At 39.7% G+C, this 72,089-nt stretch overlaps 2 protein-coding genes across 4 annotated transcripts in view; both read right to left on the minus strand.

Moving 5' to 3' along the window:
* Positions 1 to 10,821: 10,821 nt before the first annotated feature.
* On the minus strand, positions 10,822 to 31,280 carry LOC137283992 (solute carrier organic anion transporter family member 3A1-like). The gene is made up of 10 exons (XM_067815658.1): positions 31,209 to 31,280; positions 18,885 to 19,503; positions 18,341 to 18,427; positions 17,859 to 18,038; positions 17,094 to 17,258; positions 16,722 to 16,911; positions 16,023 to 16,146; positions 15,214 to 15,368; positions 13,377 to 13,441; positions 10,822 to 11,204 (listed from the first exon to the last, which is right to left on the minus strand). Exons 1-10 carry the CDS (start codon positions 31,278 to 31,280, stop codon positions 10,903 to 10,905), a joined length of 1,959 nt encoding a protein of 652 aa, XP_067671759.1. The 3' UTR covers positions 10,822 to 10,902.
* Positions 31,281 to 65,331: 34,051 nt separating this feature from the next.
* The window catches only part of LOC137284370 (solute carrier organic anion transporter family member 3A1-like), an 11,280-nt gene continuing 4,522 nt past the window's right edge, over positions 65,332 to 72,089 (minus strand). For 2 of the 3 annotated variants that reach the window (XM_067816153.1, XM_067816152.1), the window contains exons 2-10: positions 71,458 to 72,074; positions 70,571 to 70,657; positions 69,953 to 70,123; positions 68,855 to 69,019; positions 68,372 to 68,561; positions 68,047 to 68,170; positions 67,348 to 67,502; positions 66,751 to 66,815; positions 65,337 to 66,097 (exon numbers count right to left, since the gene is read on the minus strand). In XM_067816153.1, coding sequence (XP_067672254.1) covers positions 65,802 to 66,097; positions 66,751 to 66,815; positions 67,348 to 67,502; positions 68,047 to 68,170; positions 68,372 to 68,561; positions 68,855 to 69,019; positions 69,953 to 70,123; positions 70,571 to 70,657; positions 71,458 to 72,067 — 1,863 coding nt within the window. In that variant the 5' untranslated portion in view covers positions 72,068 to 72,074 and the 3' untranslated portion in view covers positions 65,337 to 65,801. Of the gene's footprint in view, positions 66,098 to 66,750; positions 66,816 to 67,347; positions 67,503 to 68,046; positions 68,171 to 68,371; positions 68,562 to 68,854; positions 69,020 to 69,952; positions 70,124 to 70,570; positions 70,658 to 71,457; positions 72,075 to 72,089 lie in introns of all 3 variants that reach the window. The other variant, XM_067816154.1, reaches the window with a different exon arrangement.

Raw genomic sequence — 72,089 nt, forward strand, 5'->3', positions numbered from 1 at the left:
GATGTGAAATGTCCCAGAGTACGTCTCAGCATATTTACATTGTAATGCTGGCCTCCGGGTCATATCTACCACTACACTCTGTCAGTCGAATGTGAAATATAGAGTTCGACACGGACGTTCACTCTAGTCAGTTTATTTAACCTCTATATTCATCATCTTGTTACAACCATCAGTCATGTATCTGTAGGGATTAAAATAAACGAGTAAACGACTGGAAGTTTAGCTTATGCAGACGATATGGTGCTTTTGGCTGCATCATCCTTTTCACTGTTTGAGTACCTGGTATAAGAACATCACTATCATTCGTGCGGACAAATCAAATAATGTTAGAAGCAGTCCTAAAATATACAGAATATTTTAGGACTGCTTTTACTAGTCGCACAAATGCTGTTTTCAAATGCTTTGAAGATTCCCTGGAGGTAGTGGAGTTCTATAATTGTCTCAGAATTCATTTAACGAAACAACTTTACTACACTAGTATGTCAGGAGCTTCGGCCAATTCCGCCGGTAGAACCTTGGATCATTTCCAAAAAAAGCTGTGTACAATACCTGTACCAAATTACATGATGCCAGTGTGTGGTCAGTTGTGGATCATAGTGCCAGTATTTGGTTGACTCATAACGTGTTATGTGTTCAAGCTGTGCATAACAAAGTGATGGGCCTACTGAAATATACCCCAACAATGCTATACACTGTGACATACGTTTGATCCCCCTGTCGTGCGGCAGTGGAGAAACCTGATAGGTTGTACAAAGGACTATGTAACATGGATCCTCCACGTATGGCTCATCGAGTTTTTATCTGGAATTATCTGGAAGAGAAACCGGTTTTTAAAATCCACAACAACTTTGATTTTATCGGAACCAGTCATTTTACAGGTTTGCAGTACTAGTATGACACGACACATGTATTATCAACGGTAACAAAGAAAGTGATGGAAGACTTCATTGCAACACGAAGACAGCAAATCAAGCAACCTGCAGGAAAAATGGATCCGGCGGCAGCAAACCGAGAACCTGTTGTACATTTAAGGATTCCTATCAACTAGAGTCATCTGTTTACAACCGTCTGAGTAGAACACAGAGAAGAGTTATAGTCAAGCTTATATGTGAAGTTGCCCCTCTTCGCATAGAGACACGCCGATACAGAACACGCCAGTAGAAGGAAGAACATGCCCATTCTGCATAAACTGAAAATGACGATGAGAAACACTTTTTATTACATTGTCCAATTTACATGGATGACCTCTACAATCATTGATTTACAAAGTGCACAAATGTTTACTCTCTTTATGATTATCAGAAAATAAGTTTTATAATTTCCAGATCGGAAGTAATTTTAGCCACTGTCAAGCCCTGTACATTCATTTTATCTTTTTGTAAAAATAGGTTGTTTTACAACAATGTATAGATCTTTTTGCTATTGTATATTTTGCCCCTTTAACTCGGCATATATACTGGGCACAAACAATAAAGGAACTCCTTGACGTCGTGAAGCGTGTATAGTTTAATCAGCACAACTATACAGTAAGTATGTCAGATATGCTTAATAACGAGCGTGTCCACCATGAGCAGCCATACAGGCACGAAACCTGCAGGCAAGCTGGAGACCAACCGCTGAATTGTCGCCCTTTGAATCTACCTAACGCATCGAGATTTGTTGGTGCAGGGACGCACTCGACGCCCTGACACATCCCACAGTTGTGCCATAGTATATTTTAATTTCATTATGGCTCATTAGAAAATGTTTGGTGTATCTTTCATGTATATACATGATATGTGTCTTATGTGATTTTATATCTTATTTGCAACTGTGATATATTTTTGCAGTTTTTGTGATGAATTATACACTCATGCCCTCAACTTAATCTATTTCAATTTTGCTGTAACAGAGATATGCAAGGAGGCTTCTTTGAACGACCGACCTCTTACAATGCGTCAACGTGACATTAGGTTCTGTCCAGAAACCAGACCACACAGATGATGTAAACTCATATGGCAAACGGGCTTCAAGGTAATGTCATAGTGACCGATAGAGATATCCGTTGTCCGAATCAACATGGCCCTCCAAAGGCTGATTACCAAGTAGCTATATATATGTCAGGAATCACATTGTTGCTATTACTTGTAAAATTCTTACACCAGCATTAGTTGACCTGTACTATGCAAGGAGCGTCAGTCATCCAAAGCGACCCTATGTCACTGCGCCCTCCTGTCGTGATTATCTATGACTTGGATATATACTCATGGAAAAAAATTAAGGGAACGCATGAAATAGCTGTGACTTTTAATCTTTGAAACAGTAAGAGAAAAGTTCATACAGATGAAAAGGCTTATGTCAAGTGATGAAAAATCAATATCGGGTGTGTCTCCCATGCCTCTGGAGAACTGCTTGGCATCGTCGTGGTATGCTGCGAATGAGTGTACGGATGGTACCAATCGGAATTCCACGCCATTCATCCTTGAGAGCCACGAAAAGTTTATCCAAATTGTTGGGCTGAACAGGTCTGTCCCGAACATTGCGGCCAAGAACATCCCAAAGATGTTCGATGGGATTAAGGTCAGGACTTTTAGCCGGCCTGGACACCTGCAGTCCTCAGTCTGTCCCGACAAACACTGGCGATGTGAGGGCGGGCATTGTTATGCTTGAACTCGAACATTCGACCTGCTGTACGCGCAAAGGGGATCACAATCGGGTTCAGATCTCATCACGATATTGTACACCTGTTATTCTGCCATCAACAAGCACAAGATCTGTTTTGTGGTTAAAGGTGAACCCGTCCCACCTAACTCGAATTCGACCATCATTATGGTCTAGTGTGTACCTGCTTTCATCACTAAACATGGTGTTTCTCCAGTGACGTACGGTTCTTCCTCCATGGTTCCGTGCCCACTGCAGTCTCAAGCGCTTGTGTTGCTCAGTCATGCTGATTCCAACCAATGGAGGGCGGCTTTCTAGGCCAGCCGATTTAAGACGATACGCACTGTACGTGAACAAATTCTGACGCTTGTTCTTCGCCTGAAATACGTATTGATTTTGGAGGAGGATTTGAACCTGTCTCGCAGAGCAATAAGGCGTAGGGTCCGGTCATCCCGTGGTGTGGTTTTCTTTTTCCGTCCCCGACCACGCCTCATTTTGACGTCACCAGTCGCACTATAGAGCTAACAGACTTGTGAAAAGTTGTTGCAGCCTGTCGTAATGAGCTTCCACCATTAACCAATTGCCTCCCACTTCTGTGCCCAAGTTAAGTACTGTCTCACCACGTTAACAATATTTTTAACCTTTGCGTTTGACAGTGCACATACATGTCACGTGTAAATCTAATCTCATGTAACTTTAGGAGCATGTAGTGCACGTACATGGAAAGCATTATGGTGAGTTTGAGTGAACTGCTCTTCACGAAAACGATAATACACGGCACTGAATTTTTAAATTGCTCTAAGAAACATGCGTTCCCTTTAATTTTCCATGAGTATATATAAACATGGATATATACACTGTGGTCCAGAAACGGAAACCGAGCAGGTCTAAACCTTTGTGCTGTGATTCAGGGTCAGCAGGATCCTACGTGTACTTACACTATCACTATAATCTCTGTTATTCAGGGTCAGGCAGAATCCTACGTGTACTTACATTATCACTACTATCTCTGTGATTCAGGGTCAGGCAGGATCCTACGTGTACTTACACTATCACTACTATCTCTGTGATTCAGGTTCAGACAGGATCCTACCTGTACTTACACTATCACTACTATCTCTGTGATTCAGGGTCAGGCAGGATCCTACATGTACTTACCCTATCAGTACTATCTCTGTGATTCAGGGTCAGACAGGACCCTACGTGTACTTACACTATCTGTACTATCTCTGTGATTCAGGTTCAGACAGGATCCTAAGTGTACTTACACTATCACTACTATCTTTGTGATTCAGGGTCAGACAGGATCCTACGTGTACTTACACTATCACTACTATCTCTGTGATTCAGGGTCAGACAGGATCCTACGTGTACTTACACTATCACTATTATCTCTGCGATTCAGGGTCAGCAGGATCCTACGTGTACTTACACTATCACTATAATCTCTGTTATTCAGGGTCAGACAGGATCCTACGTGTACTTACACTATCACTACTATCTCTGTGATTCAGGGTCAGGCAGGATCCTACGTGTACTTACACTATCACTACTATCTCTGTGATTCAGGTTCAGACAGGATCCTACGTGTACTTACACTATCACTACTATCTTTGTGATTCAGGGTCAGGCAGGATCCTACGTGTACTTACCCTATCAGTACTATCTCTGTGATTCAGGGTCAAACAGGATCCTACGTGTACTTACCCTATCAGTACTATCTCTGTGATTCAGGGTCAAACAGGATCCTACGTGTACTTACACTATCAGTACTATCTCTGTGATTCAGGGTCAGACAAGATCTACGTGTACTTACACTATCACTACTATCTCTGTGATTCAGGGTCAGACAGGATCCTACGTGTACTTACACTATCACTACTATCTCTGTGATTCAGGGTCAGGCAGGATCCTACGTGTACTTACACTATCACTACTATCTCTGTGATTCAGGGTCAGGCAGGATCCTACGTGTACTTACACTATCACTACTATCTCTGTGTACTGGAGTGACATAATGGACCTCCTGATGTGTACAACACTGTATAAAGCCGATGTGCATATCTTCTCGAACTCTCCAGCAAATTTACAAATCGTTAGCTGTACGACTAACGAACCCACAATGAAGCAGTTTCCCTTAATTTATACGTTTGCTTTGACAATGCGAAACAATATCCAAGAGAATGTTCCAGGTATATACAGACTTTAAGTTAGGTCTACTTTTATTTCCCTATATTCATCAATATCGTATCTGCCCTTTAAGCGACTTGTGATATATAAATAAATATAATGTGTAGACGCACAATGAAATCCCGTATACAAGCACAGTCACTCCGTGGGAATAAACCATTATCTCTCATATTTATCCACTGCTTACGACACTAAATCTTTCATGACTCCAACCAGTCTCATTATTATGAAGGGGCGGTGAGGTAATATAGTGGTTAAAGCGTTCACTCGTCACGTCGAAGACCCGGATTCGTTTCTCCAAATAGGTATAATGGGTGAAGCCCATTTCTGTGCCCCCAGCCGTGATAATGATATAATGGTTCATTTATAGAGCGCCCTGCATCTATCTACTAGTTCCTCACTGGACGCTGTAATCAAAATATGATTATTGTTACACTAGATAACCCAAGCTCCCTGTGAGACGCTAGAAGGTCATTAGTCACATGACGTGTCTCGCCGGGTTCCCGTTTTCTCCTGGGTGAACACAGAAGCAACACTGAACAATCTCACTTGCCCAAGGTGAGACCACACATATCACATGTGTTTCATTGTCAGTCCTGGATACGTTCAAGAGTCATGCTGCCAAACACCGCCACCCATCCAAGGATTCTCCGCACTCAAGGTTGCTTAACTTCAGCTGGTTCGAGGCATGAGCTTTACAAACAGAACCACAGACCACCACATTGATATTTACTGAAACATTGCTCCAGGCGGCATAGAACTAAAGACACAGAACAGCTTGAACTTGTGTCCGACGACGGACTGACGTCTGCATGGTCTGAGAGGATACACTTCACCCAACTTATAGATGTTCGGATCAACTTCCTGGATTCTGGGTTTCATTTTGTTGTGGAATTCCTGTAAGTGGCTGTTGGTCCTTGGACCTACTGTGTCATGTTGGTTCCACATCCTCATCCACACAGAAGTATTGTGGTCTCCTATGATGCAGCATCGACCCTTCTATCTTCAAGCATGATGGCGGACATTCATCATGGAATACCTGATCGGTTGAAGGCTTAAAACAACCGCATGCACGCATGCCTATACCCAAATGTTTCAAAGACGTCGTTTGTCGACCGAAGATGCACTGTCAAGCATGAAACTCGGCCAACTTAACGTCAAAGCCCTCGTGAGAGCAAAAAATCAGATTCTCGGGGCATGGGACCCATACCAGATGTTTCGAACACCTACTGCAGCTGTTTCGACACATACGCTCTACAAACAGAACCACACAACACCACACTGATATTTGTGGTGCTCCAGACGGCATACAACTGGAGCATGAAACTCGGCCAACTCAACGTCAAAGCCCTCGTGAGAGCAAAAAATCAGATTCTCGGGGCATGGGACCCATACCAGATGTTTCGAACACCTACTGCAGCTGTTTCGACACATACGCTCTGCAAACAGAACCACACACCACCACACTGATATTTGTGGTGCTCCAGACGGCATACAACTGGAGCATGAAACTCGGCCAACTCAACGTCAAAGCCCTCGTGAGAGCAAAAAATCAGATTCTCGGGGCATGGGACCCATACCAGATGTTTCGAACACCTACTGCAGCTGTTTCGACACATACGCTCTGCAAACAGAACCACACACCACCACACTGATATTTGTGGTGCTCCAGACGGCATACAACTGGAGCATGAAACTCGGCCAACTCAACGTCAAAGCCCTCGTGAGAGCAAAAAATCAGATTCTCGGGGCATGGGACCCATACCAGATGTTTCGAACACCTACTGCAGCTGTTTCGACACATACGCTCTGCAAACAGAACCACACACCACCACACTGATATTTGTGGTGCTCCAGACGGCATACAACTGGAGCATGAAACTCGGCCGACTCAACGTCAAATACCTTTTGTGAGAGCAAAAAAATCAGATTCACGGGGCATGGAACTCATACCAAGGTGGTCGACGACGTTGTTCCAACATAGGTCTTTCTCCCGACTGCCACAAGAAGTCTTCACCCTTGCCACCACACTCAGAAATAGACGGAAGAACGTCAGAGGCGGTACTATTCCGACTATGCGTAATGATCCCCCTGTGTGTAGTATATATTGTCATACCCGACTTCACAGAGAGGTAAGACGGGATTGAGCCCATCCTCACATCAGTACTGGGTTCCAGTACTTATAACTGATAATTCGAGATACTTTTTGAGACTCTACACATCATCGTGCATGAGGTTTACGAGGAGAATGATTTTAGGATTCTTATTGAATAGTTTGGGGCTGGGGATTTCATTTGGACGGCTGACCGACTGTTATCTTTTGTCACATATGTGTTGGCATTGTCAGGTACATTACAAATGACATGTGTTCTTTAAACATCACTTCACGCAGTACTTTCTCGGGCCTTTTCAACAGATGCACAAAATACTGATTAGTCCTTTTTAAACTTTGAAAAGTATATCATTTACACGTAAAGACCAGTGAGCTTGATGTGATATCAGATCAAATAAAGCAACGTCGAGCTCTGACAGACCTTGGATGGGTGACGGTATTTGGCAGCTTAACTCCTGAGAGTTTCTAGGACTTCAGTGTTGCCCCACAGCGGAGCACATGTGACACATTTGGTCTCACCTTAGAAGAAATTGGGTACCCGGTGGGATAAGTCATATGACTATTACCTTCTAGCGCCTCACAGGCAGTTTGAGGTATATGGGATCATAATAATAATCAGATGATACAAGCCACTCCGTGGTGTGGAATTCAGCGCAATACAAATGCTTTTATTATTATTAACGCTGGTTTGAGGATCACACTTCAACAAATGCTAATACTAGGGGCAGAGGAAATGCGTGGCTTTTAGTGACACAGATACAGTTTCCGTTTATCACGGATTCTGCGTCGGAGGCTTCAGGTCTCGTCCTGGTCCAATTACAGGAAAATACTGGTCCAATTACATATAGATAATGATCCAATTACGTGAATATGTTTGTGTCTGTAGTTCCCCCTAACACAGCCCAGTAGCAACGCCCTAGTCCGATATTAGGTGTTGAATTTAGTTTGCACTAAATTCCACAAGTCTACATCATGTAATATCTGCGACATGGAATGATTTACCATAGAGCCTAATGAGCCAACACAAATGCGCCTTTCCTTACTGAGTGATAGTCCTAAAGTCAATACTTGAAACAGTGAGATTGTTTAACAAAATATCTAATCAAATTGTCACAGAATTCATAGCAATATATGTATCTGTTCCAGTTTGTTCAATGGAAGAGTTAAATAATCTTGATCAAATATAAAAGTTACTGTTATTTTACTCTAACATGTTCAGCATCTTCAAGCTGATGTTATTAGAAACATGCCGATGAAGAAGTGTCCTTGATAATGATATTCACTGTTCTGTTCCGATCTGGCCCTTCAGCACCATTAAATTGTATTATCTTAAAAGTCTTATGTTGGCGACGTTTTCTGAAACAAGCGAGTTGCTCTAACAACAAAACTCAGGTAACTAACGTGTCTCAGTTTACAGATAATGGATCGGTTGTAGTTCTGTGTCAGGTATTCTGAAACACGACTCCACCTTACAGTGCAGATAAAGCACGGAAACCGGTCGTTTCACCCGATTTAATATCAAGTCCCTCGACGATGCAGGTCAAGTTCTATGGGCTGCACAAATCACACACGGTCTGTTTCAATTTGGGTTTGGTTTAGTGAGTGAGTTAATATTTATCATCACATCGGTAATATTTCAGCCATATCGTGACGTGAACAATTAAACATAAATAAAGGACAATAATATTACAAGCTATAAAACTGTTGAGGGTAAACAGTGAGACTTTTAGTGTATCACAGATGGAATTTAAAATTTATACTATAATGCAATACAATACAATACAATACAATACAATACAATACAATACAAGTGAGTAAGTGAGTGAGTTAATATTTAACGTCACAGCGACAATATCTCAGCCATATCGTGACGACAAAAATTTAACACTGAAATGGAATATATGCATATTTTAAAAATCTGTCAACGAAGGACAGTAAAACAACTAGAATATCACAATTAGAATTAAAACTAGCTTGGACAGTTAAAACTAATATCACTATTTAGACAATACAAAATAAAAACAGTTTACAGATCGCCAACAACAGAAGGTAGATCACCATACTATTGACCATGGCAATACAATATAAAAATGGGCAAGAAATCCCGAGCACTGAAGGTAGATCACTGTCCTAGGGTATGGACTAGCATAAGCCAGGACGTAGGTGATACGTGGACGTAGGTGATACCATGATGTTTGTAAGATTTTAAACATAAGACTTTCTGATAATCTGCTTCTGTACACAGACAGATAACATGAACATGAATGTTTCCACGGCATTTAATGTCATCTTTACACGTGCAAACATATGTGTGGAATGCTATTCCTGTAAATTTGTGAATCTATTCACAAGATTTAGATACAGAACTTTGGATTTATTTCAAACATTAAGGACAGGGATACACATCGATGTATCACACCAAGTTTATCTCCAGCTGTTGTCTTCATGACAAGATACACCAAGGAAGAAGTTCATGTTTCATACAAGTATATCTAGTAGGTGAAACATATAGTAAACTACAGCATCGCTAAATAAAGACTTTTAAGGTCTATACAATGTAATTGGTTATAACAGTACACACATTCTGACTAAAATATACAGAAACAGTATATGGGTCCAAGGTGTCCGCCATGTCGTGCCATAAACATACAATACTGCTTGATGGTTGATATATCAAAAAGACAGGCTAAACATACTTAGTTCTCTGTAATAATTAACACGCAAGATGAATAAACAATTATTAATCATTGTTTATACTTATTTAAGAAGCGAAGAAGCAGACATTTGCTTAATGTTCAAGAGTACAAGGAAGGGTGTCTGTGCTACACGTGTGTATGCACCTGGGGGTGTAGTTGTCGACCTCATACAAATACGACGTCTGGCTACACCGTAGATGTGGCGATACATTATAGTGTAGTTGTACAGTGTAAATGTGATTACAGTGTAAATATAATATGTGTATTCCTGTACTTTGTAACAGTTGACTGTTTATCGAATGTGTTGTCTTGTCTAATACGTAGTCAACTTAAAATAGTAACACTGAGTAAAAAGTATATAACATACTGTATAGTCATCTGGGTCTACTCCCATTTATGAGAACTCCCAATTCTGAGACAGAGGAAAACACATCTTAGTCTCCTATATGATAAAATGGATTAACCCGAGCTAATTAGAGTTTAGCTGTGTGACTGAACCTTGCGAAAAGAAAAGACATTTTATTTTAATAAATCACATAGTTACACAGAGAACACATTGATACACATAAAAACATTGAAGTCCAGTTTTGATAATTTGAGTTATTGGGAAAACCTGACGTCTAGGGCATTGATTGATGGACAGTATAAGATAATGTGGAGTTCATCACAGATAGATGATGATATAACTGTTACAGATATCAATTCCGTAACGATGTCCAGTTTCAATGGGTAACCTGTGGTTTGAAGTTCTAAATTTAGTTAACCTGAGTCTACAGTAATAAGGTCACTGTAACAAAAAAGGTTCTAAAAGACCGAATGCTTAAGCATTGTACAGTAATAACCTTCAACTGGCTAAATAAAATGTGACTGTAATAACAGTTTAATCATGATTTACATAAATGATTTATATACCATTATAGGGCAGACATTCAGCAAGTATTGACGTCCATATCTTTGAAAATCTGTTTCATTATTTCTACACCTATCGATTTTCTTCATTGAAAACAACAAATGCTCATCTACAAACAATGTCTTCTGTGTTAATTAACACATTAATGAATGTGTACTCTAGAACAACACGGCTGTTTCCACTCTTATTCTAAGGATGAGGAAATACCACCTATGTGCACTGAACCTTTCATTATCAAATCTCACTACTGGGAGTTCTCATAAAGGGGAGGACACTGTCATCCCTGTCTCATCCCTATCCACAACAGCCAAGAGATAAATACAGTCAGTCCTGCTCGTAAGTAGGGACAGCTGTTACCGTTTCATGTCAGTTAATTCATCCTCAAGAAATTGTTTCTCTTCTGCCTCTTTCAAATCAGCGTCTGCTGGGTCAGATACAGGTACCTCCTTAACAACTCCGTATTTAAACAGAAGAAACGCTGCGAGGTATGAAGCAGTCGATAGTGACTGTAGTCCAATGTCCATGGTTTTCACACGATACCGTAGGTTTGAAAGATCATAAAGGGCGCATGCGCCAACATCACCACACTCAGTCTGCCATCGCGCACAACAGCTGTCAATGACCTTTCCATACACCACTGGCGCTGGGAGAAAACCTGAGTACGGAAGTTAAAGTCAGTGAGCGAACGAGTTGAGTTTTATGCCACACTCGGCAATATTCCAGCTATATTCCAGTAAATAATCGAGTCTGGACCAGACAATCCAGTGATCAACAGCATGAGCATCGATCTGCGCAACTGAGAACCGATGACGTGTCACCCAAGTCAGCAAACCTGACCGCCCGATCCCGTTATTCGCCTCTTACGACAAGCATAGTCGCCTTTATGGCAAGCATGGGTTGCTGAAGGCCTATTCTAGCCCGGACCTTCAGGTTGAGTGACTTTAGTTTTACGCCTCACTCAGCAATATTTCAGTCTTAAGGTGACGATCTGTTAATAATCGGGTCTGGACCAGACAATCCAGTGATCCACATCATGATGACACGTGTCAGCCAAGTATGCACATCTGGCCACCCGATCCCACTTTTCGCCTCTTACGACAAACATGGGTTACTGAAGGCCAGTATTCTAAGCTGGACCTTCACGGGTAACAGGGCAACAAAGGTGACAAACGTCCGCTCGGTTGTAATAAAACAAACAATCATGTGACTGTAACTGCCACGATTACCACATCGCTGAAATCGATTATAGGAAAAAAGCCCTCGGTAAAAAAGTCCTTGGAAAAAGAACACCGGCAAAAAAGTTCTTCTTAGGTATTTGACAAAATTGGTATAGACGAATTTTAAAAAAAAGTCACGAAGAAATCACATATGATGTCAGATAATATATTTAAATCTGATGTTTGTCAAGATCCTTTAAACGACATCTAAACTAACACGATGTGCTCGCGTATTAACTAACTAAACTGACCTTTGACCTATAGTAAACCTGATTTGAGTTATTTGATTTCACAAAAGTGACGTACAAGACACATGAAGAAATCACATGTAAGCGAGTGAGTTTAGTTACACGCCGCACCCAACAATAGTCCTCAGCGTGCGCGAAACCTGGAATACCAAGGTTCTTAGTCGGTCGCCACCAACCGTCTGTATGGAAGACCAACGAATTGTTCCAAAAGGAACACACGACAGTAAGAATTGTAACTGGCCAGGACGCCAAAGGAAATGTCCACGTGAAGAAAACCCAAACTGCCTTCCTCAATATGCATAGAGTGTGTGGAGCAAACCCCCTGTGAACAAAAGCTTCCCCAGGACCAAAAAAAACCCCCCAAAACTTGGGACATAAATCTCCACCATGTTGGACAAAATCCCCAAAAGCTCCAGATGAATAATGCAGATTGTTTATTGTACTCAACACAACCCGATGTTATGTCCCCCACCCACCCCTCCCCGATTAGAAAGTCTTCATATAGCCTTCTTATCCACCAATTATTATTCTTCAATATCCCCATCAAAATGACGCTATACCTTTATTATGTTTATAAATAAAATACTATGATTATTAATGAAGCCAGTTTATCCCTACCGCCGATACACCATTACTGATTCAATCAAAACATGCCACGTAAGTCAACAACTCAGCAGTTAAAACATTTATGGGGAGTTTCATGTCCAAGGGGTTTTGTCATAGGGGCCTTTTGTCTAACAATCGTCTGCACAAACTGTGCAGTGATATTGCCGCTGGAAGAAAGTCCATCAACGACTTTTTACATGGTGTGGCAGTGCACACCCGACTTCGTGAACATCAATAGGACTAGACTATTTCATGTTATCATTTGATACGTTATATAACTTACAGTGGTATCTGTAGTCATTTGTCTGATTTGTATATCATTTCAACACATCTTTGTCTCATAAGACCTTTACATTTGCTGTATGGGTGACAATGAAACAAAGGGTTTAGGATATTCTACACTCTTCTTGCTAGAAAATGAAAAGATGCCTTTTTGCGGAGGACTTTTTATACCATGGGCTTTATCCCGATGACTCTTTTACCGAACATCCAGTCGCCATTTGGCGTTACAGTCATTGAGACGTTTAATTAACTAATTAAACTGGCTGGTTGTTTACGGAACTATTTAGATGACAGGGCAAAGGAGTTCCCATGTGTCGTCACTTTCGTTATAAATCAAACAATCATGTTTTTGAAGCGATATATCTCACAGAATTCCAACCAGATTCATTTAGCTATTTTACAGTTAGAGAAAATACAGTATACTGTCGAACAATTTCCTGCTTTGTGTACAGAGATATGTTGGGGTGCACATACCTAACAACCCATTCAGGAACGAAGTCAAGGCGACGGCCATGGGTTTATCACGCGGTTCAACTGTCCTGAAAATGAAATATCGAATATGTGAAACGGAGAACCCCACTTATAATGCCTTTGGGGAATTTCATGTTGAATAAAGTTCATTATGTCAGAATATTTGCCTAAAACAATGACAACTATTTCAACGGTAGAAATGAGTTTCGTAATGGAGTGAAATTCCAATTTAGACTATTTACTACGAAGATCTTTCAGTGTGGGTTCCCCAGTCTGACCTGTTGAAGCTACAGTAGTATAGGGAATAGGGTTACGGGGCCGCAAAGGAAAAAAAATGATAAAATAAAAAGGAAAAATAAAACAGGAAGAGGTGTATTCGTGCATTTGAGCATATAAAGATACTTTTTGTTTCGAGATTGTTCTCCAGTAACTGACCCGACACCTAGACATGGAGTCCATCGCAAACCGCAACCTCCCCCCCTCCCCCCCTGTACACCCCCAACAAAAAACAAAACAAAACAACAACAACAACAACAAACAAACAAAAAAACAAAAAAAAAAAAAAACCACCAATAGTAAGTAGATGGACCACACCCCTAGTTGTTTCTCCTCTAAACATGGTGAAGAGGAAAATCACCGGCGAAGGTATCGTTTTCGATCATGTTTAATAATTTCTACACAAATCGACGCACAAGCTCATGTCTTTCAGATGCTTTCAGAGAGTAATACATTTCAAAAGTTCTAGTTGCTGAAAAGCATTCTGATTTGTAATGCCACGGATTGATTACTTCTTGTATCACAGTAGTTTAAAAAGAAGAAACGTGGTGAGGTCATTGATACTCTAAGATAAATGCAATTTTGTGTGTGCTTAATGGGACTTTAAACAATATGTTGGAACATGCAGTGAAGCAACTGATTTAATATTTGTTGAGTTTGACTAAAAGTTTTAAAAAAATGTCAGAAACAGCGAAGAAAAAGACTGCTGAAACACATTAGCACCCGGATGGATTCAAACGCTAAAGCACTGTGGCCTAGTGCTGTAGAAGACAGATTTCACAGATTGTGACAACGAAATACTATGATTATTAATAAAGCATTTTTATCCCTACACTATTACTGATTCAATCAAAACATGCCACGTAAGTCAATCACTCAGTAGTTAAGACATGTTTGGGGATTTCTCCACAGGTGATCATTTGGTATCTGTTTCTTATATGGGTTTTTGTCGTAAGAGGTTTTGTCCAAGGGCTTTTGTCCTACAAGCTACATACACTACTGAAACACACCTTCTTCACCATACCAGAGCATATACCGTAAAGCACCTACAATAGAAGCAGGGCCATTGCATTGTTACAGGATGGTGAATCCATCGGATGTGTTGCTCGCCGTCTTCAGGTGTCTCCCTCTGTCATTCACGGACTGAGGGACAGATTCCAGGTCACTGGTAGAGCATAGGGCAGATCTCGCTATGGACGACCCAGAGAAAACAACCAAACCACCAGGGGCAGATGGCTAATATGTTTTGCTCCAAACCCTTTGAACCGATTCACAACTCCCAGTGCAGCAAACTGCATGGGAAGCCGGTCTTCCACAAGCACTAGGCTATTGGGCTTGGGTGTTGATGTGTTTCAACTTTAGTTTTCGCTCTTTTTGATATGTTTCACGCAAAATGTCATTTCACTCAAATTCATCGAATGTTGAATCAGTTGTTTCACTGCATGTTCTTAAGTTGCATTTACCTTAGAATATCAATGACCTCACTACGTTTCGGTTTATATAACAGTATCAAATGTTAGAGACTTCCTATACCGTTTATTTGAAGTATATTAGGAACGCCTACTTGATGATGGTCATGAGTATAGGAACAATGGAGATAGTCCCAGCCAGCCCAGCAATCAGGTCCACGGTGATGTAGGGGTAAAGGTAGGGGCAATCGGTTGGACACTTGCCCGCTGTGCCCTCGCCACCTAGAATCTCGCTGCATCCAGTGAATGTCTGAAATGTTTAAAATAAAACTGCCGCCCTTCAAATGTCTGCGGGGAATACCACCAAGCAAATACACCTGTAAACATATCTCTAACTATACACAAATGGTATCATACAAACTGTTCAAAATAAAACAAGCAAAAAACAAAAAACAAAAAACAAAACAAAACAAACAAACAAAAAACAAACAAAAACAACAACAAAAAAACAAAAGAAAAACTAGACAAACCTCACCCCACCCAAAAACAATAGAACAAAACAACCCAACCCTCCATAGACGTAGAAACTAAATATAAAATGTCGACACCAGAGAATAATCAGTTTCGCTTATCAGAGAGTATCATGAAACTGAGTTTTGATTTGTCACATATGAATAACAGCCCGTGAAGATCCGGGTTAGATCTGATCAGCAACCCATCTTTGATCTCAGAGGCGATTAACGGTATCGTGGTGCCAGGCTTGCTTACTTGCTTGACACATGTAATCGTATCACAATCGATACTCATACAGTTGATAACTGTATTGTCTGGTTCAGACTCAATCAGACTTCTGCTATGCAGCGGTAATATTGCCCACTGCAGCATGAAACAACTTACCCATTCAGTCAGTCACCAACTCACTCATAAGAATAACAGATGGGGAATTTCAGATATGAATACATACCGTTCCATTCTGAGACAGGCATCCAGCCATACACGGACTTATGTAGGTCTCGCCGTTAGCTCCACATAGCGGCATGAATTCATTGGCATCACACCCACAGTCCGTAGTACTGGTCATATTGTGCCTGTAGAACATAGTTTTGTCAAATTGAACACAAACTTCACATGGGTTTAACCCTATATTCCCTGAATGGTGAAAGAGAGTATGGCGACCTCGACAGTCATTACAGTTGGATAATCGGGAGTAAACGGACTCATTTATTGTTTCATTTCTAAACCACACTTAGCGGAGATACTAGCGGTGTAAGTGGTTTGGGAAAATGCTGTTTGGGTGTATTAACCTTTCGCTTCAGGTTTCATTGCAGCAGTGCATGTGTGATCAAATACGCACCTGCCCATTTATCCAAAGATGCATGGATGCATTGTACAACTCCCCTCCACTAACTTACTCCTTAATGCATATATGCATTGTACAACCAACCTTCACTTATCTGTCCATTGATACATAGACGCATTGTACATCTCATCTTCACTCACCAGCCCCTTTGATTCATAGACCTTTCTTCAGCTGATCTACTCTGATTAGCCGTTTACATTATAGCCGCGCCACCTCCCAACAAGCCATTTGGCACACAGACCTACCGAATGCCTCATCTAGTCTCGGTAGGTCCATGATGCTTAAAAACATTGTGTGACTCACCTACTGTCACCCATTCCCTTGATGCTGGGATTAGGACATCCGAACAGCAGTGTGAAAGCGTAGCTGGCCGACGCGGTCAGTGTTACTATCATGGTCAGTTTTACACAACCCCTGTTGGTCAGCTTGAGCTTGCTAGTAAGAATGCCACCAAGTAAAGTGCCTACGGTCGCCCAGAGAAATTCTTCTATGCCTAGAACAAGGGTTAACACATACTGAAACAGTCGAAATGAATGACAAACAATTTTGGATGAATACACTATATTATGATATGGGCATGGAAGGTGTCACAACACAACTGGATATTGGACTTCTTTTTGTTACTTTTTAGTGTTAGTAAATCAAAACGGTCTTGTAATGGCAATTTGTTCTTACCCACTATAAAGTTGGCTTTTGAAGCCTGAGTCCCAAACTGGTTCTCGATGTATTTGGGGGCAAAGGCCACGTTTCCTCCCACGAAGAAGAGCAAGCTGCAGTTTCCCAGCAATAAACAAGCAACCACCGGGTTCCGCACCACTCGTACCACCGATTTGGGTAAATCTACAAGTACAGAAGATGATTCTCTTGTTTGTGTACCCTACTGTGACCAACCCATGATTGACCTGGAAAGCATCACGTCATGAATGGTTACGCCATCAGCATCACTGATAAATCGCCATATGGCGATGAGTTACCATTAGACAGGACCATAACTTCATCCTCCATAAGTCCACAGACGTCATATTGCGATTTGGGAAGTGTCACCGACATGAGCAGAATGGATGTTGTTCTGCATTGGCGTCCTTGACATAAACGTTTTGTATTTGGATGTGTCACAGACTCCTACGCATTTAGTATCTTGGCTGCAATATCCCGGCTTCTACAAGCTAAATCTGAACACCGATGCTGCATGTGGTATCTATCCTCGATCCGACGGTTCGTAATGTAAACAGTTGTGTCACTAAGGCCTGCTTATGTGATTGTTGTTCTTTCAGGGAAAGTATAATAATCTGGAATACGATGGACATTTATGTCATGCATGCTCAATTATGGTATCAAATACTAGTAAGTTGGAACACTGCGTTATAGAAACACAACACCAGAGCCTTACAGCATTAATCTCTGTGGCACTCAGTGAAAACAGACATGTGTTTCTAGTACCTGACAGTTCTTCTTTAAGGCTGTGGCATTTGACTTTCGCGGATTTCCTGGTGAGTTTCTTAATGCGCTTTGGAAAGCAGCCTAAGGGGACAGCAAAGATTAAAGCTGCAGATCCGAAGACCAGGAACCCAATCCACCATGCTCCGATCCACTGTGGGTGACGAGGATCCATCCTTGTGTCTTCAAAACAAACAGTATAATAGAAGGATTAGACGGAAAAGATTACCAATGATTGCTGGTCTTAGTTTACCTTCCATTGTGACTAACGGGATCGGTGGCCATGCTCATTGACTTAAATACATATCTCACTTGTGTAGATCGATGATCAAAGACGGGTTGTAAATATAGTGAGGTTTTGTCCAGACTCGATTATGTGTGGCCGTCATGATCATTTCTGAGTGCACCGTTACACAACAAACAAACAGCAATTGTTGATGACTACATGCTTGTGAAGGAAGTACAGGAATATAAGATGTACTCACCACTAAGGTCAACAGGTATGGTGCTTAAAAGTCCACCTAGACCAAGTGCAATTGCTGGGCCGAAGAACGACACTGTCATTATGATTCCTGCAATACACAACACAAAACACAAATGTAAATGTTTTCTGAAGCGTCAAGCACATTTGGTTTGCTTAGGTATTTCTCTACACATTTTCAGCTGGTAATCTCACCACCTTGTAACTTGCTTGTTTCGTCTTAACAGCCCTGTCACTTAATTGTCTGGTCATGAGTAGACTGTTTCCATGACGACCTTGTACGAGATGTGTGTTGGTGCCATTATATAAATTGTCTAAGTAGTAGATGTTAATGGTGGAGTAGGAATCAGTGCAGTCTGTTTCGGAATATTAATTAGTCTGTTGACGTTCTAGATAAACAGTTTTTAATGTTCTAAAGTGAGTAATATTTTCGTTCATTCTGGAAATTGTTCATTGTACATTCATGTCGCTTTACACATGAATGACACTCTTCTTAAAATGTTACATAAACACCTATCATCGTTGGTGTCAACATTAAAAAAACATACCTGCCAGTAAACTTGACTGTTGTTTGTCACGGGAATTATTGTCGAGGTACGGTAAACCCAGGGAAAACCGTGGTGATTTCCCCACTCCTAGTAACACCATAAGCACTGCAAGCACGTTGTACACCCAACGTCCGTTGTCAGTCTCTTGTTCCTTCGTGGCTGGACATCGTTCATGTTCCTGCATGGAATCCTGACACAGCCTCACTCTCTGTTCAGATGAATAGTTGGAGGCAAGATCATCTAAAGAAGGCAGCGATACTGGCTCTATGAAGTGTAACATTCCCGACATTAGACTAGAAATGCCATACAAAGCCACTGCACAGGCCAGGATCCTAGGTATAAAGCGCTTTCCCCCAAAATGGCTGAAGAAGAAAATGGCTGAAAGATAACCGATTTCGCCGCAGCTTAGAAGGAGGCCACTTTTCGTACTACTGAGGCCAAACTGTTTCTCCAGTGCTGTGATCTGAGACACGGTGTAGTATTTGACAGACTCCAGCACCAATGACGACATACTGAAGACAGCAGTAAACCAGAGGATGTTGTGGAAACACCGTCCTCGACGTCCTCCAGACAGAGCCATGGTGTTGACACTCACGCAGTTTTTCTCCGTCTTGAATATCTACTGCCTGATTGATAGATTAAAGGGAATTTACTGACCGAGACCTCATTGGAAAACAGACAAATCAACGACATTTTTCTCTACGTATGAACTTACTGCTCGTGGAGAAAATAGCATAGATATCACTGAGAGGAATTGAGATTGTCTGTTGCTTAACATCATGCGAATACGATGTAATAATCGCTTAGGGACTATACAACACAGTGGCTGTCTTAAAAGAACAACCACAACATCAACCAGCCTGGCTTCACATTATACAACTTGTGCAGCATGTTGTCTCTATATATAGGGCAATCGGGATTGCTAACTTGACCCATTATTCCAATTACATGTGCATTAAGTGTTGGATTGGCATGGACGACCCCGACTATTTGCTATGTAGCGTCAGATGCACATTGGTAACTGCCAAAACATGTAGGTCAACACACGATAGATGTTAAGATGCCATGCAATGACTTATTGTATTAGTGATCCATGTCCTTGATAAATTAGATATGCATATTCACCTTTGTGTAATCTTTCCTCATGAAGAACTTTCAACACATATTGAAAATGGTTTCCGATTCTCTCTTACCTAAAGTGCAGTTTAATTCTGTATGTATGTTTATTACTTACGAGGGCGAACATATCGGGGTTCATATTTTTCATACGATGTCCTAGGGCAAAATATCACTTTGTCATGGTCACGTGACGTCACGATCAATGCTATGGCGTCACGTTTCCTCTGTGACGTTGCGTTCTACATGAGGCGACGACGGGTAGCCAGCCCGTGTTTGAAAGTAGATTTTCCTCAATTTGACGACTTTGGTGATAAACAGAATGTTATATTCGTGCCCATATCATACGATGTTTAAGACACTCGTGCCTAGAGATCGGTATATCACTCGCACTCGCTCGGAAAATACCAACATTTAGGCCCTCGTGTCGTCAACATAACATGATATGGGCACTCATATAATATACTAATGTATGTATGTATGTATGTATGTATGTATGTATGTATGTATGTATGTGTGTGTGTGTGTGTGTGTGTGTGTGTGTGTGTCTGTCTGTCTGTCTGTGTCTGTCTGTCTGTCTGTCTGTATGTATGTATGTATGTATGTATGTATGTATGTATGTATGTAAAAGTAAAGTACAAACACCTTTTAATGAAGGACAGGAAACAGTACAATTTAAAACGAGCTGCTACAACTAAAACAGTTGTATAGAAGACGATGCAAAATAAAAGCAGGTTGTAGATCCCCAATAACTGAAGGTAGATCACTATAGGGACAATGGGGACTTACAGTGCCTTGACATCTTTCCAAGACCGCTTAAAACAACACACTCTGTGGTTGGCTGCATAAGGCTTAATTAACCTGCACGATTGACAATAATGGTATGTGGCCAGACAAAAAAAAGGGACAACATTAAGCATTAACTATAGCTTCATTAGTTCAATTAATGAATTAACTTTACTAAATTTATTTATATTGCATAAATGTATATGTACATCAACATATATTTTCCTGTGAATATTATCAAAAAACAACAATATAGATACCTTAGTCTCAAATCAAACACTTAGATGAAACTGGAATGTCATATGCTTATAACGTCATCTTGCTCAAGGATAATATGCAGAGAACCCGTTCAGGGCAGTTTGTACAATCTTGGAATTCGAGAAATACTCAATTTTGAAAAGGATTTTGTTAGTAAATGTATAAACATGCTCCTATTCCTGAACCTTATCTTGAAATACCCTAAGTAGAATTTCGCTAAATTTTGGCCAGCAAATCATAGTGTGCCTTCAGGGACAATGCGCTGGCTACATATTTCGAAAGGAAACCGACTTTGTAATCTTTGTAATGAATTATATGTGACGAATAGTTTTTACAGTGAAGTGTTCTTGAGATATCGCGCTGGCAATCTCTACATTCAGGTTAACTTGCCGAAGTCTTGTCACATGACCTTGAAAATTAGGTGGAGGTCACCAAATCGACTGGACCCTGTGTCTTCCCTAGAGACAGTTTGGTGTTGAATATAACGAAAATCCAGTGAAAGGTTGGGGTGTCTCCATGACAAGGGCAAAGCATTAAAGTCACCTTGTGACCTTGAATTGAATGTCATTGTCTCCAAATCTCACTAGGTGAGTGAGTGAGGTAGAATTTATTACCACAACTGATCACCATACAAGGGTCCAAGGGGCTTACAGTACAATAAACAAATATACTACACTATAAAGTTTGACCTTACTAAATTCACATATAATGTTTGGCGACTTACGACTCAGGAGGATTATGATTTTCCAATACTTCAACACACTACAGCCACAAACAATCTCAGTTACTAATCTAGACTACCTATTACAACTATTTACAACTCATTTACCAAATCTAATTCTTTAAAAATGCAATAATTAAATGAGTGAGTGAGTGAGTTAAAATATAACGTCACATCGGCAATATTGCAGCCACATAGTGACGAGAAATATTATAGATACAAAATACTAGTGTTTAAAGAACCAGTCATCGACAGACTGTAAAATGAGTAGAGTATCACGAAAAGACTTAAAACTGGCTAGTATGTGTATCTTAAAAACAGAAAAGTTTAGAAAATACCATGTACAAATGGGCTGCTACCTGCATGGTCCATAGCTGGGTTTACACCATCCCCTCAGCTGCTGGCGATTATATGCAAGATTACCCAAAAATTGGCACAAATACTACAGCTAAAAAGGTAGAAGACTACATTTGACTTCAAATGCTTTGGGACTTCAACCTCACTTTAGGATACCACCACTGACAATCTAAGTGATTAATTCCAATCATAAAATATTCATTTGTTTACAAATCAGTTAACAAATGTAATTCTTTTAAAAAGCCAGTAATTAAACGAGAACGTATATTACTAAAAATCCTTCATAATTCGTGATTTAAAGCACTTATCCCTTGTGATGGAATATGCAACACAATCAAGCAAGACATGCTTGACGGTGATTCTTTCATCACGAGGGATGTAGAGCGGAGGATCCTCACCTTTCAACAGGTGTGTATATCTGGTTTGGCCAATACGACTTCGTCGCGTGATGACCTCCTCAAATCTGGACTGACAATCCAAATAGGTATAACCAATATAGCGTTTCTATTACATGTAATTTATTCATACCTACTTGAGTGTCCCACTTCTTCTGCATCAGATCACGGATATAAGATCTAATTGTAGCTTTATAAACTGAGTATGGAATAAGAAGTGGTGTCAAAGATTTGTTGAGCGCTGCCTTGGCAGCAAAATCGGCCATTGTGTTACCAGAAGTGCCAACGTGGCCTGGTAACCAGACAATGTCGGATTGGCCAGTAGCAAGATCATTATACAATTCAATAATTACTATTAAAAATGGATGTTTACATGATAGGTTTCTTAATTGCCTGAAGACAAGAAAGAGACTCTGAATAGATCATATATTGTTAATGTTTAGGACGTCTTTGAAATATATTTAAGAGCCGTTAATATAGTGTTTGCTTCAGCTGTGAAAATAGAGCTGTTATCCAGTAATCTAGAAGATATTGTTCTGGATCTAAAGACAGTGACAGTGGCACAAGCCACTGTGCCACCATCCTTGCACCCATCAGTAAATTGTTGTATTTACTTTTTAATTGCTTATATTCCTGTTTATATTGTAATTCATTAGTTTCTGATCTTAAATGTAGTTAATCTTAGGTCAACTTGTGGCCTAACCAATTACCAAGGAGGAGAAGAAAGAAGACGGGAAGGAGATATATTTTCCAGGTCAGTGTCGGCAGAAGAAATAAATGGTTTAATTCTGTGCATTAGAAGCGGAACAAGAGAAGATGTTTTGTTGTATAGATCCTCATAAAAGGGGTTGAAGACATAATTGTAGGCAGGGTTAGATTCATTAGAGTATAATTTGATAGTGTATTGTAAAGACAGTTTTATACGGCGTTGTTTACAACTGTCACCAGGAGAGGTTCTAAAGGAGCCAAGACAAAGTCTCAGACCTTGCTGGTGGACAGAATCGAATAGTTTTAGGTTGTTGTTGCAGACTCCTGTCTTATCCCATAATGAGTGAGTGAGTGAGTTATAATTTAACGTCACATCGGCAATATTTCAGTCATACCGTGACGAGAACAAACATGATTAGAAAGAATATGCATCTATTATGAAACCCGTCATCAAAGTACGGTAAAATAGTGGTATCACAATTCGAATTTAAAACTATCATATGAAGAAGAAGATTTTATGGATATCAACTTCTTTATATGAGAACACGTATGCATTTCACTTCTAAATGCCCTTCAAAGACTATCATATGAAGTTAAAACTAACAGCGCAACTTGGACATTACATAATATAAAAAGAGGCTATAGATCACTACCGACTGAAGGTAGATCACCACACTAGGGACCAAGGGGACTTTTACATTACATTTGCTACCTGCATGGACCCTAGCTGGATTTTCGCCATCCCCTCAGCCGCTGGCGATTGTAGGAAAATGTCGCCGAAATGTAAAATGACAAATATACTACGTCTAAAATATTGGTAAGTTTAAATTTTACTTTGAAAGTTTTGGGACTTACGTACTGACTCAAGGGGACAATAATTTAACGCTACTTTAACCCCAGCCACTAACAATCGCAGTTGCCAATTCATACCACCGTGTTTAAAATATAAGCTTTCCATTTAGAAAACACATTATCAAATAATTCTATGTCCATTAAAAATCCACGATCATAAGATAATTAACATTAAAAAGATCCTTCATTGTTTTGACATTAAAATATTTATCCCTTATGATGGCAAAATCAATACAGACATGCTTGACGGTGATTCCTTCACCACAAGGGATACAAAAAGGATCCTCGCCTTTAAGTAAATATTCGTGAGTGTATCTAGTATGGCCAATGCGACATCGTCGCATAATGACCTTCTTAAATCTGGACTGACAACCTAAGTAGGTGTAACCAGGGGTTTTATTGCATGTATTTTACTACCTGGGTGTCCCACTTCTTCTGCATTAGATCACGGATCTAATTGTAGCTTTATAATCTGAGTATGGAATAGGAAGTGGTGTCACAGATTTGTTGAGCGCTGCCTCAGCAACAAGATCGGCCCTTGTGTTCATAAAGATTCCTATATGACTGGGTACCTAACAAAAGACGATGTCACACTGGCAAGTAGCAAGATCATTACTAGTATATAACTCAATAATTTCCTGTAAAAGTGGATGTTTACACATGTTTTAAGTATTCTTTGAATATATTTTAGAGCTGTTAGTATTGCGTTTGCTTCTGCTGTAAAAATATCCCGTGATGAACGTAGTTACCAAATAGGAAAGGAATCTAGTCAACGGAGGGTGGACGTACGTAGTCTAATACTATATCCCGGTGGATAACAAATATTAGCCATGATTTAAAATAACAAAGATACTGCGTTTAAAGACCGGTTAGTTTATATTTACCTTGAATGTTTTGGGACTCAGGAGGACACTAATTTTACGATACTTTAACATCCTTTGGGGATACAGCCACTAACATTAGCTTTTAATAATGTATACTACCAATGGTAAAATATTCATCTATTTACAAAATTTTATCAAAATTTATCAAGTAATTCTATTTCTTTTAAAAATTCAATCGTCAAATTTAATTAACATTAAAATATCAACACCGTATATGCATGCATATATGCATGTATGTATGTGCGTGTGTGTGTGTGTGTGTGTGTGTTTGTGTATGTGTGTGTATGTGTGTGTATGTGTGTGTATGTGTGTGTGTGTGAAGGTGGGTAGGTAGGTAGGCGTGGTGTGTGATTTTCACATGCGTGCGTGTAATTGCTTGTTCGGTTGCACAGGTCTGTTGATCGTGTCTTCCTACCAACAGCAGCTGACCATTCAAAATGCTTACCTTTACCTCCGTGTCTGGTCAGCAGTACTACCACGCTCTGGTGAGTTAGAATAAAAGCATTGAGAGATGCCCATGGTGGGGTATTTATCTCCAGCTGTAAGCTGCCCTACTGAACTTTCCTTTCACTTCCTCTCGTTAAACTAGGCTATGAGAATATTTATAGGGAACCTCATATAATAGGTTTTGAGTGTATTGTCCTACAGTAACGTCATATGGTCCACACGACAGACTTTTTGTTTGCAATATTTGTATTCCGAGTTTCGCAAAGGAAGATAGGGGAAGATTGAAAACAGTTGACTTAGGAAACATAGCAGGACCAGGCTACTTGTTTACTAACCATACAACAGTCAATATTCATCTCTGCAAAGTTGGCCTCTCCACGAGTAAAGGGACTGTAACTGTAATCTGAGCTTAATAACCTATCACAAGCCAAAACCTGTATATGCAAGTTATGACCCATATCCCTACACTCCTCTGTACGGGATGGAGTCCCTTCCCTTGTGCTCGCTATAGCGTGTTACGCACACGACATGTTACAGGTACTCGTACATGACACTACAATAAGAGTGAAGATTACAAGTCTTATGGTATATGTCACAGAGCATTGCAGATTACAAGACAATATGCATGCGCTCATAACCATTCACACTGCTTACCTGTATATCTGAACCAGTCACCAGTCCTTGCACAGGGACGCTACATCCGGGTATTTCATATACGTCAAGCTTCGCTCGTCTGTTCTTTCACTCCAAACTAGCCGAGTCACACACCATGAGTTTGATTCACCAAAGTGGTTAACTTTTGAGACCATCATCACTCTGGGTGTTTATCATTGAAGTAGTCCGATTGTGTACACTTTCACTGTGAAGTAAGACGTTTTGAGGCTGTTTAGTGCAGACAGAATTATTCCACTAATAATTCATTTATTGTATGAATCGTTTTTATCTAGGGCTTTAGGTTGCCCCACTAAACCTCCGTCCTCTGCCTCTCGTTAAGCAATGTCCACGGTGGCTACCCGGGACTGTCACATTTCACAATGATAAGAAGAAGAAAACTGGTTTTCACATATTTTCGACATGTGTAAATGCATTTCATCGACATGTTGTATAAAATGTCATGCCTATTCAGATCTACGGGCCACGATTATACATAAAGATACATTATAGCGTTAAAATATATTGAGTGTAAAACTCATAATATAATTGTCAATACAAAAATGATGCATATAATACAAAACAAATGCACAGATGAATTGCACATTGTGAATAAGTAAAGCATTTTATCAATGTTACTATTATTTCCTTAACTAAATACCATTATGAGCGATATTTAAGACGACGTTCCTACATACTGAGAGACCCGTGAAGGTCCCGGGGTAGAACAGGCCTTCAGCAACCCATGCTTGCCATAAAAGGCGACTGTGCTTGGGATCGGGTGGTCAGGCTTGCTGACTTGGTTGACACATGTCATCGGTTCCCAACTGCGCAGATCATGTTCTTGATCACTGGATTGTCTGGTCCAGACTCGATTATTTACAGACCTTCGTCATATAGCTGGAATATTGCTGAGTGCGGGGTAAAACTAAACTCACTCACCCAGTACATACTGAGAACCCCTGTGGCTAAAGCGTTACAGTTAATACTATCTTTCATTGTGGCAATGAAAAGGTCTGAGGCAGATAATGGTCAGAGTGAATTGTTATAAAGTTTCTTAATCATATCAGCACTGATATCTGTATACAGATTACATTTCGTCAGAAAGTGAAATTCACCTTTGATCTCGCTAAGATCACGGAATTTACAAACTCGTTCCTGGAGAGGGATACGGGGACGACTGAATCTTCCTAGTTCGATTTCTAGAGGGAGAGTACCACACCTCTGCTAATATACTACGCCGACGTCGGTTAGATGTCGAGCTCAGGTAAGCTTCGGCTTTTAGACTGGACTTGAACCATCTGTATGTACGTATGATCTGATTGATTGGCATTTTTGAAGTTGATGGATAATAGAAAAGTATAATACTTTATGGATTGCAACTTCATTATTTCTATGATGAGACGTTTCGGTATAGCTTCTTATACCGTTTTCAAGAAAGCGTAAAGCAGCAAAGCACAGAACCGGCTTTTATGGAGTAGGTAAAATGCAATAACAATTGCGACGAAGCCAGAGTAGAACTAGGTATACATAGCAGATGGGGTTGGCAGTAATACAATGATAATAGGAAGAAGCTGGGGTATACATACCATGTAGGCTGAAGCCAAGCTATACATAGCAGATGGGGTTGGCAGTAATACAATGATAATAGGAAGAAGCTGGGGTATACATACCATGTAGGCTGAAGCCAAGCTATACATAGCAGATGGGGTTGGCAGTAATACAAAGGTAAAATGAAGAAGCGGGGGTATACATACCATGTAGGGTGAAGTCAAGCTATACATAGCAGATGGGGTTGGCAGTAATACAATGATAATAGGAAGAAGCTGGGGTATACATACCATGTAGGCTGAAGCCAAGCTATACATAGCAGATGGGGTTGGCAGTAATACAATGATAATAGGAAGAAGCTGGGGTATACATACCATGTAGGCTGAAGCCAAGCTATACATAGCAGATGGGGTTGGCAGTAATACAAAGGTAAAATGAAGAAGCGGGGGTATACATACCATGTAGGGTGAAGTCAAGCTATACATAGCAGATGGGGTTGGCAGTAATACAATGATAATAGGAAGAAGCTGGGGTATACATACCATGTAGGCTGAAGCCAAGCTATACATAGCAGATGGGGTTGGCAGTAATACAAAGGTAAAATGAAGAAGCTGGGGTATACATACCATGTAGGGTGAAGTCAAGCTATACATAGCAGATGGGGTTGGCAGTAATACAATGATCATAGGAGGAAACTGGGGTATACATACCATGTAGGGTGAAGCCAAGCTATACATAGCAGATAGGGATTAATTACAAGCCGGCATTAAAACCCTTTTCACCAGCTCTATCCCACTGAAAACTCAATGTCTCTTTATTGACACCTATGTGTCTGCCTGCTTGTGTGCTAATGACAATATGCTATACACATCATCAATCATTGACCACATGCAATTTGAACTTAAGACCTATCAGGCTATACACCATAACCAAAATACATTGATTTATGACTCGTGCACCTGAGGTCTGCCTCTGTCTCATTATGTAGTGACAAGCTGGTATGATACTTGTACAGATGACATGTCATTATATCTGTGGGTTGCAAACAAACTGCACCTACTTTTCTCAGAAGGCTGGATCGTACGTAAACCGGGGCAAACTATGATTGTATGTATATGTACACTTGTGCCTAAAATCATTTTGTTTTTTGCACAATAAAATATGTTTAAACCATAGCTACAATTCTAATACTCTCGATCATCCTTTATAATAACCATAGGTATAAGCATTGATGTATAGCCGGTGATAATGTGATACAAAGCGGATATGCTGAACAATTTACTCCTCCCAGAGCACACTTTTTTATCTACGGAGTCTGAACGATCAAGCGATATGAATACACTGCTAAACCAGAACACCTGCACCTGTCAAAGCAGAAGAGTGCACCTTAAGATGCATATATTATTACTTTCGCACGTGTTGCCGTTCATAGGTCCTGCGTTTTCACGGTTCATATATAAGAATGCTTGTGGACATGCTAGCTTTGGCGTTGTATCACACTTGAGCATTTGTAATCTGTCGTCGTATCGTGTTGTCATGTATCTGTGACATTTATGTGCGTACCACTCTATAGCAAGCTCAAATTACAGTCCTTTTTTGACCATGCATTACTGGACTCTGCTTTCTTACCCCTTCCACCTTACGACTCGTGATTCGAATTGTCACTTGTAAGTCGATGAGAGGGATTGAAAGACGATAGTTTTCTGTTCACGGGATGCAAACACTGCATGTAACTATAATAACCTTGACATTATAGTAAACTTTGTGGGGTTTATATGTGGCCTAGGATAATTATAATACCGAGAATTGTCGGGGAATTAGCTTGGGACCGCACACCTTCAAAATGACCAAGAGAAGCATCAGTTAGTGGCCAATCTTTATTCGCTGCATTTCATGAGTGAAGTACCCCGAATATATACCACCGATGCTCTCAGAGTTCGTGATATGGACGCACGTTCAACTGACTAATCCTTAAACAATACTTACAAATGTTGCTAACCTACACTGTCGCCTATCTGAATTTTGAGATTACCAGCGTAGCTTCAAAGACTTGAGAATGCAGAAATGACTAAAATTATCTAACAGTTTTCTCGGCGAATGTGTGTTATCAGAGTAGTCTTTACTTTTCTCTCTGGACATGTAGTCTCAACGATTAGTGCATAACGCTTATCAAGTGACTTAGCAATTAAGACGATCGCATATCTAACTGACGGATTAATATACTTGAAGCGGACCATGCATGTAGATGACAGTACAATATAAACGTGAGCTATGGGTTGCCAACAATTGAAGGTAGATCACCATACTAAGGACGACAAATGAGTGAATTAAAACACCCACTAATATAGGTTGTGACGTGTGCCTCATACATACATATATTTTTTACATAAAAATACTATAGAGCCATTAATACCATCGACAACGTATACACAGTGACAGTAGGATGTGGCTCGGTGTGGCCGTAGTTGGGTTATTATCACTATCATTGCCGCACCCGTCATACTTGGCATAGAAATAGCATCGGGAGTCTTAGGGGTAATGGAATTGGATCAAAAATATGTTTCGCGAACTTGCCGAAGCGACATTGATTAGCATTGAGGATCATATTTCGATGGCCCATTCCGACAGTAAGACATCCGAGGAAGAGTTTCATCTAGTGATGTTAGGACTCACCAAATATAACACGATTAAACAAGAAATTCGGGGTCTCGTAATACCAATGACATTAGTGAAGATGATAGAAAAATCATAGAACTGGGGAGAGAACAATTCTATCAAGAATTCATTTCCAAACTCAGAGAAATCATAGGAGATTGACAATAAACTGTTTCCTCAATGTCGATGTTGCTTCAAAATTGAAAAAATTCTTTTTCGTATCAGGACATCGTTTGATGTCCCCGCTCATCAGCTGCCATTTGTGAGGGGCCGGTGTGAGCTTAAATAGCCATAAATAATGCCATTAGCGCATATGATGAAGAACACCCATTACCTACACTGCTAGAGAGTATATCGAAAGGATTGTATGTAGCGGAAGGGGTGCTAATAGCGAAAGGATTGTGTGTTGACAAAGGGGGGATGAAAAGAAAACGGATTGTGTGAAGCAGAAGGAATGCTAAAACCACTTAGTCTAGTTTTTGTGTAGCAGAAGGTGAATGAGTACAGAAAGGAGTGCGAAAGGTAAAAGGATTGTGTGTAGCATTGCGTGTAATGGAAGAAGTTTATAACTAATGTACTGTTCGTTTGTATAAGTTTGTATTCGTGGCGTTGAAGGCATCACTATGGCGATAGCGTACTTTGGACCAGCTGTTGCGCTCGGTACTGGTGGATGGGTCAGTGACACCCCCATTGATCTAAGCGGTTGGTTATGTGCTTGCATTAACTAGTGATGGGTAATTCCAGTTAATCTTTTGTTATAAGAACATTTTACAATGAATGTCAACTCACCACGTTCAATTCAAATAAAGATTTCTATTCAGGGGACTTTCCCACGTTTTGTCTTTCAATAGTGGATGTTCTTTATGTCAACCAAGCACATTTCTACGTAACATATACTAATTGTATGGTTTGGTTTCAAGAGATCCAGTTAGACAGCACTCACCCTCAGTGGATTGGTGCATGGTGGATGGGGCACCTGCTGTTTGGGTGTGCAGCCCTCTTTCTTGCTGTACATTTAGCCTGCTTTCCAAAGCACATGAAGAAATTGAAGGTAAAGGATATCGACACGACCAGGTCACTGTGAAAGGACATAGTCGGTGAGTCTCTGCTGCACCTTCTTTCTGGATATGAAAAGCACTGGACAACATGGTGTGGTATACAATTTTCTCTCTGAAGTTGTACACACTTCACAAAAAGAAACGCATAGGTGATTTTGAGAATCTTGGACTAATATAAATGCGGCAAAATCAGTATACAAATATACTATTTCTTTCGCAAAAGTGTCACCAAGGAAACATGGAAAGCAAAATACACGTGTAAGTAGGAGGAAAAGCATGCGGTATGGGTCACTTCTAGGGAACGTTGTGTGTTCACTTTGTTATTCGTTTTTGCCTGGAAATGAGGAAATCATTAGACAACGACTGAGTGCCGCCAGCTGAAACGTCGCCATTGGACGCCTTAAAGCCAGGGGAGTCGCAGTCTGCCGTTGGCAATTTCTTCTTCTTCGAGATGGGAACAGTGTATCTACTACCAGAAACGAACGTTTTGTCCCAAATCGCATTTGACAGGTATACAGATTCGGCGAAGATAGTGTCAATGTGTGGCGTGTGATATCCGGTACACAAAGAACTGATTTAGTGATGGTTTGCGGAAATTTGACAGCAAACCGGTACATCATTGAAGTCTTTGTATGTCACATGCCTGCGATTATGGAAACACAAATGATTTTTTCCATGACATTGCTACTTCCCGAACAGCATACGTTGCGGTTCGCTACCGCTGCAGTTGTAAAGTTAGTGCCATCGTCCCCGCCATCAACCGCGGTAGACACAATATAACACAATATAACACATACAGAATGAACTAGATCGACGTGTACGTCAAATACGTCAACAACAAAACGCCCCAGACACTTCCACAACTGGCCATTGCATTGCAGAAAGAGCGGGAGGAACAGACTTATCCAGACGGTGGTGCCGAGCAGTAATGCAGTCATTCCTGCTACTGGTGATCACTCAAAGTATTGACTTGCACGTGATCTTGTTGACTCAAAAATAAATACCCCCCCCCCCCAAAAAAAAAAAAAAAAAAAAAAAAAAAAATAAATAAAAACAAAACAAAAAAACCAAACCCAGAAACATGACAATATTGGTTGCTCTTGTGTTGGCAAACTCTTTGATAACAGATGTGTTAGTTTTCACCATTGTAATTACATAAAATAAACTGATGCAATATATTCTTCTAAATATATTCTCCTACATTCTTCATTTACATAAATGGCTTATGCGTTTCATTACTTTTCAAGTGTATCAAGAGGGCGCTATAGGGTGAAATATGGAAACATGTCTTTAACAGTAAGATGATACTTTCCCACAGCAAATTGCAATTGGGACTGGCAATGCCTGTGTGATCCAACACATGCCAAATGCCACCATTTTCTGTATGTGATGTCTGTTACCATCACCGTTCTGCATCAATCGCTCTCTCGCTGATATATCCTTTCATGGAAAGGACACACAAGAAGATCCATTCTGAAGGTGGTAGCTAAAATATATCCTTTCATGGAAAGGGCACACATGAAGATACATTCTGAACTTGGTAGCTAAAATTTGTTTTGTTCCCGCAGATATGCCAAGGTCCATATTACGAATGTTGAAGAACCCAGTAATTGCCTGTCTTCTCTTTGGGAACACCAGTGCTTTGTTTTTTGTTGGAGGTTATTTAAGCTTTGCTCCAAAATACATCGAGACTCAGTTTGCAAAGTCGGCATCTGAGGCGAACTTCATACTGAGCAAGGAGCGACGACAGTTTCATTGACGTTAAGTTTTAACGTGTGCACAAGTGAGTACGACGCACATTTAGACTGGCATGTTCGACACCTAGATGAAGGTTGTGCAGTGTCCCATATTATGTAAACATGTCTCTGAATCAAGCTGTGGAATGTAACCAGGGGGTCTCACATTTTTTCCGTTTAATATAGATGGAAACCCGAAGGCGACACATTTAAAGTATATAAACAGGGTTACATGATTATTTGAAAAAAGAAATTACATCACATTAACTTTTCCTCGAAGTACAGATTTCCATTCCTGAATGTGTTGAAGGTATGCAAGAACTGATGTGGGCGTTAGCGGGTACCCTTCTTGGAGGCATAATCACAAGCAGATTCCAGCTTATAAGCACTGGATATATGAAGCTCACAAGCATATTTGTTATCAGTGCAACTGCCCTCTGTTCTCTCACGTAGTTCTTGAACAGAACAGAACATCAAAGGTCTAGGCGACAGCAGGTAAGAGGTAGTTACTACATCCATTGAAGGGTTAAAGTGAAAGAAATAAGATTCAGGAATCAAACAACCAAAATAGTCACTTTGTGAAAAGAAGGTAGGTGCTAGGAACCAGTACATTGAAAGTTTGAACTTATTAACGTATTACGCACGGTAGGTCATAGACATTGAAAGTTTAAATAGCCAGGTTCATAGATTACACAAAGGAACATCAGACATTTATGGCATGGAATATAAGTTGTAAAGTTTCTTCTCACATTGTTCATGTTAAGCCTATTCAGTTTCATATGGTCTTTGGATGTCTTTATAGAAACAAATAACGTGATGTTCGTTTTCGATGTAACTGTCTTACCAGGTTACAGTCTTTGGTCTCTCTTTTCATATTGATATCTGGCTATTTCAGTTGGGAGTGTATGAGAATCACAACGGTAGCGGGAGAGTATATTACAACATTAATCGATAGAAATATTTCGAATTAATTCGATTTGAAAGATGAAGAGGTACACTTATTAGGATTACGGACAATTACTGAATGCTATTCTTGTTTATGATTATATTTGATACATTGTCAAATACATACAGGTTTCGCATATGAAATTGCTTGTTATTTCCCCTAATAGCCAATACAAATGAATAAAATTATAGAGTATCTTTGGTCTTAGAGATCCAATCAGTGTGGTAGTTTACAGCTTATTGACACGAACGATCATAATTCTTTCTTCTTCAACTACTATCAGGCAAAGCTATTACCTTCCACTAATATGATGGGTTTAATACAGCCACATGCACTTACATTTTCTGAATGTATGATGAAATATAGTCTGAACATAAATACGACTGCATATAATACTTTTGTTTCAGATATTCCTTGGGAAATGACACTGTTTGCAGCTGTGATGCAACGGAGTACATGCCTCTATGTGGAGTTGATGGAGTGACGTATATCAATCCATGTATGGCAGGATGCACGTCTCAGAACGGTACAGTAAGTATTTCACTACCTGCAAGTCTGGAGCCATGTATGTCATGACACCAGTTTTAGGATGGTGCAGTAAGTATCTCACTCTCTGTGAGGTTCTTTGTATGCCAGGACGCCAATATCAGGATGTCACTACCTGTGAGGGATGCCAGTAAAAACTGCACTGTGGGTATCTCACATGAAATGCACTCACAGTCACAGGTACTTGGAATCTTATTTCATCAGTGCTTTTGAATAATTCAGATAATGTCCCGGTGACTTTTGGGTATATATTTTTATTTATAAAAATTTGATATCTGTTTTGCATTCTGCTCTTATTTCAGTCATACATGGGGTGCAGCCAGATTCCTGGTAACGAGGGCACAGTGGGCAAATGTCCATTAGATTGTCCCTGGGTCTTTACTGACCTATTGTCCGGCCTGGCGGCGACAATTTCCTTCGTCCCTGCCATGTTGACAATAAAGCGGTAAGTGCTTTTCACACAACTACACACGCACATACCCATGCGCACGCACACACAAACACCTGCTTGAGAGACCATTCATCAATGTTTAGAAGAATACATATGTCAACACAAACACAAACCTACCTAGTCCCGATATATACTACCCCATCAAAGGTTTAGACTCACTAGTGAAATGTAGCCACTTTCTTCAATCAACTGTTCTAAACCAGATTTTGCAATATATACTCATTACTGCTTAAAGGTACTGTTTAGACATGAACAGATGTATTGTAAAACGAATTCGTACCGTTGAAAAGGTTATTGTCATGAATTCAATAAATGATAAAACTCAGTGAAAATTGGCAAATTTGTAGCAAAACTTTACTACAAAACGCAGCTGTTCACATTCACGATATTTGCACATACATTTCAGCAATGTGATGCAGTATCCTTGTGCAGTTCATCCGTGTAAGGTTCGCAGTTGGTTCAACCAATTTAGCTGAGTCGTTCACTGTGTTGAGTATTCCATCACAAGGGACAAATTCAAATCACGAACTATGACTGATCTTTTTAACAATACCAGTTGTCATTTAATTATTGCATTTTTAAAAGAGTTCTGTTAATTGATTTGTAAATAGAAACATATTTTATAATTGGAAATTTAAATTAGTAACTCAATTTGTTAGTGGCTGTACGCTCAAAGGGGGCTAAAGTACTGTAAAATTATAGTCCTCCTGAGAGGGTACGTAAGTCCCAAAACATTTGAGTTTTCCAGGTTTTTAATGGCAGTATTTTGTCATTTCAGTAAACCTATCCTCAGTACTTTTCGTTACCCTCTACTACTGAGTCTAACTAAACCTTATCGGAGGTCACGCCAGGTACCAATCAGAACACAGCTTACCAAATCGCGAAAGTGCACATTCGCACATACCTTTTGAACTTCCTATCGCGAAAAGGTTCGTACCCGAACGATTCCGAATGCTATTTAGCGCATGCTCGCTTCCGGGTGATGTACACGGCGTACGTACAACCATGACAACGGTGAGTAAACAGTCGCCGAAAATGGTGTTTTTGGCAATATTCAAGGATGTCATCTTGCGGAAATATCAGCTAATGGTAACCAAGTCAACAGAAACCCCAACGCGCATATACTGCAGGTAACTGTGTTACATGCTGATTAACGAAATACACTGAGACTAAGTTTACCTAGACTGTTTGTCATTTCAGTGTATGGCAAATTCTCTGTATAAAAGCCAATGGCTGAGGGGATGGTGTAAATCTAGCTAGGGTCCACGCAGCTTAAGTAAGCAAAAGTCCCCATGGTCCCTAGTACGGTGATCTATCTTCAGTTGTTGGCGATCTATGGCCTGTTTTGATATTGTACTGTCCAAATAGTGATAATATAATTACTTTTTAAGTTTCCACATTAGTTTTAAATACTAACTGTGATATTCTAGTTGTTTTACTGTCCTTCGTCGACAGGTTCTTCATAATATGCGTATATATTCCTTTTTATGTCTCGCTTGTTCGGCACCCATGAAGAGCCACCTCCTCGTGGTGGGTGCTAGGTAACGCTAAGTGCTCTTCTCCCGTATGGACCCGGGACAGAATGTGTCCACAGCACCCCGATGCTTGTCGTAAGAGGCGACTAATTTGGGGCAACCTGTTTGCCGTGGGTTGCGTCCCGTGTCGGTGGAGGACGGGATCCTGGTGGTTGAGGGCAGTTGGGCTTTTAACTGCGTTCCATTTGCTCAACACACCACTTCGGCCTTTACTTCACCTAGACGGGTGGTTGAATTGGCCCGATTCAACCAATCGGCTGGTCTTGCCAAGCCCCGTGCATGGACTATGTATGTGTCATTGCACAAAATTGATTCGGAATTGTTGTGAATTTTGGTCTTGGCACTACTGTTGATCTGTAACTTTTTCGATTGTGAATTATCCAAATTATGATCATATGAACTTTGCCTAGAGTCTTGTGCCAGAACGCGATGGCCCATGGGTCAATCTGGTAGACTAATTATTTATAATTCTTCTACTGGAGTATATCATCCGGGTATCCTTGGTGCCCACTTGCTTTAACATTGTCCTTGTGATACTCCGTGGTGGGTGGGGAGCTCGGATGATGAACCAAATTAAACTAACCATGGCTTATGACATACCCCCCAAAAAACAAAACGTCCACTTGAAATTGATCCTGTTAATACTGACCACAGACTGTCTCTATCGCTTGAGTATTGGCCACGTTTTCTTGTTATTGAGACCCCAGACAAGACACCTTTCGCAGTATCTAAGGGTATTCAAGGTACTGCTAGGGACGTTAAGAACATTCGACGCTTACGTTCGGGTGCATTGTTAATTGAATGCGGGATAAGACAACAATCAACCAACCTGATGAACATTAAATCTTTCGTGGGCATTTCGGTCACGGTCTCTCCGCATAAAACCTTGAACACAAGCAAAGGTATCGTGAGAGATCGGGATCGATTGTTTGATGATATGTCGGACCTTGATATAGGATCTGAAATGAAGGATGAAGGTGTGCTCTATATCAAGCGTTTTTCAACTCGCAGAAACAACGAAACCATCAAAACAAATACGTATCTGTTTACATTTTCATGTCCAAATGCTCCGAAATCAGTGAAGGCAGGCTACTGTAACGTTCCGGTTGATACCTACATCACCAACCCGCTCAGGTGTTTTAAATGCCAGAAATATGGACACGGTGTAACTACCTGCACATTGTCTGTTGTGTGTGCTCACTATAGTGAGAAGACACACACAACAGAAGATTGTGACAGTGATTATGAAAAATGCACCAATTGCTCAGGCGGCCATTCTTCATTTTCTAAACAGTGTCCAATCTGGAAAGAGCAAATGGAGATCAATAAAATAAAATTCACTCAAAATATCTCTTTTTCCGAGGCCAAAAAGGGGTAAAAGACATCTGATCTTCCAGAAAGTTATGCTACAGTAGCAAAAACATCACTCTCTAAAACAACATCAACCACAGACTGCCAAACTGCCTTGACTTGGGTAAATTGCGATTCTCCACAACTTTTGTACCCTGCTATATCATCACAGACTGAGGAATCACTTGCTACTACATCAAAGTCTTCTTCTGATCGCAAATCATCATCTCAGTCACACTCAAAGACTCAATCGACAGGTGATAGTCAACAAACTGTGAAAAGTAAATCGAAGCCAAAGCCTGATGCTTCAAAACAACAAAGTGGCAGAGCCCCTAAGGGGTCACAACATAAATTTCAATTGTTTAATAAATATGGGTCTCTCGAAGACATGGACGTTTCTGAAAACGTCCATTCTAGGGCACATAGCTTGTCGCCCTCCAAAAAAGTGCGGGGTAGATCCCCAATAAATCCCCCCCAAAAGATAGGTTATTCCAATAATATTGTACAGTGGAACTGCAGAGCATTGACAACTAATTTACATGAATTACAGCTATTAGTCCAAGATTTTACACCTTCAGCGATATGTCTCCAAGAGAGTTAAAACGAACAGATACATTTGACCTTCGTCAATTTAATGAATATCATTGTTTTGCACCTCCGGGTGATAGGGCCACTGGCGGATCATCCATTCTAGTCAGACAAAACGATATTCAAAGCCCTGTTTTACTTAATACTAATATGCAGGCTGTTGCAGTGAGAATTACTTTACATGTAGCGTTTACGCTATGCTCTCTTTATATTTCGCCGTCTTTAACGTTTGCCAAAACTGATCTTCAAGCTCTATATGACCAACTCCCGAAGCCCTGTATTATAATGGGAGATTTAAATGGACACAACCAGCTCTGGGGTGTGTAACTACAAACACTAAAGGTAAGTTGTTGGAGGACTTTTGTTCTGACAATGATTTATGTATTTACAATGATGGTTCCAACACATATTTACACCCTGGTACAGGGACCTATTCTGCTCTCGACTTGTCACTCACAAATTCAGAACTACTAAATGGATTTGAATGGTCAGTCCACAATGACCTCTGTGGAAGTGACCATTTTCCTACTATACTAAAATCTGTAACTCCATCTGATGTTCCTCCATCATCAAGGCGGAATTTTAAAAAGGCTAACTGGGTTTTATATGAAACACTGTGTGCAGAGAAACTTAAACCTGAACGTTTTATGGACGTTCCTGGTGCTATTAAATGTTTTTCTGATGAGTGTATACCAAAGTCCTCTGCAGTTCCACATATTCGAAAAACATGGTTGAGTGATGAATGCAAACAAGCTAGGAAGGCAAGGAACAAGCAGAACATTATTTCCGTCGCCATCCTATGGTGCATAATTTAAATAAGCACGGCGTACTTTTAAACAGAACAAACGCCAATCTTGGCAAAATTATGTATCCAAAGTAAATTCCTGGACACCCATGTCCAAGGTATGGAACATGGTCCAGAAAATGAAAGGTAAAGGTACTAAATCTACTGTCAATCATCTTAAACATAGAGATCAATTACTTACTGATAAATCAGATATTGCTAATAAACTGGACGAAACTCTCGCTAACATTCTTCCTCTTCTAATTATGTACCTAAATTTCAGCAATATCAAAAACAACAAGAAAAGAAAACTATTAATTTCTATTCTGATAACAGGGAAGATTATAATGAAACGTTTTCTATCCATGAACTCCATACTGCTATTGATCAAGCTCATGACACTGCTACAGGAGCTGATAACATATATTATCAACTCCTGAAGCACTTGCAAGAGTCCTGTTTAGAGACGCTCTTATACATTTTTGATGATATTTGGACTTCCGGGAAATTTCCTTCTTCATGGCGTCATGCCATAGTAGTATCAATACCTAAGCCTGGACGTGATCATACGGATCCATCCAATTATCGTCCGATTTCATTAACTAGTTGTGTTTGCAACACCATGGAACGCATGATAAATAATCGACATGTTTGGTACTTGGAAACAAATAACCTTATCACAGATATACAATGAGGTTTCCGTAGAAACAGAAGTACTGTCGATCACTTAGTGCGTTTGGAATCATTTGTGAAAAACGCGCTGATTAATAAACAACATGCTGGGTCTATCTTTTTTGATCTTGAGAAGGCATATGACACTACTTGGAAATATGGCACCTTAAGAGATTTACATCACTTCGGGTTGCGAGGTCGTTTGCCTGAATTTATTGCCAACTTTTTAAATAACAGACAATTCCAGGTCCTTGTGGGTTCTACCCTATCTGATCATTACAATCAGGATCAGGGTGTTCCACAAGGCTCTTTTTAGCATCAAAATCAACAGTTTAGCAAAAGTTTTAAACGATTCAATTGATGGATCGTTATTTGTTAATGATTTTAATATTTCTTGTCGTGGTAAAAATATGTATACCATTGAACGGCAAATTGCAGTTGTGTTTAAACAAGATATAAATAAATGGTGTCTTGAAAACGGCTTTAAATTTTCTAAATCAAAAAAGTAACTGCATACATTTTTGTCGTAAATACAAACCACATAAAGACCCTGAACTGTCTCTAGATGGCACGCCGATTAAAATTGTGAAGGAAGCCAAGTTCTTGGGTCTAATCTTTGCCTCACACTTAACGTTTTTACCGCATATTAAATCTCTGAAAACTAATTGCCTGAAAGCACTTGACTTATTGAAAGTGGTGTCAAATTCTAAATGGGGAGGTGATCAAGCCAGCCTTCTCCATCTATATCGATCACTCGTACGTTCTAAACTTGATTATGGCTCCATCGTATATGGTGGAGCCTGCAAAAGCAACCTTAAACTTCTTGATTCTGTCTACCACCAAGGTTTAAGACTTTGTCTTGGGTCTTTCCGAACTTCACCTATTGACAGGCTTTACGTTGAGGCCGATGAACCATCTCTTGCACAACGCCCTATCAAATTATCTTTACAATATATCACAAAACTATACTCTAACGAATCTAACCCTGCATATAACTGTGTCTTCAATCCTCTTTATGAGGATTTGTATAATAGCAAAAAGTCTTCTCTTGTTCCACCTCTTGGGCTCAGAATAAAGCCGTTTATTGCTGCTGCTGGTATTGAGCTGGACAATATAGCTCCTTTCCGTCTTCTTTCCTCTCCCCCGTGGCAGTTGGTTAGGCCACAGGTTGACCTAACATTAAGTACATTTAAAAAATCAGAAACGAATGAATTACAGTATAAACAAGAATATAATCAATTGAAACATACATATAACAATTACAAATCCTTATTTACAGATGGGTCCAAGGACAGAGGCGCAGTTGCTTGTGCTACTGTCATTGGATCCAGAACAATATCTTCTAGATTACCAGACAATAGTTCTATTTTTACAGCAGAAGTTAACGCCATATTAACAGCTCTTAAATATATTCAAAGACACCCGAAACATAAACAACATATAATCTATTCCGACTCTTTCTTGCCTTCAGGCTATTAAAAATATTTCTTGTAAACATCCACTTTTAATTGAAATTATTGAATTGTATAACAATCTTGCTACTGGCCCGTGCGACATCGTCTTTTGTTGATTGCCCAGCCATGTTGGAATCTCTGGTAACACATTGGCTGACCTTGCTGCTAAAGCAGCACTCAACAAATCTGTGTCACCACTTCTTATTCCTTACGTGATTATAAAGCCACCATTAGATCTTATATCCGTGATCTGATGCAAAAGAAGTGGGACACCCTAGTAGGCATAAATAAATTACCTGTGATAAAACCCTATATTGGTTATACCTACTTGGGTTGTCGGTCCAGATTTGAAGAGGTCATCGTGCGACGATGTCGCATTGGCCACTCAAGATACACGCACGAATATATACTGAAAGGTGAGGATCCTCCGTTTTGTATCCCTTGTGATGAGAGAGTCACGGTCAAGCATATCCTGCTAGACTGTGTTGAATTCTCCGTCACAAGGGATAAAATTTTCAATGTCAAAACTATCAAGGACCTTTTTACCACTGTTAGTTGTCATTTAATCACTGTTTTATTTAAAGGAAATCGATTTCATGGTTGAATTTTGAGCAATATGTTTTTGTAGAGGTTGAAGCATTGTAAAAAACATTTGATGTAAATTTAAGTCTACCAGGTTTTTAATCGTAGTATTCGTGTTGTTTTAATTTTGACTAGCATTTCATACACCCTCCAGCGGCTGAAGGGATGATGTAAATCCGACTAGGGTCCATGCAGGTAGCCAAGGTACTGTAAGTCCCCATTGTCCCTAGTATGGTGATCTACTTCCAGTCGTTGGAGATCTATAGTCTGTTTTTATATTGTTTTGTCCAGATTGTGATATTAGTTTTAACTTTCCACACTAGTTTTACATTGTAACTGTGATATTCTAGTTGTTTTACTGTCCTTTGACGACAGGTTTATTTATGAAATACATATCTTCCGTTTCAGTATTAAATGTTCTCGTCACGATATGGCTGAAATGTTGTCGATGTGACGTAAAATATTAACTCACTCACTCTCGTATGTTCTCGTCACGATATGGCTGCAATATTGCCGACGTGACGTTAAATATTAATTCACTCACTCACCCCTAGACTGGTGATCTGCCTTTAGTTGTTAATTATCTTCATGATCAGTCTGTTTGTATTTTATAGTGTCAAGAACAGTCTCTCACATTTTACAGTTCCATGCTTGATTTAAATCTCTTTCTGTGATAATGTAGTTATTTTACAGCTCTTCGTTGGCAGTGTTTTGCAGAGTCTTCTTGTTTGTATTATGAATTTATAACTTTCAATTCATGATATGGCTGAAATATTGCCAATGTAACTATAAATTCTAACTCACTCACTCACTCTAAACGTTTGATGGGTGATATAGTTAAGTAAATTAGTGTCCCTCCCTACATTGTTGCACTGATACGTTCGACACTGTCCAGTTAGAGACAGCTGCTATTGATTACCATGACATGATACCCCACTATTCGAGAATGTCACTGACCCTTTGGTGTCCGATGTATCCTGTCAGAAACACAATAACCTTCTAAACTGTTTCATGTTCTGTTTGCTTAACATACCATCCCACAGCAGTTCTTGAACTTTAAGCATGTTGACCCAAAAGGATTTGTGTTTCAAATAATATGGACGCGTGAACAAGAAAAACAAATTCATTTCCTTCCGATGTGAGTGTGTGCAAAATGGTTGGTTCACATTTTAACGTTTACTTGAACTGCTAGCATATACTTGATGTACAATCCATTTGTGTGACCGTGTGTTTTTTTCAACAAACGTCTCGATGTAACATAAGATGAACCACGTTTCTCAAATTATATCAGAAGGTACTGATCACTTGAGAGACTAAAACCATTCAAAGTGTCTTTTATAATCAAAGAGTTGCCCGTGACACCTGGACTCTGTTAACTCTCACAGTTGAACTCTCACTCGATGGCTCAACTTCTAACAAATGGAATGCTTGGTATTCCAAATTCCACGTAGGACACATGCCTCTGAAGTGTCTTACAAATTTGGGCATGGGGACTAAAGGGTATATAATGAGGATGAACAAGTGCTAGCCTCCTCTACACGGATGGGCCGAGTCTTCTGGTGTATTGGTTTTGCTATCCATTCCCTTTAGATCTCCGTTGTAGCTGTTTGTTCAAGTGGAATTCTTTTACAGGACAGTCTGGAAAAAAAATAATCCAGTAGTTTTTAGGACATTCAAAGACGAAGGTTTGTTTGAATTCTGGAAATATGTCTGGATAAATATGAACGTTGTCTTCAATGAGTGGGTATTGTCCTGGGAATTTCAGCCAGGACGGCTACACGTGGACCAATATATAACATGATCAGAAGCTTGTTCTGACTTCCTGACACCAGACACAACAGCAGCGTTCCCACGCTCAACAACATAGATTGTATTCCAAGGTTCCAATTGCAGCACAGTTTGTAATAATCTAATGCTTAACTGCATATTCCTTCATGTGTTTCAACAAAACTACAGCTTATCTCAAATTGTGAGTACCCATGTGATTGCAAGCAGTTGGATATTTCATAGGCATACAATTGTACCATACTTTTTACAGGAAGATATTTTCTAGACACGATTCGGTAAAGATTCGTTTCTTTCATGTGCTTTTAATTAACTATATATTTGATAATTCAGTTACATTGACCGAGAATTTGTTTATTTCACCCCTGTATAGAACTGTGCACCCGAGGGACAAATCCATGGCTGTGGCTGTATCGTCTTTCCTGAGCAGTTTTGTCGGTAAGTGAAAATAAGGTATAAGGGGACTGTTCGTGTGTGTTTGTTATTTTTATTTTTTTTTAAATACTTTTTTTTATTAAGATAGGGACAGATGTTACATATTCGTGTTTGCTTGTATTTCACTGAGCATGATCTTACTCTAGCAACCCCATGATGAAAGCATGTGGATGAGACTTGAATCCTTATAATACCTTTACATACTCGTACTGACAGTTCTTACACAAGAATTGAAACAATACCACTCCTAGCTGTAACAAATGCTACGACTTCCTTCTGTCTCTATTGCAATTATTTTTTTTGTTATGAAGGTTCCATTTAAAAAATAAGAAATGAAAATCCAAATATATATGCTTCATATTGCACAGAGTGTAAAACAAATTGACTCACTATAGGTACATATATGTAGCATCTTGTACGGTTAACTGGAATGTGAGTTGGAATGTATATACAGTAGAGCCCGCATACTATGGTGTCACCAATGATAATGATGATTTATTCTATTCTCCAGGTTATCTTCCATCGCCTATCGTTTATGGAAAGGCCATTGACATCACATGCGCAGTGTATGATATTCCCAACCTACGATATCATATGAAGGGGATGGACACAGGATTTCAAGTTCTATCGTCAGTTGGCTTCTTTGCAGTTTTTCGTTTACTAAAAATGGAGTGGTTAAGGAGTATTCCGATTCAGATGAACCACAAACCAAACCAGAAGCAGCAGAACATACTGAGAATCGCGATGTTCAGATTACACATTTAAAGCTCCTTCCAAACGGAAACGGAACTGTGTTTATGGCGCGTTTATGTTGACTACTCCAGTAACTAAAAATTGAACAAATACAAAGACGAAAATGTTTCTGAATATTATGTAAATATAACACTCTTCAGCTACATAGGTTAAAACATCAAGTCCCCCTTTAATGAATTCTTAAAAGAGAGAATATGTGTAATATTCATTAATGTAATGTATAATGTCAACGTGTTTCTTTGTTGAAAAAGTCAAGGTTCTATTATTGAATTCAGTGGGTCATCATCATATGCCTGTCCTTTGCGGAACAGTGCTCTATTCTGGAATTTCTGGGACGAAATATGTTGTAGGACTCAATTCAGTTATACATGAGTAGCAGAAGTAGTCCTCTCTAAGTTTAGTCCACAGGAGTAAAATTCTTTGAGTGGCATGTTTGGAAGTTGATCGGAAAATGTCCAATCAACAACAACGCCATCCAACAAAGGAGGGGTCACTTGCAGTCAAAATCGTGTGTGTTTACTGTGCACTGCAAGACAGTCTCCGAGGGCACTGAAAGACACAATATTTCTCAGAAACAGCTGTGGGATGGTCGCCAGTGATGTTGAAGGACCGGTGCCAATTCAGCACTTGCATGGCACCACCCCTTCCAAAACGACCATGTTCAAAAACGGTTTGGCGCAAGTCTTTCTTCTCGACGTCGATTAATCCTTCGGCATCCATCTACAAAGGGAACGTTAAACCTGCGTTCAGGCATCTTCGCACAGTTTGGGCACAGACATGACGTTATCTTGTCACAATATTCTCTTTGCAGCACTAAACCAATTTCGGAAGTGTAAGACTCAGACATTGCGGTCCTGTCGAGCTGTCGTCAAAGGTGGTGCGCCAGGTCGCGAACAAATGCAACACTTCCGGTGGCCCGAAAGCGTAGCCTGAGTTGACCAACAGTGGACGGATGCACATTGCAGTGCCCGACAATCATCACATCTGAAGACACGCTGCTAACCACACGTCTTATCGCCTTGTGTCAAGCGTGGCATTTTCTCAACGTGATTCACATTTCCCTGTGCTTTTATAAGGACAGGGTGCAGGTAATGCACGTGCACAACGTGTTTCATGGATGTGGTTGTGTATACGAGTAATGTCAGATTTTCAGTTTTAAGTATCGCAGGTAAACAATCTTCAATAGAAGTTTTGTAAGTTCCAGGACAACAAATACCAATTTCGGTTATAATGACTTTCAGCAAAACAGAACAATGACAAGTCGTTTACGTTCAAATGCTGTATTATTATGAAACGAGAGCAAGGTATACAACGTCACAAGTCAATATAACAATGCAGATTTCAGGTACAATTGAAGAGAGGCAAAATCTATGTCAATAAGTCACAAAATACAATATATAGTAGCAAAGTCACCAAAGTCTCAGTACGAGAGGTTATCAACTATGCAGAATGTCAACACAGCGATCGATGTGACAGCAGATAATGTAGGTCAGGTTTTGACGGGTAAGTGTGGCAGTAACTCGTGTCACCCTCTGCACGGCAACCAGCCTTTATATATTTACTAAGTCATTTCCCGAAAGTTCGGGCACAAACGAACATCGTCAACATTGTAGAATGCCCTCGAATAAGTCTCCCGGAAGTAGACACATAGAAAACTGGGAGCAGATGGATTCCGGAAACCAGAATGCTAAAAGTGTTGACCAGCTATTAAAACGAAATGTGACCCATCATATTTAATATTCAAAACACTAAATGTTGTGACCCAATAATAATAATTACTTAATTAATAACAAAAATATACAGAAAAACCCACTCGCAAGAATATATATATATTGAAAGCTATATTATATATTGAAAGCCAGTGATTAAATGATTAACAAGAACAAGATATATATAAACAGGGTTCATATATCTATAGCCAAGAGCACATGTTATATTCTATATTACCCTATTCCTTTTCCGAGTACAGGAAGCTCCTCATTCGTTTGGAATATTCCGTATACAGCATTCGTCATCATTTTGAAAAGGATAACACCAAGTGTTAAAAAATGGTCAATTTCAGTAATTGGATGCATGTAAAACCAATGTTACACTTAATCATCCAATCACAGCAGCTGGCACACAATCCAATCTGTAATGACAACTTCCTTCAAAAACTGCTCGTTAAATTATTTTACTTTGGTGTGGTTGATTATAGTGTGATTTATGTACATCATACACGTACAAACACACGGGCACAAGTACTAAATATATGCACTGACTGTGCTACAAGGTTTATTTGGTGTATTTTCATTAGGCATCTCTGTATTCATGTGGTTGTATTGACGCATTATTTTAAACATACTATGGAAGTAAATTCTTATTTTTCATAAGAGACAAGTGTGATGGATTGATTTCATGCATGTCTGAGGCTGCCTAGATCATATTAGCCAAACATATATTTTCAACGATGAAAGCATGAACAATTAATTAACTTGAACACCAATAAAAATACATATTTCATATTCATTAATGGTCTTTTGTTTGCCTTTGCCTGACATGATATCGTTTTGACACTTACGAGATGATGAGATGGAGACGTTTAAACTTTGTATAATCAATCACTCAAATGGATGTCAATGTTTGGTAAATCACCGTGGGAAGGCTAACACAAATGCCTCTGAAATCCAAAAGTAAATAGTTTTATTAGCTTTGATATAAGCTGGTGACATCAGTCCACAAGGAGATAATCAACGTTGCACAGAAAACATGCAATTCAGGGCAGACAGTCGGCTGTGGTCACATGTAGCACTTACATGAGAGAAGTAGCTCTGGAAAATGAATATTACTTATAGTATATCACAAAATGTTTGAATATTGTCAACAGTTTGAATCAGCGACGAATGAACAACCCCACCTATTCAAGACGATAAATGGGCGGTGGGTTAGCATTGTGGTTAAACCGTTCGCTCATCACGCCGAAGACCTGGGTTATATTCCCCATATGGGTACAATGTATAAAGGCCATTTCTGGTATCCCCCGCCGTGGTATTGCTGGAAATGGCTAAAAGCAGCGTAAAACTAAACTCACTCATGTCGAGGAAGGGAAATGGTGTCTTAGGCAGATGGAACATCTTTGATACCACATAGAAAATTTCACTTCAGTCTATAATCAAGCTAAGACTTTGAAATACTCCCTGGGATTAAAAAAGTACTGACAGTTTGCTGTTTCTTGGTGGATACACTTGCCAACGCGACTCACGTGCTAGTTTAACGGCAAAAGTGGAGGGTTAATAGTCATAGCGGCAGTATTTCAGATATATCCTGACCAACTAGTATATCATAGTATCAAGAATTAAACTTAGCATGTACATGTAACATAAGATTTTCTTTTGGCTTCCTTCCATTCATTCTCTGTCTCTCATGCTGGGTTTGTCACTGAGCAAGTAATGACTACTTGCGGAGTTTTCTAATAGCTTGGTTTAATACCAGCCACAAAGTGTGTTCTGCAACAACGAAATGCAGAAAATATATACTTGTTTTGATACGAATATTACATTGTCATATCCGACAAATACCTCCTCTGAAAACTGAATCCCCATTTGAATAACGGGTTCTTGAAAATTCTTGACCTAAACTATATGAGCAAGAAAGTATAATAACATTAATGTAATGACTATTCACCTTATATTACGCCTCAAAATAACTGATTAGAAACGGGTGTGGAAATTATTATCATTACAGGTTATTGTGTATAAAGTGTTAATTTAAAGACTGAAACCTCTCAAACAGGAAACAGTCCTTACGAGTACAAACACTGCCTAACCATTCAGCAAACTGCCAACATAATACTCTTGGGAATGTAACGAAAGCTTCCAATGCGTGAATATTAAGATATTGGGAAATTGAAATTATGTATTTCTCAATACTTTGCTATCATTAATTAAATATGACTCATTAAGAGATGCTACAAACATTCTCTTGCGTAAAGAATAATTTCCAACCTGTAGAGTGATCCCTCCTCCAGAAATGTGCTGGGCAAAAACAAAATATTCTACACTTTCTTCTCTTTTGATATAGACTTTATTGACTGGAGGCACAAACGCACCAACATTATGATAAAGGCTGCCCTTTCTCTGAAACTCCTTTCTCTGTTGTTCCGGTTAATAAATTGCCGTGACAAAAGGTATAAGAAATCTACAATGAACCAGCAAAATATAACAAAGACAAGTCTAAGATATGCAATAATATATTGAGCAAACAATAAGCAAGTTCAATGAATCACAATACAAATTTCTAGTACTCAGCGGTAATGTAAGTCACCAGTACTCAGCGGTAATGTAAGTCACCAGTACTCAGCGGTAATGGTAGTGGGTCACAAATCTAAAATATTAACTTGGTATGGCAGAGAGCAGAAATACTAGATGGGGCTTGTTTACAAAGTCAGTAGTCAGGCAGACTGTGTCAAACGATGGTGATGCAGATGATATTGTTGACAAACAGACGTTGATAGCGTGTAAGTAAACACGACAACAAACTTTTTATATATTGACACAGTGTCGGGAACATTCCAGCAAAATAATGCTTGTATCGCCATTTAGTCAGGGAATAAACATTTGATTGCCAAGGGCAGGTAACTGGGGCGCTATCAAGAAGTTCAAAAGGTTTCAACTTCAGACAACTTATTATCAAGGTAATGGCTGCTGTTATGTACAAAACTGTCGACAATGCCGTATCGCCACACGTATCATAACATGACTTCAGTATCGAGATGCGTGATGAATCTGTATCGTGACAACCCTACGTGTTTCTAAGAAGGTTGGGCAAGTCCTCAATACTGTCTAAATATAAAGTTTGGCTACCTATTGACCTATGTTTCTACCTATGTTTCAAGAAAAAATACACGATCACGCCCCTGGCATCTAATTTCATGAACACTATAAAATGCATGATGCACAACCAGGTTACACAAAGAGTGTTTGCAATTCACAGTCTTTTAATGCATCGAAAGCGTACCGATGAATTTCACTTTAAACAATACAGCAAATCAAATAAAGTGAAATTTACATCGCAAATCCTTCCAATTGAACATGTAAAACTCCGAATCTTTTTTCAGTAGGATAAAGTTGCGTAACAAACTAACATAATTTCAAATCGCCATTTTGGGTTCGTATTACAAGGGGTAAGCGCACTAGCAGGAACAGTGAAAAGATGTACATACAGATAAATGTTAACTTAGACCAACACTACTTGCTCTCGGTGTTTAATTTAGTTTTCACACCTTTGTAATATAAGCCAATAATAGCGATTTGAAACTATGATAGTTTGTTGGAAAACTTTTATCCTCAGCTGAATAAAGTTTTCAGATGTAAATTGTCTAATTAGCTATGTAGAATTGGCAATCATAATTTTACTCTATTTGATCTACTTGTTTGTTTAAAGAGGTATTCTTGGTTCGTTTTCACCTCAAACAGACTATATGTCTCAGTAATCATACATATTCACATTTCTTATGTTTGATAACACCTGTCTCAACAATGTCTACAATATGAATGTTTTATGAATGTTTCATAAGCTCTCTGGGGAAATAGACAATCCATCTTACAGCTGCAAATTATTTATTTCGGCCATTTGGTCTTAATGACGTCATCACACAGTTGTGTGTGACCGCTTTCTGACCTGATCGATGTTGACAGTGAAAGTTGAATCTAGATGAGTCCCCTTCCGGCCCACATGCGTGACATTTTGTTGAACTTAATGGTCTGTGACGTAAAATCCATTAGTTCGCTTTATGACGTTATCACACACTTGTGTCAAATGTATAGCCCGAGTTCATTCTAGGTGTGTAAACATGTGGACCTAAGACTCTCTAAATCCGCACCCAACCCCACCCCCCTTCCCTCCCCAATACTTTTATCGTGCAAATTATGTCAGGAATAAAAGTGGTATGATTCTTATGTGCCGACTCGAATGTTGAGTTCACACAGCAATTGGTAGATTTGATTTTTAGACAGGTTGAAATTATTATAGCAACGTGGAATTAAAATGACAGCACGAATGTTAGGGGAATTTAGCTGCTAAAGATTCTAGGTCAAACATCAATTTTTTGTCGATAAGAAATATATGAGCGCATTTTTTCAAATCAAAACGATGCATTGTTAGGCAGAGCGAGGTGTCACTCGGTAGTTTAAAATTTAATACGTTGTCATCAGATTTCATTAACTCGCGTTTTGGAACTCTGAAGAATTCAGAAGTCCTGAGTATTTTCCATATCTGTGAACAATAAACAATTGTAGCTGTTAGCAAGATCATGCGCCAAACCTTAATATAGCGCGTGAATGGGGTGCACTACACAAAAGCAGAATCACTTGCTTACTGAAGCGGTCCGTAACTGAGAAAACAGGGACGTGTGACAGCTGTGATAGGATGAAATAGTGTGAAACGTTTATGGTTTTTAAAAGCACACCCACACAGTAATCAAACTTGACCACAATTTTAATGTTCAGTGCTGTCATTTTAGCAAATTTATGTGTGTACAGATACGTTCAAGTAGGTGACATTTGGGGGTGATGTGTTTAGCTTCCTGTACACGCAAAGTTAACTGGTCAAATTGGCCAAAAATTGTTTTATTGTAGTTTAAAGGTCAGACCTTAATCGTGTGTACATGGCATGGTTGTTGAAAGCCTGGATAATTTTAACACTGCGTGAATGGGGAACAGCACACAAAGAATGAAGACTGTATAATTAGGGGTCAGGTTCCGTCACGTGTCAGACAAGTGTCTGATCGGAATCAAATACAGGAAATAATGAGATGTTGGACTAGTGGTCACTTAAACTGATTAGTTAAATCACGTTATGTACGGTGAATTAAAAATCAAAGAATTGGACAAAGGTGAAATGGTTTGGCATTTGTCATACATGTTGTAATTGTAACGAATACGAAAACAAACACACATTTGTTCTGCCGTAAAACTTTCGGATGCTTTTACTCAAACTTTTAAAGGTTTAGACTTTATTGTAGTCATGTAAACAATCCTTATGATTGAAATGTCAGAAACCAAGTTGGTCATGGTGATAAAAGTAAACGTTTGAACGGTGGATTCCTAGGTAACATGTGTATTCGTTGGTAACATTCCTTATTCAACTTGAACTCATCCAACTTGCAGCTTTCAGAGGTTAGTGACGGCAACTGATTTTCATAAGAGGCAAGTGTGTTGACTTATATTGGTTTAAAGAATGCTAAGGTGCATGCAAGCCTATTTTAGACATCTTGTACCTAGTTACAGTGTACACTTATCATTGGAATCAATTGTATGAATGCCTGCTTGCAGATGCCTGCGCAGAATGTGACAGCTGAAGTGAAGTCCAGATATGCAGGTAAGCGTTTTTTAATGCTTATGAGCGTTTGCATGTAAGCTTGTAATCTGGAATGCTCTATTATACACTCGTACCAGAGGACTTGTAATCTGCAGTCTTATCGTCCTGTTATGAACAAGGTCCTGTGGCATATTATGTCAGTCGCGCGCTATAGCGAGCACAAATAGGAAATCTCTGGTTTCGTACATTGTAGGGGTGGCAGTATGGGTCAAACCTTGCATAGATAATGGTTTTGATTCAGGTTCTTGTGCCGTTGTAACGCATTAGAAAAGCAGAAAGTTGTTATCCATAACGTTTCTAATTCTATTCTAAAGTACCACTGAAACAGGTAATCTAATACGAAAACTAACAAACATACACAAAAAGCAATGAAACGTTGTTCGTATTCAAAGCATCAGACCAACTCTGTGCGTTTTTTTAAAGGAGTGAGTGAGTGAGTTTAGTTTTACACTGCGCTCAGCAATATCCTAGCTATATGGCGGCGGTCTGTAAGGAATCGAGTCTGGACCAGACAATCCATGTGATCAACAATATGAGCATCGATCTGCGCAATTGGGAAACGATGGCATGTGTCAACCAAGTCAGCGAGTCGTTTGGGAGGCAAGGCGGCAACAAATTGTTTTTGAAGCCATTCTTAAAACACCCCAGCATTCATCTCGGTGTGATAGCTATGACAGTCTTTGGATTTTGCTTTAAATACAGCAAACAACCAGGCGAAAAAGAACATCTGACGTTTACCACCTGCATGTAACACAATCAAACGCTCAGCCCTGCCAAGTTATCGATATGTCACAGTTTCACGGGATTCTATTCATAAGGGTCCTAGTTTAATGAGTTTAAAAAGGAAATTGAATTAACTGACAAAGTTTGAAATGTATTGTTATTGGTCACTGATTTTTAATTTGGTAGAAGGAATAAGGCTGTACCTTCAAAAGGGTTTGAAATAATTGTCACCTTGAGAGGGTACCTAAATCCCCTTTCATTCAAAGTATTTTTGTTTCTCTGAATTTTTTACAATACATGTTCTTTTATTGTATGGCTATGCAGCTAATCAATCACCAATCATATGATATAAAACCAGCTTGGGTGCAAGCAGGTAGCAAAAGTAAGTCCCCATGATCCCTAGTATGGTGATCTACCTTCAGTTGCTGGTGACCCATAGTCCATTTGTATAGTGTATTGTCCTCTATGAGTGAGTGAATTAAGATTTAACGTCACATCGGCAATATGTCCGGTAAGTCGGACCCTGCTGGTGATTATGCCTCCAAGAAAGGTGCCCACTAACGCCCACATCAGCTCTAGAACACCTTCAACACATTCAGGTATGGACCTCTGTACTTCGATGAAAAGTTAATGTGATTTAATTTCCCTTTATAAAAGAAACACGTAACCCTGTTTCTATAAATTAAATGTGTCTTCTTCCGGTTTACAGATAAAGAATCCATCTACTCATGTTTACATGCATGTGGTTATCAGTACAACTGGCCTCTGTTCTCTCACGTTGTTCTTTGGTTGCGACGAACAGAACATCAAAGGTCTAGGCGACAGCAGGTGAAAGGTAGTTATTACATGCAGGAAAGGGTTAAGGTGACAGAAATAAGAGTCAGGGCTCAAACAAACCAAAGTAGTTTCTTTGTGAAAAGGACGGTAGGTGCCAGGAACCAGTACATTGAAAGTTTGAACCTATTAACGTATTGCGCACTGTAGGTCGGCATTGCATATGTAGATAGTCAGATTCATAGATTGCACACAAGACATGTATCTGACATTTATACCATGGAATATAAGTTGTGAAAATTCCTTCGCAGATTCTTAATGTTAGACCTTTTCAATGCCATATATTCTTTGGATGTCTTTATGGTCACATAACGTGTTAATCCCTTTCGATGTGACTGTGTTACCAGGTTACGGAGAAAAAGGCTACAGAGTCTTTGGTCTCTTTTTACATACTGAAATCAGACCATATTAGTTGGAAGTGTATGATAATCACAACGGTAGCGGAGAGGTACACGTATTAGAATTGTTAAAAATTTCTGAATACTATTCTTGTTCATGATAACATACAGGTTTGGATATGAAATTGCTTGTTACTTCCCAAAATACAAATGAATATAGGGTATCTTTGGTCTTAGAAACCAAATTAATCTCGTACTTTACAGCTCATCAAAAGAACGTGTATGGTTCTTTCTTCTTTAGCTACAATCAGACAAAGATATTACCTTACACTATTGTGATGGTTTGAATACAGCGTGCAATGTTATGAATCTATGCTGAAAAATATATTCTGAATTTTGTTTTCAAGACAGTGAAATGTATACATATATACGCCCGCAGTAAATAATTTTGTTTCAGATATTCCTTGGTAAACGACACTGTTTGCAACTGTGATACAACGGAATTCATGCCTCTGTGTGGAGTTGATGGAGTGACGTATGTCAATCCATGTATGGCAGGATGCACGTCTCAGAACGGTACAGTAAGCATTTCAGTACCTGTGAGGTTCTCTGTATGTTAGAACGCCAGTCTCATAACGGTACAGTAAGTATTTCACTGCCTGTGAGGCTCCCTGTATGTCAAAACGTGAGTCTCAGGATGGTGCAGGAAGTATGTCACTACTTCTGATGGATGCCACAATGAAAACTGCGCGCACTCTGGGTACCTCACTCTTGGCAGAGCGACATGTCACCTCAGAATTGCACTAAGAGTCACAGATAGTTGGGATCTAATTCCATCAGTGTCATTAATGTCGTGGTGACATTGGTATATATTTTCATTTATAAGTATCTGATATCTATTTTGGATGCTGCTCTTATTTCAGACATACGTGGGGTACAGCGAGATTCCTGGTAACGAGGGCACAGTGGGCAAATGCCCATTAGATTGTCCCTACCTTTACCCCTACGTTATCGTTGACCTATTGTCCGGCCTGGCGGCGACAAGTTCCTTAGTCCCTGTCATGTTGACACTAATGAGGTAGGTGCACAAATGCAAATACACACACAGAGGTGCACAATTACAAAACCACAGACACACACACAAACCACCTGACTCACAAGTGTAAATGTACCCACTTTCTTCAATCAACTGTTCAAAATTTGGTTTTGCGAAATATTTTATACTGTTTAAGGTACTGTTTTCTGTTGTATTGTATGAACTAAAGTATTGTAAAACAAATTAGTATCTTTGAAAGATTGTTGCCATGAGTTCAATTAATGGTGAAACTCTGTGAAATCATTGGCAAATTCTTAGCAAAACATGACATCAACGTTCACATGCGGGGAAAACACACAGAAGTGAATGTCACTGATTCTTTGTTATCCGATGTATCCTGTAAGAAACACAATAACCTTCTAACCTGTTAAACTGTTTCATGTTCTGTTTGTTTAACATGCCACCCCACAACAGTTCATGTGTGCAACTGGATGTTATACTTTAAGCATGTTAAGCCAGAAGGCTTTGTTTTTCAAGTAATATGGACGCGTGAACAAGTAGGACAAACTCGTTTCCTTTCGATGTGAGTGGGTGCGAAATGTTTGGTTCACATCTTAGTGTGTACCTAAAACGCAAGCATATACTTGATGTACAATCCATATTTGCGACTGTGTGTTATTTCAACAAACGTCTCTATGTCACATAACATAAACCTCATTTCTCAAATTATATCATAAGGTACAGATCACTTGAGAGACTAAAACTAGTGTCGTTTATAATCAAAGAGTTGTCCGTGACAACTGGACACTGTTAACTCGCTGTTAAAATGGTTTCTGTATCTGTTAACGATTCACTGCTGAACATGTAAATAACGCAGATTGGGAAATGAAGTGTGCTTCGTCAGTTTTGTAACTGAAGTATGGTACTTTAATTGAGGTTTGGTTCTTTCTGGCTCAGAACTGAAGTATGTTATTTCAATCCATACTGAAGTATGGTACATCAGTTTCACTCTGACACTGCTACTTTTTCATGTTCAGTTTCAGAACTGAAGTATTGTATTTCATTTTCGGATCTGAAGTATGGTACTTCAGTTTTGGAATTGAAGTATGGTATCTTAACTTCAGAAATGAGGGAACTTTGTAAGGTACTTCAATTTCTGAACTGTCGATAGTACTTCATTTTCACAAAGGCTTACTTCAGAATCTCATTCACGCATCCAATGACGGGCGCTATCAGCTCCCGCAATTCTACATCCCGCTCAACTTCGTCCTGACATTGGAGAATTCTTGGCTTCCAAACTTCATGGGGAACATATGCCTCTGAATTGTCTTACAGATTTGGGCATGGGGACTAAAGGGTATACAGTGATGATGAACGCGAGTTGGAATCCTCTACAGAGATGGACCGACTCTTCTTGTGTATTTATTTTGCCATCCATTCCCTTTAGATCACCGTTGCAGCTGTTTCTTCAACCGAATACAACATCAAGCACATCAAGTGGCATACTTTTACGGGAGTCTGGAAAACAAATAACACAATAACGTTTTAAGACATCCAAAGACGAAGGTCTGTTTGAATTCTTTAAATATTTTTGGATGAGTGTGAATACATGGCCTTTGTTGAATGGGCCTGGGAATTTCAATGAACATGCCTACACATGGACCAACAGAAGACATGATCAGAGGTTTGTTCCGACTACCTGCAACAAGACACATAAGCATCTTTCCCACGCTCAGAGGCTTTGATTCCAATCGCAGGACAGTCTGTACGAACCTAATGCTCAGCTGCAGTTTCCTTCCTGTGTTTCAACATAGATGACTAACCACTTTAAGCGAATTCTGACGAGCGACTTTAATGCAAGCAGGTGGAAATTTCATAGGCAATGGAAATGTGTGTTTGCCATACATTTACGAGAAGATATTTTCTCCACACGATTTGGCAAGGAATCGTTTCCTTTATGTGCTTTTGTAATTATCTATATATTTGATAGTTTAATTACATTAACTAAGAATTTGATTACCATTCAGAACAGTGCACCCAAGGGACAAATCCATGGCTGTGGCTATATCGTCTTTCCTAAGTAGTTTTGTCGGTAAGTAAAAGAAAAGTATGAGAGGCTTGTACGTGTTTCCTTGTATTTGACTACCACTCAATCTGACTCATATGTTCGTATATGGAGCAACTTTTAAGGTTAACTAGAATGAGAGTTCGAATGTATATATGGTAGAGTGTGTATATTCTGGTGTCACTTATTCTGATTTATTCTATTCCCCAAGGTTATCTTCCATCAGCTGTCGTTTATGGAAAGGCCATTGACACTGCATGCACCTTCTGGGAAACCAGGTGTGGTGGGGTCGGCGCATGCGCAGTGTATGATATCCCCAGCCTATGATATCATGTGAAAGGGATGGACACAGGATTTCAAGTACTGTCGTCAGTTGGTTTTTGCAGCTTTTCTTTTGCTACGAAATGGGGTGGTTAAGGAGTATTCCGATTCTGATGCACCACAAACCCATACTGAAGAAGCAGCGTATACTGAGGAATGTGATGTTCAGCGTACACAACTCCTTCTCGACGGAAACGAAACTGTTCCTTTGGGGCGGTTATAAAATATGTTGATTACTCCATTAACTAAAAATTGGACCAAATACAAAGGCAACAATATTCCTGTGTACTGCATAAATATAACACTCGTCAGGTACATAGGTTAAAACATCAAATCACTCTAAAAGGAAATTCTTCAAGGAGAGGGTATAGGTAGCACTCATTAATGTAATGTAAATGTAACACTCTGCAGCTACATACGTTAGAACATCACATCTCTCTGTAAGGAAATTCTTCAAGGACAGAGTATAGGTAGTACTTATTACTGTAATGTAAATGTAACACTCTTCAGCTATATAGGTTAAAACATCAAATTACTATGTGAAGTTCAGTGTTACTTGACTAAAGACACGCCTGTTTTCTACCTTGAATATAGTTGAATAACTTCTATATTCGGACGTTTCGGTACGGATCCTTGAATCATCGTCAAGCAAGGAGTGAGTGAGTGAGTTAAAATTTATTGTCACATCGGCAATATGTCAGCCATATCGTGAGGAGAACGATGAATTAGAAAAATACATATTAATTAATGACACATTGTAAAAACCTGTCAACGAAGTACAGTACAACCAACCAGAATATCACAGAGGAGAATGTAAAACTAGTGATTTAATCTAAAAGAGTTTAACTATAGAGGACAATACAATGTGAACATGGGCTACGGATCACCAACAACTGAAGGCAGATCACTACACTAGGGACGTCATTCAAGGAAATAACAGGATTTCACATATATACAGTGAATAATTAACAAGAACGTAATTGGGAAGTACAGTATCAATGTGACAAGGACTTTCGTGTTGCAGCAGTGACAATATACCCAATCCATCAGACTGGCCATCAAACAACACAACTATGATAACTGTGAACTATTTGTGGACTATATTTTTACTTTTTCCCTATCCATTCGCAAATCTATATTCCACACGGAACATAGACTTGCTTAGAAATGTGAGCGAGTGTAACACCTTATCATTGTGTTTTGAATAAGATAGGATAGAAATGAACAGCAGGTTCTCCTGTTGTTTTCATTACGAGATAACCCATAACAGGTCGGAAAATACCACCGACTAGGATCAGATTTTGTTTTTCAAGAATAACCAGTGCTACAGATTGTATGCATTAGAAGCCATATCGCACTTTTGCAGGTATATATATGCTTCATATTCATAGCCAAGAACACATGCATAAGGGTCGTATTCCTGGTTGGGTTACACACATTTCTTGTAAGTTTTTATAGTGACCGCTATGTATTCTGTTAATTCACTAAGCCATCAGCAGTTGTAACGTGTACCTATGTACACAGTGGCCAGCTTACCTTGTTCCTTTTCCCAGTACAGGAAGCTGTCACTCGCTTGGAATTCCATGGAGACATTTAGCATACTAAACTTTGAAAACGGTAACAGTAGATGCGGCTAACATGGTGAATTTCCATAACTGGATGAGTGTAAGGAAACAATGTTACATTTAATCATCCAATCATAGCAGCCAGATGATGCAGTCTGTAACTGACTCTCCCGAAATCTGCTCGTTAAATTATTTTACTTTGGTGTAGTAGATTAAAGTGGTTTATATATGGCACAAGTAGAAACTGATTAAATGCACTGAATATGCTACAAGGGTTATATGGTGTATAATTCATTATGTATTTCTACAGTAATAAAGGTTTTATGGACGCATTATTTTATATATACGATAGATATAAGTTCATTTTTTTTAAAAAGGTCGAGGATGATGGGTCAGTTTCATGCATCTCTGAAGCTGTCTAGATCGCAGTGAGTGAGTGAATTAAACCATACCACTTGTTCAAGTCGAGAAAGAGGTGGTGGGTTAGACTTTTGAAAGGTTGTTAAAGCGTTTCCTCGTCACGAAGAAGGCACAGGTACGATACCCCAAATGCATACAATTTGTGAAGCCCATTTGTGGTGTCCCCCGCCGTGATGTTGCTGGCATATTCCTAAAAGCGGCATACAACTACATTGACTCACTGTGAATGGAGCTGGGGGTCCATTAGCAACAACCTGAGCCCTCAGGACAGCATTCTTTCCACTTCTGGTGTTTTTCACTCACTCAAGGAGAAATGGCCCCTGGGGCAGATGAAAGGGCAGATCTTTGAGACCACTCTCTCAAGGGAAATTTATAATCAAACGAAGACCATGAAATACTCCCTGGAAATAAAAACTACTGGCAGTTTGATGTTTCTAGGTGGAAAGACTTGCCAATGTCACACATGTGCCAGTTCAAAGGAAAATGTGAATGAGTGGGTTAAAGTTCATAGTCACAGCGGCTGTATTTCTGTCATACAGTGATCAACTCTTATATCACAGTATCGCCAACACGGGAAGGTAAATGCAGGAGAAAAAGGTGTGTAATTCTTAGATGAACGGTAAGCACTAGATTGTGAATTCGGGTCCGTCCAGTTATGTACTTGACGTGACTCTAGCTGAATAGTTTATAATTCAGTTTCGTAATTTAGCTTTGTCCTTTTGCAACAGAAGTTACTTCAAATGGAAATATACTGGGATTGGTGTCGGATTCTGCGTCGTTTCAACTGATGGTTGGGGAAGTAGAAGTGCAGACACTTCATACACTCTTCAGTTGTTTTTCAATCAATATTGGTGTGTTTTCAACACAACTTTCACACACACGCACTTTCCCCTTACAGAACATGCATTTGATGTTACACTAAACGTGTCCATTACCTCTAGCAAGCCTGAAACGTTCGTTGCACTGGGTAATAAAGTTTCCAGGTGAATAGTTAATCCGATTGTGCCTAAATTTTCATACCGATTCAACAACAGAACTTTACAGCGATGACAACCAGATCATTTACAATCTTCGTTAGTCGGACTATCTTACATGTATCATTGAATAGTCTTCTTATGTTCCGAGCAGTGGGGTGGCCTAATGGTTAAAACATTCGTTCGTCACGCCGAGGACCCGGGTTCGATTCTATTCTATCGATGATCGAGTTTGCAGGTGCTGGCGTCACTACATTGAGAGTAATCGGAACTGTTTTGACTGAATACAGATTCTGCAAACGAAATATCGTTCTGAAGGGAGTTGGGGCAGTGGGGTAGTCTAGTGATTAAAGCATTCGTACGTCACGCCGAAGATCGAGTTTCGATTCCCCAAATGGGTATAATATGTGAAGCCCATTTGTGGTGTCCCCCGCCGTCATGTTGGTGGAGCATTGCTAAAAGCGATATATTCAGTCACTCTGAATGGCGCTGGGAATCCATTGTCAACAACCTGAGCCCCAGGACATCATTCTTTCCACTTTTGTTGTTTTTCTCATAATCTTGGCATGACTGTCATATAGATGTATTGGTTGTCAGCTTGAGTGAGTGAGTGAGTGAGTGAGTGAGTGAGTGAGTGAGTGAGTTAATATTTATCATTACATCAGCAATTTTGCAGTTATATCTTGACGAGAACAGTAAAATGATGACACATTAGAAACTAAAACACTAGTGTATCACAGATATCCATTTAAAACTAGTAATTAAATCTAAAACAGTTTAACTATAATATATATATATATATATATTATAATATGAAAACGGGCTATAGATTACCAACAACTGAAGGCAGATCACCATACTAAGGACCATGGGGACTTACAGTACATTTGCTTCCTGCGTGGGCCCTAGCTGAATATAGCATGGATTTACACCATCCCTTCAGCTATTAGCAGTTTCTAGCCATACATTAAAAATACACATATGCTACGATTAAAATACTGGAAAGCTGTAATCCATTTCGAATGCTTAGGACTCACGCACCCTCTTGGGAAGACGTTATCAGCTTGACATGGGAGGTCAACTTGACATGTGGGGTCAACTTGACATGTGGGGTCATGTTCAAACCCATAGATGACCCGCATGTTGCTGTTTGTAGGTACCATTGACAACTGCCTGTCCTCGGTGTTGTGTATCTGTGATTTTCTTAGTTTGTACTTAATTTAGAACTTGGCGTTCTTGCGTCTTACAACGAACCACTTTGAACACAAATTCTAAGAAACAAGGATGCGTTTTTAATCTACCGCCCGTTAGTTGCGAGAATTTAGATGCAAGCCTAGACTGTGAAAACAGTTACACTGAGACAAAGTGAGATCAGCACAAATAGATAATTCCACTGTAGCGGGTGTTGAACAATGTCCATTTAACACTGCTAGTGGCGTTGAAACGTTGTGGTCTTCTAGAGAAAACAGTACTTTGCAGTGATTAAAGAATACATCTCCGTTACCCAGTCAGATATGCGATGGAGAAGAACGGAGTGAATGTCAACATCATGGCTGTGTCTATGACCATATAACTCCCATTCTCCAAAGTCTTCTTTGGCTTCCAGTAAAAGAACGCAGCTCCTGCAAACGACAGTGCCTTGCATAGAAATGCATTGATAGCGATGCACTAGTGTACTTGAGTGAGCTACTGCAGCCTTAGAGATCACTTAGAACACTAAGATCTCAAGCACACCATCTCCTCCAAAAACCAAGACTACAAGCTAACACAAACGTTTTCCGATCGAAATAAAACTTGCTCCAACATTCCAAAACTTTCTGAGGACCGGTCTGTGTAAAAGAGCTTTCTTTAACTAGATTTTTAATGAGCGCTTCCAGCATGCAGTGAGAGTAGAGTATTAGCGCAATATAAATGCACTAGTATTATCATTGATATAAATTACATAGGTATGCGTGGTGGGCGAGCTCTCTAAGGCGAAAGGCTAGTGATCCAGCGAGCTTGAGGTGACGTGATCGAACCCACCTGTCACTGGGTGTACAAACCTTATCAGCTTCATGTGCAGGTTCTTTCAGTGTTGTCACAACCTCTAGTGTACAATGCACAAGCCCGTGCACTTAAAAGAACCCAAAATCCGTTGGTATTGGTAGATGACCAATTGGTGGCAACATGAATACATGCAAACACGTAGTACAGTAACCGTGCAGTAAAGTTGGACAAAGGACTGTGACTGTGAGTGAGAACCTCGTAAGGATGGGAAAACCACATGTACTCGGTGCGCCTAGGTGTAGCAAGGTTTATGTTCTCCCCTGGGAATTGAGATTGATAACAGAACGTGCCGCTGAGATTGACATCCAGTGATAGAAGGAAAAACAAAGCGCCCGTGAGCAGCTGAACTGGATATCGGCCCTGTGCAAATGATGATGAGTGAGTGAGAGTGTGAGTCCTTCAGTTTCGTTTTACGCGGCACTCAAAAATATTCCAGCTATATGGCGGCGGAACAGACAATGTAGTGATCAACTGCATGAGCATCAATCTGTGTAGTTGTGAACCGATGACATGTGTCAAGCAAGTCAACGAGTCATCCCGTTAGCTGCCTCTTTCACGGAAAGCATGGGTTGCTAAAGGCCTATTCTACCCCGACCTTCACGGGTACATGATAACAAAGGCACAGGCATTTGTCGAGACGCAACAGCAAGTCGTAACAAAGTTTCTGAAATGGCAAACTGATATTCAACATCCTCAGAGAGCCCCTGCTCCTTCTTCGTGAACAGTGATCATCCTGACCACATGTCAAACTTCTAAAATACACCTAGACTCTGAATGCAATGTATCCTTCACATAACTGTCTGTATTAATCTATATATTTATTATGAGTAACGAAACAAGAATACTCCCTTGTATATACTAAAAACATTCTGTACCCTGGTGAAGGAGACTACACTGGAATTACCTAACCCCCAGTACAGTCCGGACATCCTATTGCGTTAACAAGCACCTCGCGGCCTGACTGAAACATCGTGACACAATTGCAGACCTGTTCTAGACTGAATAACAACACAGCCGCATGACACTATCCATTTAGAAGAATATAAGAAAACGTAAAGGTGCAAATAATATCACAGGCAACAGAAAAAATATGACAACAATAATTTGAAAATTAAAAACCACTGAATGTTTCTTGGCCATAAATAAGTCGGTTCTTAGTTCCTTGTTAAGCATAAGACGCCACCTCACATACTTCTCCCGAGCCAGGAGAGATACCGGACACCCTGTTAACACTGCTTCAAGGGATGTTAAATTATGTACCACCAAATGTAAGAACAATCACTAGCAGCTGAGGGGATGGTGTAAATCCAACTAGAGTCCATGTAGGTAGCAAAGTTACTGTAAGTCCCCATGGTCCCTAGTATGGTGATCTACCTTCAGTTGTTAGCGATCTGTAGCCAGGTTTTATATTGCACTGTCTAAATAGTGCTATTACTTTTAATTTCCAATGCTAGTTTTAAATTCAAACTGTGATATGCTAGTTGTATTACTTTCCTTTGTCGACAGGTTTTTCATAATATACATATATATTCTATGTCCAGTATGTTCTCGTCGAGATATGGCTGCAATAGTGCCGATGTGACATTAAATACTCACTCACTCACTCAAATTTAATTAGTTTGTTGTTAGCACTGATGTTTGTCTTGATACGAGTATGTATTTTCTGTATATTTTTGTTATTAATTAAGTAATTATTATTATTGGGTCACACAACATTTAGTGTTGTGAATATCAGATATGATGGGTCACATTTCGTTTTCATAGCTAGTCAACACTTTTAGCATTCTGGTTTTCCGGAATCTATCTGCTCCTAGTTTTCTATGTGTCTACATCCGGGATACCTATTTGAGGGCATTCTATAGTGTTGACGATGTTCGTTTGTGCCCGAACTTTCGGGAAATGTCTAAATATATATATAAGGGCTGGTTGCCGTGCGGAGGGTGACACTCACATTCATTCATATTTGCTGGAGTTACTGCCACGCTTACCCGTCAACGCCAGACCTACATTATCTGCTGTCGCACCGATCGCTGTGTTGACATTCTGCCAGAGCTGTTCTCTCTCACACCAAGACTTTTGTGAGTTTGCTACTATATTTATCTTGTGACCCAATGACTTAGATTTTGTCTCTCTTGAATTGTACCTGAAATCTGCATTGTTCTATTGACTTGGGACTTTGTATACCTTGCTCTCGTATAATAATAGAGAATTTGAACGTAAACGTATTGTGTTTGTTCTGTTTTGCTGGTTCACAGGGGATTTCTTAAATTGTTGTCACGGTAAATTCTTAACCGTAACAGTCTAGATAAAGAAGATATCTCTGCTATAAAGGTCGATTGTACAATACCATGTGTTTATGTATCACTATGTGTATAGAATGATGCGCATTCAGTGTGAATATCATGGTTCAAATATTCTAACGTGAAAAAAATGTTTGAAGATATCCATTATAGAAAAACGTAATGTAAACTACATTTCATGGTTTATGTAGAATCGCGGATTTTGCCAGTTACAAACGTAATTAGAGTAAAATCCGTGACAGATAACATGGCCTGGTTCTAGTGATGGCATGCAAATGTATTTGTGAGATATTTGTATTCATACGTATCCTCGCTTTCCTGCTTTAACCTACGTTGAGTCATGTCACTTGAGTACCTCTTAGTCGGAGTCTCCCTTAGTCACTGTGTCGCACTCACAATATTCTTTCGAACGAATTGGAAAAGTCCCTTGTTTATTTAGAAAACCAATACTTTTATGGTATCTTGGTCTGTCAAGCGCCAGTTGCCATAGTCGATTTATACTGTCCGATCTCATTCACTGATACCGTATCAATGATAGCTTTGACTTAATGTCATATTCTGTTGCTTTTCTATCATTAATTTTTCTATTTCATTTTCATTCGCGACATTCCCTTGTACAAAACAAATTTAGAATATACTACATATACTACATAAGTACTTCCTGAATATTATTAAATAATTTTAATAAAGGAATTTTAAATAATTTCACCTAGTTCTATTACTGATTGACTCCTGGTTACCCTTTTAGTTTCAACATGCGAAACAACACGTAACATTATACAGCAAACAGGCGCATAATTTGGTATCTGGTCCACTTATTTGTTTCAGGTGTAATATACATATTCTTCACGAAAGCAAACGTAATTCTGTCTGAAATGAACATTTAAAACTGTGTAAACTGAACATCGTGTTTCTCAGTATCTTCAGCAGCTTCAGGCCGTGTTGGGGGTACGTCCACATCAGGGTACTCCTTAACGACAGAATACTTGAGCAAAATGAAAGCTGCAAAGAAGCCAGCTGCCGATAGCAACTGAAGTCCCGTGTCCATCCCTTTCACACGGTACCGAAGGCTAGGGAGATCATACAGTGCGCATGCGCCGACCTCACCACACGTTGTTTCCCAGAGAGTGCACGTTGTGTCAATCACCTTTCCATACACTATAGATGATGGAAGGAAACCTTGGGAAAAGTATAAATTATCATAAGTAGCATCAGGATATACACACAATATTAACAGAACGTAGTGATCCGGATTAGAACTGATCTCAATTTAGCTTGTCGCATGCTTGTCGTAAGAGGCGAGTAACGGGATCGGGTGGTCAGGCTCGCTGACTTGGCTGACACATGTCATTGTATCCCAGTTGCGTAGATCGATGCTCATGGTGTTGACCACTGGGGTGACTGGTCCAGACTTGATAATGACAGATCGCCTCCATATAGCTGGAATATTGCTGTGGCGTTAGACAACCAAACAACCTTCCGTTGTATCAAGCACGAAGTTGCCAATGTAGTTAAACCTAAAGCGTTGAGTTACACTTTGCTTTATTGTATCAATTTTAGTATAAATGCATACAATGTTATAAAACGAATGTAACTTATCGTCATGAGATGGCACGTTGTGTGGCTTTTAACTCTCCCATGACATCAAGTAGAAAAGATGCAAAAGAAACCCAGCTATTTCACCTTCAAACCTCTAATAGCTTGGAACTGTCAGTCATATATTGAATACTGAAACCGATACGAAGAATTTGGTCTGGTCATGACATCCTGTCCAACATATGCTGTTGTTAAAAAAGAAATGTGCCGGCGGCCGTTATAGCCTATACACTTACCGACGAAACTGTTCAGGAAAGATGACATAGCAACAGCCATGGATTTGTCCCTTGGGTGCACTGTTCTTTCATGGAATTAAAAAAATAATCAATTTATAAGTAAAAAAAAACTAAAATAACCAGAATTTGTCTCTGAAATACCATATTAAATATTTATGACTATGCATTTTGTTCTGAGTAACCGACCTGCCTCATAGCGAAAGCCTTCATATCATGAATACAATGGAATCGTAAATCGTTGTTTGTAGAAAATATTTCATACATATATATTCATCCTTTTCATAAACCACAGTACCCCCTTTAGCCTACATTTTCTATATGTGGGCCTTGTACGTTTATAGCTTTTATGGTTTTTACATAAAGCAGGTGAAATTTGTTGACATTTTTGTAATGTACCATTCAGCCACAATCCCAACTCAAAATATAATCTAGATTGTTGTTTGAATTTCTCCATAGCATATTGATAAAAAAGGGACCTTATTAGGATCAATATATTTTCCGATAAACCTGTGTTAAATGACTACCGCAGGCAGCATGCTGCTCACGTTTTAAAATGTTGCATATTTGTATATTGAGTAAAATGTTGTTAGCTCCTACTTCATTATTGTCATCATGACGGGGACTAAGCCAAATGTCGCCGCCAGGCCGGACACCAGGTCAACGATGATATAGGGATACAGGTAGGGACAATCTGTCGGGCACCTGCCCACTGTGCCCCCGTTACCAGGAATCTCGCTACATCCTGTGTATGTCTGAAATAAGACGAGCAAACAGCACAGATACAATACAAACACGACGTTGAAATACTGACCTTGACTCTGTTTTGAGTGACACTACTCACAAAGAAGGCATACATCAGGTGCCATTTGATTATTTCCGGGGATTGATCTGCGCACATTTAGTAACTGGACAAAACGTACATGGCAATAATTTGTGATGTCACCTTTTTCTCAAGAGAGATTTTCCAAGCGACATACATCCATGAAACAATGTCATGGTACAACATGACTACATTAAGAAAGTGCAAAAATAGTGCATGTATTACATTACTACAAGATGATCTTTTCGATATCCCATGTCACACTGAAGGCGCGAGAATTCTGAGACTAACATTTAAACATACCATAACTGAGATCGCCACAAATTAGACACATTAACACACATTCACAGAGAAGCTAGCTATACGGAGAGTGAGGTCTCATAGATCCGCACTGAGACTGTAATCCCACCAAAGTAAGAGTGAGATACCCACGGTGCCTTTCCAATATCCCTACATCCAAGGACTGAGCTACTTACTGTGCCATTTATAGATCGGCATCCTGCCATACAGGGGTTGATATACGTCACACCGTCAGCTCCACACAGAGGCATGAACTCAGTTGCATCACAGTTGCAAGAGGTATAGTTGACCAAAGAATAGCTGAAATATATAGGAAATGTCAACGTCAGTCTTTGATAAGGTCTTCCCCAGACGATAATACATATTCTCTATGAATAATGAGGTGTAGTTACCTTGTTTAGAAGATTGTCCGGTTGATCGTGATCATCTCCTACAATAACCTCCTAAAGACGGATTCATTTTTAAAACAGCGATTATTGTCTCGTAAAAACTGCCACTCACCCGCTGTCACCCAAACCTTTGATGTCCTGGCTGTCGCACCCTAAAATTAACGTTAGAGAATAGAGGGCAGTTCCAACTGATACCACTATGGTCGTGAGCTTTGTACATCCCGTGCTGGTAAGCCGAAGTCGGCTGGTGACTATTCCTCCAAGAAGAGTGCCCACAACTGCCCACAGCAGCTCAAGAATACCTAAAACACGTTGTGACATAAAGATGTGAATTATCATACGATCATATTATCACTGTAATGTATCTGCTTCCATAACAGTAAACAGATTTCTGGAAACAAAATAGAATATCCCCAGAGGACTCAAAGGTTTCCACCTTGATACGCAATGAGCTTGCAGATTACAGTCATTTACTTCAGGGATGATTTGCGATATTCAGCGTGAGGTACGGTAATCTCAGTTTTACGCTTCACTAACCCACGAGGCATCTGACTACAAAACGTGTTCGTCGACTGAATGTAGAGCTCCTACTTACTCAGTATGAAGTTCGCCTCAGCTGCTGTCGTACCAAATTGGTTCGCGATGTATTTGGGAGCAAAACTTAAATAGCCACCAACAAAGAACAAGCCACTGGCGCTTCCAAAGAGGAGACAGTCGACTACTGGATTTTTTAATATTCTTAATACCGACCTCGGCATGTCTGTGAAAGCAAAAGGAAAAAGAAATAAGTACAGTGATTGGAACATGAGAAATGGTATGGCGTTCAGATGCTCTTGTTCCTTGTTTTCACACAGCGAACAAAGAAAATTTTCATTATGACACAACACTACTGTATCTTTAGTAAGGTTGATTGATGTAGAAAGAAACATCATTACAAAGATCCTTAGTTCTCATTTAATTATTGCATTTTTAAAAGAATTAGATGTGTTCAATGAATTTTTTTGTAAATGTTAATGTAAATGTTTTTTGTAATATGTTATGATTTAAAGTTTGCATTAGTATCTCAGAGTGTTAGTGGCTGTATCCTCGAGAGGGGTTAAAGCAATGTAAAATTATATTGTCCTTCGGAGAGGGTACGTAAGTCCTAAAACATCAAAGTACATCAAACCTTTCCACTGTTTTTAATGGTAGAATACACGTCTTTTTAAACTGCTGACGACTGAAGGGATGATGTAAATCGAGTTAGGGTCCTGCAGGAAGTTGTTGGCAGTCTATATAGCCAGCTTTTACATTGTATTGTCCAAATAGTGATGTTAGTGCTAACTGATATTCTAGTTGCATTACTGTCCTTTGACGACAGCTATGTACAATTCATACATTTCATTTCAGTATCAAACATGTTCTCGGCACGATATGACTGAAATATTGCCGATGTGACGTTAAATATTAACTCACTCACTCATTACAAAGTGTAATGATGTGTCTGTTTTGAAAGCTGTTTGAATGGAACTGAAATCCTTTAAACACACATACGTCGCCATAAGGGGCTTATACTGGGAATGATGTGATTCCATTTTATCAACATATATCACCCCAGTGAATAAAAGCATGTAAAGTGATGTAAATGAGAAATCGCAAGTCTACTGCATACTGTGATGTCGGGAATGACTTGTGTCCCGGAAACTACACTTACCCATTACATCATCTTTCAGAGACGTGGTCGTGTCTTCAACCGTTGGTTTCTTCATGTGTCTTGGAAAGCAGCCTAAAGGTACAGCAAGGAACAGGGCTGCACATCCAATCACCAGGTACCCGATCCACCATGCCCCTATCCACTGTGGGCTACTTTTATCTAACTTGGACTCTTTAAATGAAAACATGTTATACTCAGAAAATACTTGATAATGTGACCCGTGAAGGTTCCGGGGTAGAATAGGCCTTCAGCAACCCATGCTTGCTATTAAAGGCGACTCAGCTTGTCGTAAGAGGCGACTAACGGGATCGGGTGGTCAGGAAAGCTGACTTGGTTGACACATGTCATCGGTTCCCAAGTACGCAGATCGATGCTCATGTTGTTGATCACTGGATTGTCTGGTCCAGACTCGATTATTTACAGACCGCCGCCATATAGCTGGAATATTGCTGAGTGCGGCGTAAAACTAAAACTCACTCACTCACTCACTTGATAATGTATTCGAATGTGTGTGTAGATTCTGTTATTTCTGTGTTATTTATTTTTAAAGTTTCTTGTGAAGGCAGGTGGAATTGGTTTGAGTAACTTTCTGTTCACTACTATTAGAACATAACCAACCGTTAAGATTAAGAGGAAAGTTGCTGAACCATCCACCAAGACCGAGTGCAACAGCTGGTCCAAGGAACGCCAACGTCATAATGATACCTGCAAGACCATGAGTGCACAGACAATAGAATCCGTATCTTGGACAAACCAAGTCCTACATTTACCACTACAGTGAAAAAGCACAGTGCCTTGTACACGCACAACATCCTCTATACGTACAACTTTGCATGCACTACTTGTTTTGCTATTTTCCTAAATGGGTACGCAAGTCCATCAACTGTCAAAGTCTATTTAGCTCTACACACTTTTTTCTCGTAGAATATTTGTTGTTATACTATGGCTAACTATCAGTACAATCCCCAATGATTGAGGGGATGGTGTAAATCCAGCTACGGTCCATGCAGATAAGCGAAAGTAATGTAATTACTTTTACATGCTAGTGTTATGGTATCTGTGATACTCTAGTACTTTTACTGTCTATCATCGACATGTTTACCTCTTCACGGTGTTTTCATTTTTGTATTGTATAAACTGTTTTCGTCCCGATATGGCCGACGTGACGTTAAATATTAACTCGCTCGCTCAATTATTTTTTCTACATTCTGCTCTTCCTTTTCTCCTTCCTCTAAATGCACTACTCTACTGCACGTAGACTTTGTCTATTGATGGGGCGGTGGGGGTTGCCAAGTGGTTAAAGCGTTCGCGCGACACTTCGAAGACCCAGGTTCGATTCCCCACATAGGTACAATGTGTAAAGCCCATTTCTGGTGTCCCCCTGCCTTATTGCTGGAATATTGCTAGGAAGCGGCGTAAAAGAATACTCACTCACTTTCCTCTACTGCACCTTCTTCTCTATTTTTTAAATTTCTTCTTAACCAATGTAAGACTGCATAACTTACCTGTTAGTAAGCTTGACTGCTGTTTGTCACGGGAATTATTGTCAACATACGGTAGGCCCAGTGAAAACCGTGGGGATTTCCCCATTCCTTGTAACACCATAAACACGGCAAGCACATTGTACACCCAACGCCCGTTGTCAGTCGCTTGATCCTTTGTGACTGTGCATCTCTCATGTTCTTGCACGGAATCCTGACACAATCTTGCCCTTTGTTCAGAGGAGTAGTTAGAGGATACGTCCTCTTCACCAGGCAGTGATACAGGATTCATGAAGTGTAACAGTCCCGACATCAAACTGGCAATGCCATACAAAGCCAATGTAAAGGACAGGATCCTAGGTATAAAGCGCCTTCCCCCAAAATGACTGAAGAAGAAAATAGCTGAAAGATAACCGATTTCGTTGCAACTCAGAAGGAGGCCACTTCTCGTACTGCTGAGTCCAAACTGTTTCTCTAGTGCTGTGATCTGTGACACGGTGTAAGACTTGACTGCCTCCAGCAACAGTGACGACACGCTGAAGACAGCAGTGAACCAGAGGATGTTGTTGAAACACCATCGTCGACATCCTCCAGACTCAGCCATGGAGTTGACACTCACACCGTTCTTCTCCATCTTTTATCTGACAGGGTAAATG

Source organism: Haliotis asinina, chromosome 5 (assembly GCF_037392515.1).
Source record: "Haliotis asinina isolate JCU_RB_2024 chromosome 5, JCU_Hal_asi_v2, whole genome shotgun sequence".
Lineage (NCBI taxonomy): Eukaryota > Metazoa > Mollusca > Gastropoda > Lepetellida > Haliotidae > Haliotis > Haliotis asinina.

Bases quoted from the DNA above. Each gene is read 5' to 3' on its own strand.
- LOC137283992 (XM_067815658.1), bottom strand. From the start codon at position 31,280: ATGTACAGCAAGAAAGAGGGCTGCACACCCAAACAGCAGGTGCCCCAT. The intron at 19,504-31,208 runs GTGAGTGCTGTC...ATCAGGCAGTAG, and splicing joins CATGCACCAATCCACTGAGG to ATATTCAAGACGGAGAAAAA. The intron at 13,442-15,213 runs GTAGGCGTTCCT...TTTCATTTTCAG, and splicing joins ATACTCATGACCATCATCAA to GACAGTTGAACCGCGTGATA.